Here is a 71,805-nt window from a genome sequence, read left to right on the forward strand (position 1 = left end):
GGGTACAATTCCTAATCTGCAGGAATGAGAATCGTTTCACTGTCTCGCGTCAGTAAATGTCCCTGAGAACATCAAAGTCAAGTCACAGCGCTGTCAGAGGAGGGGAAGCTGAAAGAGACCCACATGCTGCTCATGGGCACATTTCACTTTCCCCAACTCACCGCCCCAACCACTGCGGCTCTTGGGAGTGGAAAGGGAACAAACACCAAAACCCGGTCTCAGCTTTGTAAATCTTCAGGAAATAAGAAAACTGTACATCCCTTCGGGTCTTCCATCCTGGGCTGACAGCGTTGATTTTAAATGGCTGTCCAGTCAGTGTCGATTCGTTTTGGCTGAAAAAATCTTCCTTATCTCATCCCAGCATTTCTTGCCACAGAGAACTGTGCGGCAGAGTTCATGTATATATTTCCTTGTATGGTATTTTGTAAATTACATTCGTTTTCTGGTTGTTTCTATCGGGTCCTTCAGGTTCATTAGCCGCTGTTTAAGTTGTGTTGGTAGGTTTGTGGGCTACCATGATGCTGAGTGGATTGAGTTTTCCGGACATCATTTCCCAGATGTCTTTAATGTAAAGCAATGTGGCTAGGGTTTCTCCAGACGTTGTGTCTACTTGTGTCAGTTTGTTGGTGTGAAATTGGCACACTGAGCTTATTGGGTCGGCAAAAATGAGGACTGCAGATGCTGGAAACCAGAGCTTAGATCAGAGTGGTGCTAGAAAAGCACAGCAGGTCAGACAGCTTCAGAGGAGCAGGAAAATCGACGTTTCGGGCAAAAGCCCTTCATCAGGAATAGAGGCAGGACCCCTCCAGGGTGGAGAGATAAATTGGGGCTGAGGTGTGCTGGGCCGAAGGGAGCAAAAAGTACAATAGGTGAATGGGGGTGGGGATGGAGGTGACAGATCAGTGAGGAGGGTGGAGTGGATAGGTGGGGAGGGAGATTGGCAGGTAGGACAGATCATGAGAACAGCGCTGAGCTGGAAGGCTAGAATTGAGGTAAGGTGGGGGAGGGGAAATGAGGAAACTGATGAAGTCCACATTGATGGCCTGGGGTTGAATTTACCCCAAGCGGAAGATGAGACGTTCATCCTCCAGGCATCGGGTGGGGAGGGAGTGGCGATGGAGGAGGCCCAGGACCTGCATGTCCTCGGCAGAGTGGGAGGGGGTTTGAACTGTTGGGCCAGAGGGCGATGGGGTTGATTGGTGCGGGTGTCCTGAAGATGTTCCCTCAAGCGCTGTGACTTGACTCTTCGAGGAGTCTCTAGTCTCCCCAATGTGGAGGAGACTGCATCAGGAGCAATGGATACAAGAAATGACATTGTTGGATGCACAGGTGAAAGCCTTTGACCGACCATGGCCCGGATTCGATTTCCGGGCAGGAAAGTAATGTTCGGTAGAGCTGTCCGGCTGTGCTTGCATCTCCCTGGTGGTCTAGTGGTTAGGATTCGGCGCTCTCACCGCCGCGGCCCGGGTTCGATTCTCGGTCAGGGAAACTGTTTTCAGGAGGTTTAGGGGCTCCCCGTTCTTCGGAAATGCTCTGTACAGTTATTTATTGATCTTCGTCGTTCCTGGGTGCAGCAGTGTGTCGTGGCTCACTGAAATAGTGTCCTGATTCAGATGTGTTTGATTGTGTAGGGGTGATTGCTTCTGTAGTTAAGTTCTTGGTTCGCGTGCATTGTTTTCCTGTAGACGCTGTTTTGAATTTACCATTGACTGTTCGCTCCACTGTGACATCAAGAAATGGCACTTTGTTGTTGTTCTCCTCTTTTGTGAATCTTATGCCAGTAAGGAGATTGTTGATGGTGTTGTAGGTTTCCTCTAATTTGTTTCATTTTTTGATGAGAAAAGTGTCATCGCTGTAGCGGACCCAAAGTTTGGGTTGGATCGTTGGAAGGGCTGTCTGTTCGAGTCTCTGCATTATTGCTTCTGCTAGGAATCCTGATGCTGGAGGTTTCGTGCGTATTTCGTTGATTTGTTTGTACGGCTTGTTATTGAATATGAAGTGGATGGTAAGGCACAGTTCCACGAGCTTGACAGTGCTATCTTTGCTGATGAAGTTGATGCTGTGTTTGTGTCTTTGGTTCTTCGAGTAGTGTCTTCAGTTTTCTTTGGCCACGTTGATGTTAATGGATGTGAACAGGGCTGTTATGTCAAAGGACAACATTAATCCATCCTCTTCTACCTCAGTGTCTTTGGTGTTCAGGAATTCTTAGATGGAGTAAATGGAGTGGAGTGAATCTTCGACTTGGGGTTTTAGTCCTCAGTGGAGGTGTTTTAGCCTTCAGTGGAGGCCTTTGACTAGTCTGTATATTGGTGTTCCAAGTAGTGAGACTATGGTCTAAGGGGGGCTCCTGGTTTGACGGGGAGGAGAACAACAAAGTGCCATTCCTTGATGTCACAGTGGAGCGAACAGTCAATGCGGAACTTCAAACTGGCATCTACAGAAAAACAACAGACCCAAACCAAGTACTTAACTGCAGAAGCAATCATCCCAACACCCACAAACGAAGCTGCATCAGGAGATTATTTCAACGAGCCACTACACACTGCAGCACAGAGAAACTACGAAGAGCACAAGAGAAATACGTATATAGTGTATTCAAGGAGAACGGGTCCCCAATAAACCCCCTCCGCCGATTTCTCATTGATACTTTCAAGGTGACTCTCAAAAATTCGGTTTGACCCTCCATTCTTTCCTGTTTGTTTTTTTTTGGGTTTTGAAAGATTTCCCAATCCTCTGACTGAGTATTGGAGTTGGAAGGTTGTGTTGTGGTTGTACAGGACACTTTTCAGGCCACTTTTGGAATATTGTGTACAATTCTAGTCTCCCTCGTATCAGACGGATATTGTGAAATTTGAAAGGGTTCTGAAGCACCAATGGTTCCACAGAGATGAAGAGGCCCTTCTGCTGCCCTGAGTGTGGGAAGGCCTTCAGTGATTCCGCTGCCCTGCTGACGCACCAGTTTGTCCACACCGGGGAAGGCTGTTCTCCAGCCCCAAGTGCGAGATGGCCTTCAGCAGTTCTTCCCACCTGCTGAGACACCAGTGGGTCCACACTGAGGAGAGGCCGTTCTTCTGCCCCGATTGCAGGAAGGACTTTGCACTTTCCTCCGACCTGCTGGCCCATTGGTGGGTCCACATGGGGGAGAGGCCGTTCAGTTGCCTAAGTGAAGGAAAGCCTTCATCAATTCCTCTGTCTTACTGAGGCACCAGTCCGTCCACACCGGGGAGATGCCATTCTCCTGCCCGAGTGTGAGAAGGGCTTTACCCGCTCCTCCACACTGCTGAAGCACCAGCTGATCCACACGGGAGGATGGGGGGGTGGAGAGGGGAGGCCTTTTTGCTGCCCTGAGTGCGGGAGGTCCTTCAGCAATTCCTCCACCCTGCTGAAGCACCAGTGTGTCCACACCGGGAGAGGCCCTTCAGCTGGCCCGAGTGTGGGAAGAGGTTCATGTTTTCCTGCAACTTGCGGAAGCACCAGCGGGGGCACCAGTGCTCCCAGCAATCAGATCCCACCGGTAACGCTGCCTTTCGTCACCCCCAGTACTGAACCTCCTGCCAGTTCTGACAGTGGGTGCAGTGGGAGAGTAGGTGGGCTGTTTTTGTTTTCTGCTGGACTGCAATTGCCTGACCCACCCCCCACAACTACAACCCCATGGGGGCTCAGGGTTAGCACTGCTGCCTCATGTCACCAGGAACCCAGGAATACTTCCACCCTTGGGGCTCTGTGTGCAATTTATGGAGGGTAGGAAAATGGATCTGAGTGGGTTACACTTCGGAGAATCTGTGCAGATGTGTTGGGCTGAAGGACCTGTTTCCACACTGTAGGAGTTCAACCATCATATCAGCTTTGCTTTCATTGAAAATTGCTGCTCATTGAGCCAGGGACTGCACATTGACAAATGAAATGATCCAGAGAAACGTAAGACCGCAAGACCATCGGAGCAGAAGTTAGGCCATTCGGCCCATCGAGTCTACTCAGCAATACGTTAGTGACAATAGTAGTGCAGATGAGATTAGCTACAGTGTGGAAACAGGCCATTTGTCCCAACAAGTCCACAGCGACCCTCCGAAGAGTAACCCATCCAGACCCATTTCTCTCTGACTAATATACCTAACTCTGTGGGCAGTTAAGCATGGCCAATCCACATGACCTGAACATCTTTGGACAATGGAAGAAAACAGGACCACCCAGAGAAAACCCACGCAGACACCGGGAGAATATGAAAACTCCTCACAGACAGCCACCCAAGGCTGGAATCAAACCTGGGTCCCTAGCACGGTAAGCCAGCAGTGGTAAACACTGAGCCACTACATATTGCAACCCGAAGTAGGCAAGCAGGAGGTTGGGAGAATGCAGCAAGCCAGGCAGCAACAGGATGTGGAGTAGTCAGCGGTTTGGGTATTAACCCTTCTTCAGGACTGAAACGTTGACTTCTCTGTGAGAAATGATTTACGGGAATGTTGCTGGGGGTTGGAGGATTTGAGCTACAGGGAGAGGCTGAATAGGCTGGGACTGTTTTCACTGGACCATCAGAGGCAGAGGAGTGACCTAATAGAGGTTACAAAATCATGAGTGGCATGGACAGGTTAATAGACAAGGTCATTTCCCTGGGATGGGGGAGTCCAGAACTAGAGGGCATAGGTTTAGGGTGAGAGGCGAAATATATTAAAGGGACAACTTCTTCATGCAGAGGGTGGTACTTATATGAAATGAGCTGCCACAGGATTTGGGTCAGGTGCTGTCAAATGGGACTAGATTAGTTTAGGATATCAGGTCAGCATGGACAAGTTGGACGAAAGGGTCTGTTTCCATGTTGTATGTGTCTCTGACTACTGGTCCTGATGTAAGTTTAAAATAGAGTCCAAGTAACTTTGAATAGTTCAATCTTGTTGAGCTCACCTCCTGAAAAGTTTCAGATGAATCCCTCTGAGAGATACTGTTTAAACGTGCTGAGTTGGACAAAGTATCCCATCAAGTTCAACACAAACCCAGAGTTGAAGAAGTCAGAAGTCAGAACACCAACGGGACCAAAACTGATCACAATATTCCAGGTGCAGCCTCATCAACGTCCTGTATAACGACAACATAACTATATCTATACTCAATTCCCGAACTGATGAAGGTTAGTGTGCCTAAACCTTTCTTCTCTGCCTTGTGTATCGATGTAACCAGAGATTTAGGACCTACTTTAAACTGAGCCACAATCCTGCTTCTGGGAGCACAGTGACTAATAGGGACGGAAAAGGGAGATTGACCTTTAAATGGAGTATAAAAGTAGGGAAGTTATAGTGGAGGTTTTGATTGAAAGGGCAGTGAAGATTCAACCAGCTGACACTGGATCTCAATCACATGTAGATCAGACCAGGTTCGGACAGCAGGAAACCAGATCGGTTTTTACAACAAACCACAATGAGGTCATCATTAGACTCTTAATTCCGGATTTATATTGAATTCAGATTCCACCATCTGCCGTGGCAGGTTTTGAACACAAGTCCCTAGAACATTCCTTGGGTGAATAGTCTGGTGACAATAAAGTCGGCCATCGCTTCCCCTGAACACATTTGCTGATTGTGTTCAGAGGTAACAAAGGAGCAAGAGGTTTTAGCAGCTGCTAAGTTGTTGATATTACACAAGGGAACATCAGTACTCTCAGTAATGGCACATACTGAAGTCAGTGTCCTGTATTAGAGGGAAGGGCTCGGGAACCATAAGAAATAGGAACAGGAATATGCCATTCAGCCCCTTGAGCCTGCTTCTCCATTCAGTAGGATTCTGGGTGATCTGGCATTCTCCACATTCACTTTCCTGCCCTTTTCCTGTAACTGTTCATCCCCCGACTCTTCACGAATCTATCGATCCTAGTTTTAAAGTGACATGAAGGCTGTCAACAGAGTTACTGGGGTGGGGACGTGGGGGGGGGCTCAGGTCGAACTTGGGGACTAAAACAATGGCTTCACACTTCACAATATTTAACTAAGGGAATGTTTATGGTTATCCAATGCTGGAAATTGGGCAGGCATTCAGATAAAATTATTGGTAAATTATGAATGATAGAGGAGTCGGGAGAGAAGTAGTGTTCAGGCACAGTTGGATATCATTAGTATAGATGCTAACACCAGCAGCTACGGTAAAACAAATAAGAACGGAAGACACTAAAAGCAGACCCTCCCAGAGGATAGAGTGATGCTGGAGAGGGTCAGTTCTGTCATTAACCCTGATCAAGGCTGTCCGCAGGTCGACGAAGGAATGTTCATCCCTGTCACCGTTACAAAGGATGTCCAATATGACCTTGATAAGAACTGTTTCAGGGGTAGAAACCAGACTTGAAGGCTTTAAACACAGAATTCTGGAAGAGATGGGAATGGCTAATTCAACAATGTTACATCCAAACCAACACTTCTATTCGTGCGATAATAATAGAAGTGTTTTGGTTTTTATTTAGAAGTTTCTCAGCAACACTGAGTAAGAAGCAACAAAATTAACACAAGAAGTACTGCAATTGCTACAATGTGCCTGCTCCCAATAGGGGGCCATCGGTGTGAAATTAACTGTCTACAAGGGGCAATATTGGAAAGGAATTACCCAGTTCATAGCTGTAAGAGGGGAGACACAGACTGCTTGATCCAAACATATAATGGGCGGGAGTAGGCCACTGGGCACTTCGAGCATGCTGCAACATTCAATAAGATCATGGCTGAACTGAATTCAACCTCAACTCTACATTCCAACACATCCCCGACAATCTTTCATCCACTTGGTTATCAAGAACCTATCTACCTCTGCCTTAAAAATTTTGAATCCACTGCCTTTTGAAGAAGACACACAACCCTCAGAAAGAAAAGAAATCATCCTCATTTTTGTCTTCTACATTTAAAATATGACCCTGTACTTTCAGATATTAAGATAGGGACACATGCTGCATTCAAATAATACCTGTGGTACAGTTAACTATCTCAAAGTGCTTCACATGAACATTGTGAGAATTCCTTTAAAAATCACAAGACCGGAGCACAGATGAGACAGGTGACCAAATTCTTGGTCAAAGGGACAAGTCTAGGGCAATCTTTTGAACAGGTTCAATTTCCCAAACATCAGAGGACAAAGACGTGCACAGCAAACACAAAATAGCAAAGAATGGGGAACAACAGTGTCGTCATAACGTCACAGGATGAGTAATCCAGGGAACATGAGTTCAAATCCCACCACAGCAAGAGGTAAGATGTGAATAATTCAAATCATAAATGGGGAACACAAAGTAAGTCTCAGTATGGTATCGATGGCACTGACGTCAATTGTCCTAAAAACCCATGTTCACCAATGTCCTTTCATGAGGGAAACTGCCATCCTTGCATGGTCTGACTTACATGTGACTCCAGACCCACAGCAATGTGGTTGACTCTTAAACTGCCCTCTGAATTAGCACAAGCAAGACACCTTGCACTTAGGGATGGATAACAAACATCAACCTTGTGAAAGTGTCATAACAGAAATTGCTGGAGAAACTCAGCCAGTCTGGCAACACTGGTGGAGAGAGAGAGAAAGAAACAAAGACAATATCCTGGCTTGAGTCCAGAACAGTTGTGAAGAAGGGTCACAGCACTTGAAATGCTAACTCTGCTTCTCTCTCCACATGTGCTGCCAGTCCTATTGGATTTCTCCAGTATTTGACGCATTTTTGTGTTTCAGATCTCCATCATCTGCAGTTCTTCATTACACTGACTTAGGGAAGCTCAAATCCCATACAAGGGTAGAGCAGAAGCGCTGGAATTACTCAGCAAGTCTGGCACCAGTTATGGAGATTAAAAACAGTTCGTACTTCGGGTCATTGAATGATCTTACATCAGGGACAAACTTTTGGGGAAGCTGCAAGAGTAAAAGGCACCAGTGTAACTTCAACATCTGGGAGAACTCTCTCAGCCTTAGGGGTCAGGCTGACTCAGCATTCTGGTCCTGCTCATTACCTGTTAAATTCTCCATTTGTTGTTCTTGTTATATTTCTACATGGTTGACACATTCCTATGTTTTAAAATGAAATTCCAGCAGGCAGGAATTTTCCATGTATGTAATCATACATTAGAGGGTTTGGAACGTGAATGTAACTTTTAAACAGAAAGTATTTATTCATGCATGGGGTGTGGGCATCGCTGGCAATGCCAGCATTTATACCCATCCTTAACCACCCTGTGGTTGTTTGGAAAAGTGCATGAAGGTGTCTGAGATTGTCTTGATCAGCACAGCAATCTCAAAGATGGGTGTGCTCAGGTACAAGTACCCTCCACTCCCACAGCCAAGTCTGCATTCACTTCAATTATAGATGCCATCTAAACCTCCCAGGACAAGGACCGCATGGGATGACAATCAGAATAAAGCTTCCTCTACTCTTCAATTGCAAGTGAAGCTACCTCAACACTGTCCCCAACAAACACTGCCAAGACAGAGACTGCATTGGGTTAGATACAGAGTAAAACTTCCTCTACACTTCCCCATTCATACAGTCCCAGGGGAAGGACAGCAAAGGGTTAAATAAACAGTCGACCTTCTTCCATTCTGACTGACACTTAGTCCGTACTATACCAATCCTCAAGGAAAATTCAGAACTGAGACTATTATCTGGTACTGAATTCACACATCCTAATGGGAATGACAGCAACAGAAAATCATGTCGTGACACACAGATAAAACACACACAATGTACAACAAAACTAGACTGTTATTGGGATCAAAGACATTGAAATGACAGGAGACATAGTCCCTGCAGTGATCCAAATGTGAGCTGAACAAATTTCACACTTGAACAATATTCCCTGAGAATGCAATGTCCACCTCACTGCTGTCTATTCAGTTCCTCTGCTCTCGTTCAGGGCTGAGGTGCGGCTGACCACATTGTGGCGTGGGGGTTAAGAGGTTGGACAGTTAAGGTCAACTTGGATTGAGGGCATCCTTTGTCATGCCAGTGAGGTCAAGGGTCGCTCATTTACTCAACTTATAATCGGGGACAAGAGGATGTCAGGCTGGGCTTGTATCAGTTTGAGTTTACAAGAAACAGATGATCCAATGGAGCTGTACAACAACTGGAGAGGACTTATTGTACATGTAATGTCAACTAAATTCTAGCCAGAGACTAGTCTCCCATTTAAGATAGGAGAGTTTTTTTATTTCTCTCAAGTGTTCTCGAGTCTTTGAAATTCACTTCTTTAGAGACCAGCATGTGGTGGTGGGTAACGAACTGGTTCTGGGTTGGACGGTCAGTCAATGTTGACTCGATGGGCTGAATGGCTTACTTGCACGCAATTGGCCTATATCAATCAATAATATGCACTTGCTTTATGGTTACCGACATCAAATTACATGAGTGGTTTTGGTTATTTAATCTCTTATTATTGTATTCAACCAACTACAGCATCTAGAAACTTGCTTAATTACAATATCCAATATCTGCAGAGTACTTTTTCTTTTTGTCAAGACCATTATCTTGAACTCCGACGTGTGACCTCCTCATTGCTGTCAAAGTTCTTTATTTGTCTCTACATTGTCATGTTTTTACTTTGTCGAATGTCCTCCTGGCATTTACAGTTAAGACCCTATATTCTGCCCTCGTCAACATTTTCCCTTACAATTCTCTACTAAGGATTTCATGACAAACCTCAGAGTGTGGTGAGACTGCGGAACTCACTACCACAGTGAATAGTTGGAGTGGAATACACTACAACTGAGGGTAAGCAACCCAATACAACTGAATGTCACTGTCACCAGATCCACAACACAGTGAAATTTAAACATGCAATTTCCCTCAATTTCTCAACTGTCCCGAACCAGACTTGATGAAGAACAGATCTTGCACATCAACATTATAATTTAAACAACAACCAAATTATAAATATGGCAAATTTTCTCGGACAAAGTTAAAGATGATAATCTCATTAATAGCAATTATTTAAACCCTTTGATCAAGTCCCCCACCATCTCAGAGACAGAGACTTTAGCGGCAAATTAAGAAAGAATTTTTTTTTAAACTTACCATTTCAAGCAAACAGTTTCCAACAATGGATTGCCAAGCCTTTGTGCAATCTTTGGACTATGACTGTTTCACAGACACGTAACTGTAAATCTAATTTAAAAGTCACTGCTGAATGTGAATAGACACCCCAGTATTCAGCTATTTCTTACAGGCTGGGACTCATTCCCAGAAAGAGCCAACAATTCTTTAACTGGACAGTAGAATCTAGAGAGAACAGCTCCTGGTCTCAAAGAGCAGCAGTGCCCAATGGAAGCAAAGTTGCAGGGGTGGGGGAGCACGACCGCATAAAACAAAAAAAAAGACCGACTCTCCCATTATCAGTACTGTCAGAATGTGCAGGAGTTCAGTCCTCGCAGTGGCCCACAGCAGCTTCACCAGCAGAATAAGATTGTTGGGAGCACTGGTGTGCGCGCTGGTGCTTCTGCAAGGTGCAGAATGATGAGAACCTCCGCTTCCACTCGGGGCAGGTGAACAGCCTCTCCCCATCTGTGCCTCAGCAGTTGGGAGGAATTGCTGAAGGCCTTCCATCACTCTGGGCAGGGGAAGGGCCTCTCCCCCGTATGGACCCGAAGGTGGGATGCCTGGGTAAAGTCCTTCCCGCACTTGAGGCAGGAGAATGGGCTCTCCCCGGTGTGGACCCAATGTTGCCTCAGCAGGGCAGAGGTATCATTGAAGGCCTTCCCGTACTTGGAGCAGCTGAAGGGCTTCTCTAATATGTGGACCCTGCGGTGGGTCAGTAGGACAGAGGAATAGCTGAAGGTCTTCCCGCATTTGGGGCAGGAGAATGGCCTCTCGCCTGTGTGGACCCCCTAGTGGCTCTGCAGAGAGTAGGAATGCTGAAGGTCTTTCCGCACTCAGGGCAGGAGAACAGTCTCACCCCGGTGTGACTGAGCCCATGAGTCTCCAGGTCAGATGGGAAACGGAAGCCTTTCCTACAGTTGTCACATTTTCATGGTTTCTCCACGGGATGGGATTCCTTGGGTTTCTCAATGACAGAAGCTTCAGCTGCACACAAACGCGTGGACAGCACCTCCCTGCCGTGAATTCCACTTCCCAGTCTGTATAACATTTACTGGCTCCACAATCAGAGTGCTGCAACAGTCGGGTCTCTCTTTCAGTCTCACTGATGCTGAAAACGTACTGAAAGAGGAATCAAAAAGCTTGGTTCCTTTTCACAGAATCATAGTCGAAACTTGTTATAGTCCCGAAGGATTCAGTGACTGCCAGACATTGACGTGAAATTGAGGACTGCAAATGCTGGAGATTCAGAGTCAAAGCACAGCAGATCAGGCAGCATCTGAGGAGCAGCAGAGTCAATGTTTCAGGCAAAGCACTTCATCTATTGATATTGAAACGTCCATCTTCAGATCTTCAAATAATCTGTAAAAAGAGATGACAAAAGTCATTACAGTCAGTCCAGGTTATAAATTCCTAACAAGCAATTCTACTTTCTGCAGAACATTCTTTTCTTTTTCCACAAAATTGAAAGCACCATCCCACCCCCTCTCACCCCTCTATTCTCACTCCGCTCAAACTAATCCTCCCGACGGTACTGATTCAGGATCTTACAGAGACCGAAAAGTGAAAACATCAAGACAGACACCTTAGAATTTTAGATACCTCCACCTGAAAGTTAGTATCTTTCACGACATCTAGGAGTGAGAAAGTCTGATTTTGGGAAGCAAAAAAAGTGTTAATTCAGGATGGACCTTCAATGCAGCTTCTTGAGAAACAACCAGACACGAAATGGTTAACATCTGGGGAGGTGGAAGTGGGGAGATGGAGGAAATGAGATATCAAGGCATTGACACCGACACCAGACAGAAACTGAACACACAGGCAGGGCAAACATTACGGGCAAGCCAGAGTCACAGAGATACACTGCACAGAGACAGGTCCTTCAGTCCAACTCATCCGTGCTGACCAGATAGCCTAAATTAATCTCGTCTCATTTACCAGCACTTGGCCCATATTCCTCTGAACTCTTCCTATTCATATACCCATCCAGATGCCGTTTAAATGTTATAATTGGACCTACATCCATCACTTCCTCCGGCAGATCATTCCTTACACTTGCCTCCCTCACCTCAAACATATTATCCTCCTGTTCTGGAGTTCTCCCATCCCAGGGAAATGACCTTGTCTATTTACCCTATCCATGCCTCTCATGATTCTATAAATGTGTGTAAGATCACCCCTCAGCCTCTGGTATACCAGGGAAAACAGCTCAAGCAATGCACTGCGTTTCCTTTTAGCTTCACACTCACAGAACCTTACTCCCGTGTAAAACATTGTTTCCCTCCCCCACACTGTCCATGGGAAAAGCCAAGACTTCCTGAGACTCTGGAGTTGGGGGAATGCCACGTAGAATTCCTGCAATGTGGAAACACGCCATTCAGCCCAACAAGTCCTCATCGACCATCCAAAGCGTAACTCATGTGGACACATTCCCCCTATCCCATTCCACTACACTTACTGCACACTATGGGCCCATTTAGTATGGCCACTTCTCCCGAAACTGAACACCTTTAGATGTTGGGAGGAAACTAGAGCACCCGGAGGAAACCCAGCAGACCCGGCAGAGAGAATGGGCAAACTCCACACAGAGAGTCGCCCCAAGGCTGGAATGGAAAGTAGATCCCTGGCGCTGTAAGGCAGCAGTGCGAACCACTGATCCATCGTGCTGCCCATGTGTGCAGAAAGAGGTGGGGGCTGGGAACTTTGTTAATTGTACTACGCAGTGGATTGTTCTGTAAGGTTAAATCTCACGGCATCCAGGGAGAGCTAACCAACTGGGCACAAAATTTAGAAGCGCGTTGTTGTAGATGCTGGAATCCTTCCTGAAAACAACAAATGCTGGAGATCACAGTGGGTCAGGCAGCGCTGTGCTACTCTATGACTCTACAGTGTGGACGTGGAGATGATGTTTCCACTAGGAGAAGGGTTGAGGATGCCAAGTCATTGAAGGCATTTAAAACAGAGATAGGTTCTTGATTAATAAGGGGTCAAGGGTTATGAGGAGAGGGCAGCAGAATGGGATAGAGAAACATATCAGCCATGATCGACTGGTGGAGCAGACTCGATGGGCCAAATGGCCTCATCCTGCTCCTGAGTATTGTGGTCTTAAAGCTGGGCAGGTGACTTAAGGGGTTCTCACAAACTATTTCAGAATCCTGAAGAGGGGTTGTTGGAATCGAAACTTTAACTCTGCTTTCTCTCCACAGATGCTTCCAGTCCTGCTGAGTTTTTCCCGTGTTCTCAGTTTTTGATTCAGATTTCCAGCATCCACAGGTCTTTGTCTTATTTATCACAGTCATTTCTTGCCCCTCCCAAGTGTCGGAACCTCATCTCCCTGATCTACAAACTGTTCACTTACCCTAGAAATGACCACTACCTCCTTATCAAAGTAGACCCCTTTGTTGCAAAATGATTGTTCAATTCTGTGACCAAAATTATTGCATTCGTAATTACTTACACCAGGGACTCTCAATATCTCAGGCCAGAACACAGCTAGATTGTTTCAGACAGTACATTTATGTGATTTGATGCAATTCCCTATTCGCGACATTACCAGCGTGTTGCAGGGAATAGAGGGATTGAATTAAGAAGAAGCTGGGACATTTTTCCAATGGAGCCGAGGAAGTTGACAGTGAACCTTATAGAGTTTTTTAAAATCAGAAAGGGTTTAGATAAGGTCTCATTCCCAGGAGGCTCAGAATATTTTATTGCTCCAGATGGTGCAAAAGGGGGTCAAAGCTTCAACAGAAATCGAGCAGAGCTGAGAACAGACAACATTTAACTCTGTGGGAACAGGGAGATCAGAGGACACAGAAATCAGGACCTGAAATCCGAGCTGACACCAGACTACCATGTTATCAGTGCTTTGATTAGCAGTGCCCACCCTCCACCTTTACTGAGCCTCTCAGTCGACTTGAATGCCACGTATCCCCTCGATATTCCGGATCCAATCCTTGTCATTCTGAAGCCATATCTCTGTAAGGAGTCTCTGATCATAATTATTCTCTACAATGTGTGCAGTCAATTAATTCGCTTTTGTTACAATGCTTCACACATTCACAGACTGAGCTTTTAGTCTTATTTTTTGTGATGGTTAGAATCCAGTTTTGATTGCTAGTACATTTATTCTTCTTGTCCCTTTCTCTCATTCTCTGGTGTTTGGTTTCCACATCACTCCATTGCTCATTGGCCTTGATTTGGATTGGCTGTGGTAAATTGCCCAGTGTTTAGGGATGTGCAGGTTAGGTGGGTTGGCCATGGGAAACGCAGGGTTATCGTTTCAAAGTAATTGAAGGAGTAGGCTATTTGGCCCATCGACCCTGCTCCGCCATTCATTAAAATCATGGCGGATCGATCAATCGTCTCAGCACCTCCTAATTGCATTATCCCAACTTCCCTTAATTCCCTTTCCACGCAAAAAACCCATCCAACAGTGTCTTAATGAAGCTGCCTCTACTGCTTCCTTGAGCACAGAATTCCATTAATTTACCATTAACCACATAGGTCCTGCCCTGAGTTGCCTCATCAAAATGCAACAGCTCATATTTGTCTAAATTAAACTCCATCCACTACTCCTTGGCCCATCAGCTCATCTGATCAATTATAATTTATATTAAACTTTCTTTCCTACCTTATTCCCTTAAAGCTGAAAATCTCCACCCCACACTCTCACCCTCCATTCTCACTTTGTTGAATCTCATCACGGATGTCCTCATCCTGAAGGGTTTGGTTCATGCTGATTAACAGGCCCACATTCAAGGGGGATCTAACTGAAACGTGCAGAACATTGAACGCCCTGGACAGATTGGATATTGGGAAGATGTTTTCATTGGGAGGAGAGACTAATACCCATGGGCATAGCTTTAGCATAAAGGGAGAATGGAGATTAGGAGAAATTTCTTTAGCCAGAGAGTGGTGAATCTATGGAATTCATTGTCACAGAAAACTGTGGAGGCCAGGTCACTGAGTATGTTGAACATTGAGATAGAGATGTACAGCACAGAAACAGACTGTTTGGTCCAACTTGTCCATGCCGACTAACTATCCCAACCCAATCTAGTCCCACCTGACAGCACACGGCCCCATATCCCTCCAAACCATTCCTATTCATACACCTACCCAAATGCATTTTAAATGTTGCAATCGTACTAGCCTTCACCACTTCCTCTGGCAGATCATTCAATAAACGTACCATCCTCTGCGTGAAAAAGTTGCCTCTTAGGTCTCTTTTGTATCTTTCCCCTCTAACACGAAACCCATTCCCTCTCGGTCTGGACTCACCCACCCCAGGAAAAGACTTTGTCTATTTATCCTATCCATGCCCCTCATGATTTTATACATGTACAGTTACAACGTTGAAAAGATATTTGGATAAGTACATGAATACGAAAGTTTCGAAGGTTTATGGGCCAAACACTGGTAGGTGTGCCGAGTTTAGTTTGAGAACATACTCAGCACGGACTAGTTGGATGAAGGGTCTGTTCAGTGCTGTCAGACTCTGTGAATGACCTGTACTGGTCTTAAAACCATTTTCTTACCTCCCCCGATAAGCATCCACTTCTTTGTTGTTCAAAACTCAGATGAACTTAGCCTTAAATATGTTCAATGTCTCCACTTCTGAACTCAATTCCTCTTCGTAATATACCACTTGCCTGCTGCATCTGCCCGACAACTGGCATTGACTGGTTTGGAAGGAATCTGAGACCCCTTAGTACATCCATACATCATTCCTGATGAAGGGCTTGTTCCCGAAACGTTCCCTGTCCTTCTCCTCAGATGCTACCTGTTGTGCTTTTCCAGTGCCACATTTTTCGAATTTCACCTCCAGTCCTCACTTCCTCCACATTCCAATATGTCACCATTTCAACAATGCACTGCTTTTCTTTTAAACAGCAAAGGCTATAACTTCACATTGCCGCACTGCACTTGCCATGTGTTTGTCAATTGAGACACAGACCTGGACCAACTTCGGGAAGAGGCAAAACACTGAGTTCTGAACAAAAACCGTAGCACACTCAAAACGTCGGCTCTGTTTACCTTTCCACTGATGCTACTCGACCCGTTGGCTTTCTGCAGTATTCGCTGTGTTTGTTCCACACAAATGCTGCTTTCCATTAAAGAACTGCAATCCCTGTCCTCTGGTAACTGACCCGAGTCAGTGGCAATAGGTTCTTCTGATCATTAAGGTAAAAACAATGACTGCAGATGCTGAAAACCAAATACTGGATTAGTGGTGCTGGAAGAGCACAGCAGTTCAGGCAGCATCCAACGAGCAGCGAAATCGACGTTTCGGGCAAAAGCCCTTCATCAGGAATAAAGGCAGCGAGCCTGAAGCATGGAGAGATAAGCTAGAGGAGGGTGGGGGTGAGGAGAGAGTAGCATAGAGTACAATGGGTGAGTGGGGGAGGAGATGAAGGTGACAGGTCAAGGAGGAGAGGGTGGAGTGGATAGGTGGAAAAGAAGATAGGCAGGTCGGACAAGTCAAGGAGACAGTAACTGAGCTGGAAGTTTGAAACTAGGCAAATGTGGCTGTGGTACCGAGTTTGTTTCACAACATGGTTGAAGAGCTTCAGAGCAGAGGAAATGACCTGGGAGTTGCAGTGGGAGAGGGACCCCCAGAGATTCTTGTCGAGAGAGGAGGAAAAATTCTTCAAGGCAGGCATCCTTGCAAGAGGATTCGCAGTCGGGTTTAAATCAACGAGGTAAAAACAATGACTGCAGATGCTGAAAACCAAATACTGGATTAGTGGTGCTGGAAGAGCACAGCAGTTCAGGCAGCATCCAACGAGCAGCGAAAACATCACGTCTTCTCCCATCATTGACAACAGCCCCTGGAAATCTCCAGTTAACCATCTTTGCTCCAAAGAGAACATTCCCAAACTTGGGAATGTCTCCACAAAATGGAAATTGCTGATCCCTGAACATGATGCATGTGTTACAATGGGGAAGAGGTTTTGGCAAAATATTGTCAGTTAGCAGGTGGAAAAATGTTCAGGAAGTAAAACACAAATCCCAGTCTCCAGCTTTGTGAATCTTTAGAAACTCTTTGGGAAGTGGAATTCGAGGAGAATGAAGGATGAACTGTCCGACTGAGCAGTGACAGTCCAGACACCGTCCCCTTGTTTAAGAGGCCGATTGACTCTGATATTCTCCGGAGATGAACTGACCCGAGACATTGAAAGAATTCTCTGCACATCAGGAATTCAAACCCATTCTCGGCTCGGGGCCAATGAGAAAATTCGGGAAGAGGCAAAACACTGAAAGGCTTGGAGGGCGATGGCCCCGGTGTAGGAGAGCTCGTTCCTAGTGTCATGGATGTGCCTGCAGATGGTGGGATCAGGCTGTCCCCATGTCTCCATAATGAATGTCCAAGGCTTTATTATGGAAAATTAAAACTGATAGAAGATAATGGTAATTTTGGGCGGGGCGGGTTGAATTATGAATTGAATAGTAGGTTCCTCAAAGACACTTTGCCAGCCGTGCTGGGACCTGTCTCTGCGGCGCAATTGGTCAGCGCGTTCGGCTGTTAACCGAAAGGTTGGTGGTTCGAGACCAGCCAGGGACGGAGTGCTACTTGTTCTCGCTCCTACCGCTTTCTTGGCTGCGAATGTGCACGTTTTTCATGGTTTCAGGTAAATGTTTCCCAAACGGAAATCTTTTCCACTGAGGCAGCACAAACGGGTTTCTGAATTTATTGAATTTCTAACGTAAAGGACTGCGGATGCTGAGAATCCGAGACAGAAAGCGAAACTGCTGGAAAAACTCAGCAGGTTTGGCTGTACTTGGATGAGGTAAAAAACGAGTTCTGAAATGTTGTCTCTGATTCTCTTTCCACAGATGCTGCCTGAACTGCTGAGTTGCTCCTGCAATTTCTGTTTTTGACTGAACGTCCATTTCATCTTTCGGGATGAAACACCCAGACTCGCCATTTGCAGATATTTAACCCTTTCGAAACCTGTGAAGTGATTGGATTCAAACAAACTCTGCAATGATTTACTCTTTCGCAGCTCCACAGGCAGAGAGACCTGGGAAATGAAGCTGTCAGTGTGATTCTGTATTGGTGGGCCGAGTGGTGAATGCGATGGACATGAAATCCATTGCGGTTCCCCCACGCAGGTGTGAACCCTGCCGACTACAGTTGAGAAACGACATCAAAAGAAAAGGGAGATTGCTCGACGGGTTTTTTTTTAAATGCAATCAGTGGACGGGTTGAAATATTTCAATCACATTGGGACTGGTCGGGAATCTGTAGCCCACTCCCTGTCAGGATGGAACAAGCAGATACCCACAGAGCTGCTATTGAGGCGATGAGCCAAGAGTTTGGAAATGAGACGAGAACAGTGTGGGGCGTGAAGTCGTGATCGAAGTTAAGCAGGCACCTGAGGACAAAGGTGTTTTATTTGCCAGTGAAAGATACTGCTTCACAAAGTTGGGACTATGGAAGGGAAGCAGTGACGGTGATTATCTTTGGTTGTTCACTTTGTGAATGAACCCATTGCTGCGCATGTCCGTAGTAACGTCAGAACTCTGCAGCATGGTGGCGGAAGATACGCACAGGACCGGGGCGCAATGGATGATGCATCTGACTCCACCTACCTGTTTGAAATGCAGCTCAAAGTTTCTTCACACACCCCAATTAATCTTCTCATTGTCCTGAAGCCGGCATACGGTTTGAATTCCCGATCTGCGGGAATGAGAAACCTTTCACTGTCTCGCGTCAGGAAATGTCCCTGAGAACATCAGAGTCAAGTCACAGCGCTGTCAGAGGAGGGGAAGCTGAAATAGCCCCACACGCTGCTCACGGGCACATTTCACTTTCCCCAACTCACCGCCCCAACCACTGCGGCTCTTGGGAGTGGAAAGGGAACAAACACCAAAACCCAGTCTCAGCTTTGTAAGTCTTCAGGAAATAAGAAAACTGTTCATCCCTTCGGGTCTTCCATCCTGGGCAGACAGCGTTGATTTTAAATGGCTGTCCAGTCAGTGCCGATTCGTTTTGGCTGAAAAAAATCTTCCTTATCTCATCCCAGCATTTCTTGCCACAGAGACCTGTGTGGCAGAGTTCATGTATATATTTCCTTGTATGGTATTGTGTAAATAACATTCGTTTGCTGGTTGTTTGTATCGGGTATTTCAGGTTCATTAGCCGCTGTTTAAGTGTGTTGGGAGGTTTGTGGGCTACCATGATGCTGAGAGGGTTGAGTTGTCTGGACATCATTTCCCAGACGTCTTTAATGTAAAGTAATGTGCTAGGGTTTCTGTAGACGTTGTGTCTACTTGTGTCAGTTTGTTGATGTGAAATCGGCACACTGGGTTTATTGGGTAGGCAAAAGTGAGGACTGTCGATGCTGGAAACCAGAGTTTAGATCAGAGTGGTGCTGGAAAAGCACAGCAGGTCAGACAGCTTCCGAGGAGCAGGAAAATCGACGTTTCGGGAAAAAGCCCTTCATCAGGAATAGAGGCAGGACGCTTCCAGGTTGGCGAGATAAATTGGGGGGTGCTGGGCCAAAGGTAGCAAAGAGTACAATAGGTGAATGGGGTTGGGGACGTAGGTGACAGGTCAGAGAGGAGGGTGGAGCGGATAGGTGGGAAGGGAGATTGACAGGTCCTGAGGACAGCGCTCAGCTGGAAGGTTGGAACTCAGGTAAGGTGGGGGGAGGGGAAATGAGGAAACTGGTGCAGACCACATTGATGTCCTGGGGTTGAATGTATCCGAGGCAGAAGTTGGGGCGTTCTTCCCCCAGACATCGGGTGGGGAGGAAGCGGCGATGGAGGAGGCCCAGATCCTGCATGTCCCTGGCAGAGTGGGAGGGGAGGTTGAAATGTTGGGCCACAGGGAGATGGGGTTGATTATTGCGGGTGTCCTGGAGATGTTCCCTCAAGCGCTGTGACTTGACTCTGCGAGGAGGCTCCAGTCTCCCCAATGTAGAGGAGACCGCATCGGGAGTAATGGATACAAGAAACAACTTTGGTGGAAGCCTTCTAAATACCGTGACCCGTGTTCGATTTCCGGGCAGGGAAGCAATTTTCAGTAGAGCTGTCAAACTTCGCTGCCGTCTCCCTGGTGGTCTCGTGGTTAGGATTCGGCGCTTTCACCGCTAAGGCCCGGGTTCAATTCCCTGTCAGGGAAGCAATTTGCAGTGTATTTTTTGGGCTGCCCATTCTCCTTAAATGCGCTGTAGAGTTACTTATTGGTCTTCGGAGTCACTGGGTGCTGCACTGTGTTGTGGTTCGTTGAAAGAGTGCCCTCGTTCAGATTTGTTTGTATGTGTCGGGATGATTACTTCTGTAGCTAAGTACTTGGTTCGCGTGTGTTGCTTTCCTGCAGAGGCTGTTTTGAATTTACCATTGACTGTTCGGTCTCTTGTGACATCTAGAAATGGCACTTTGTTGTTGTTCTCCTCTTTTGTGAATGTTATGCCAGGAAGGAGATTGTTGATGGTGTTGTAGGTTTCCTCTAATTTGTTTCATTTTTTGATGACAGAAGTGTTTCATGGGCGTTTCGTTGATTTGTTTGTAGGGCTTGTTACTGAATATAAAGTGGGTGGTAAGGCACAGTTCCACGAGGTTGACAGTGTTATCTTTGCTGCTGACGTTGGTTCTGTGTTTTTGTCTTTAGTTCTTCGAGTAGTGTCTTCAGTTTTCTTTGGCCACGTTGATGTTAATGGATGTGAACAGGGCTGTTATGTCAAAGGACAACATTATTCCATCCTCTTCTATCTTCCTGTCTTTGGTGTTCAGGAATTCTTGGATGGAGTAAATGGATTGGCATGAATCTTCTACTCGTTGTTTTAGTCCTCAGTGGAGGCCTTTGACGAGTCTGTATATTGGTGTTCCAAGTAATGAGACTATGGCCTGACGGGGGCTCCTAGTTTGAAAAAGAGGAGAACAGCAATAAACTGCATTCTTAGATGTCACAGTAGAGCGAACAGTCAATGGGGAACTTCAAACTAGCATCTACAGAAAAACAACACACACAAACCAAATAACCACAGAAGCAATCATCCCAACACCCACAAACGAAGCTGCATCAGGACATTATTTCAACGAGCCACTACACACTGCAGCACAGAGAAACTACGAAGACCACAAGAGAAATACGTATATAGTGTATTTAAGGAGAACGGGTCCCCAATAAACCCATTCCGCCGGTTTCTCAGTGATGCTTCCAAGCTCACTCTCAAAACTTCGGTTTGTCCCTCCATTCTTTCCTGTTTGTTTTTTGTGGGTTTTGAAAGCGTTCCCAATCCTCTGACTGAGTATTGGAGTTGGGAAGGTAAAAACAATGACTGCAGATGCTGGAAACCAGATTCTGGATTCGTGGTGCTGGAAGAGCACAGCAGTTCAGGCAGCATCCAAGTAGCTTCGAAATCGACGTTTCGGGCAAAAGCCCTTCGTCAGGAATAAAGGCAGTGAGCCTGAAGCATGGAGAGATAAGCTTATCTGTCCATGCTTCAGGCTCACTGCCTTTATTCCTGACGAAGGGCTTTTGCCTGAAACGTCGATTTCGAAGCTGCTTGGATGCTGCCTGAATTGGAGTTGGGAAGTTATGTTGTGGCTGTACAGGACATTGGTGAGACCACTTTTAGAATATTGTGTGCAATTCTGGTGTCCCTCCAATCAGAAGGATATTGTGAAATTTGAAAGGGGTTTGAAGCACCAATGGGTCCACAGAGGGGAAGAGGCCCTTCTGCTGCCCTGAGTGTGGGAAGGTCTTCAGTGATTCCTCTGCCCTGCTGATACACCAGTTGGTCCACACCGGGGAAGGCTGTTCTCCGGCCCCAAGTGCGAGATGGCCTTCAGCAGTTCTTCCCACCTGTTGAGACACCAGTGGGTCCACACTGAGAGGCCGTTCTTCTGCCCCAACTGCAGGAGGGGCATTGCTCTTTCCTCCGACGTACTGGCCCATTGGTGTGTCCACATGGTAGAGAGGTCGTTCAGTTGCCCTATGTGCAGGAAGGCCTTCAGCAGTTCCTCTGCCCTGCTGAGGCACCAGTCCATCCACACCGGGGAGAAGCCGTTCTCCTGCCCCGAATGTGGGATGGTCTTTACCTGCTCCTCCACACTGCTGAATCACCAGCTGGACCACACGGGGGTTTGGGGGGTTGGGGGGACAGTGGCGGAGGAGGCGAGGCCATTCTGCTGCCCTAAGTGCGGGAAGGCCTTTAGCAATTCCTCTGCCCTACTGAAGCACCAATGTGCCCACACCTGGGAGATGCCCTCCAGCTGGACCGAGTGTGGGAAGAGGTTCATGTTTTCCAACAACTTGTGGAAGCACCAGCGGGGGCACCAGCGCTCCCAGCAATCTGATGCTACCAGTGATGATGCCTTCAGTCACCTCCCAGGACTCAACCTCCTGCCAGTTCTGACAGTGGGTGCAGTGGGAGAGTAGGTGGGCTGTTTTAGTCTTCTGCTGGACTGCAATTGCCTTCCTGACACCCCACAATCACAACTCCATGGTGGCTCAGGGTTAGCACTGCTGCCTCATGGCATCAGGAACCCAGGAATAATTCCACCCTTGGGGCTCTGTGTGCAAGTTATGGAGGGTAGGAAAATGGATCTGAGTGGGTTAGTTTGCGGAAGATCAGTGCAGATGTGTTCGGCTGAAGGACCTGTTTCCACATTGTGGGGGTTCTATGATTCTATGAGCTTTGCCTTCAGTGGACACTGTTGCTCATTGACCCCGGGACTGCACATTGCCAATGAAATGATCCAGAGAAACCTAAGACCGCAAGACCATCGGAGAAGAAGTTTGGCCTACTCTGCCATTCGTTCGTAACAAAAGTATTGGATGAGATTAGCTACAGTGTGGAAACACGCCATTTGTCCAAACAAGTCCACATCGACCCTCCGAAGAGTAACCCATCCAGACCCATTTCCCTCTGACTAATGTACCTAACTCTATGGGCAATTAAGCATGGCCCATCCACAGGACCTGCACATCTTTGGTTTATGGAAGAAAACAGGACCACCCAGAGAAAACTCACTCAGACATTGGGGGAAAGTGCAAATTCCTCACAGACAGCCACCCTAGGCTGGAATCAAACCTGGGTCCCCGGCACTGGGAGGCTGCAGTGGTAATCACTGAGCCACTACATATTGCAACCCGAAGTTGGCAAGCCGGGGGTTGGGAGAATACAGCAAGCCAGGCAGCACCAGGATGTGGAGTAGTCAGTATTTTGGGTATTAACCCTTCTTCATGACTGAAAGAGTGACTTATCTATGAGAAAAGATTTACATGAATGTTGCTGGGGGTTGGAGGGTTTGAGCTGCAGGGAGCGGCTGAATAGCGTGGGGTTGTTTTCACTGGAGCATCGGAGGCAGAGAAGTGACCTAATAGCGGTTACAAAATCATGAGGGGCATGGACAGGGTAATAGACAAGGTCTTTTCCCTGGGCTGGGGGAGTCAAGAACTAGAGGGCATAGGTTTAGGGTGAGAGGCGAAACAAATTAAAGGGACAACTTCTTCATGCAAAGGGTGGTACATATATGAAATGAGCTGCCAGAGTATATGGGTCAGGTGTTGTCAAATGGGACTAGATTAGTTTAGGATATCAGGTCAGCATGGACAAGTTGGACCGAAGGGTCTGTTTCCATGCTGTACGTGTCTCTGACTACTGGTCCTGATGTAAGTTTAAAATAGAGTCCAAGTAACTTTGAATAGTTCAATCTTGTTGAGCTCACCTCCTGAAAAGTTTCAGATGAATCCCTCTGAGAGATACTGTTTAAACATGCTGAGTTGGACAAAGTATCCCATCAAGTTCAACACAAACCCAGAGTTGGAGAAATCAGAAGTCAGAACACCAAGGGGACCAAAACTGATCACAATATTCCAGGTGCGGCCTCATCAACGTCCTGTATAACTACAACATAACTTGCCAACATCTATACTCAATTCCCTAACTGATGAAGGCCAGTGTGCTGAAACCTTTCTTCACTGCCTTGTGTACTGATGTAATCAGAGATATAGGACCTACTTTAAACTGATCCATGATCCAGCTGCTGGGAGCACAGAAGTAGAGTAGTGCTGCATGAGTGTGCTGGGTAGATAACCCAGAGGTCGATGGGTAAAAACCATGTGATTCTATGGCTCAATGTCTCTGTAAGCTGCTTTCATATGCAAAGGATCTCTGTTCTGCATCTTGCCTTTGTATCTGCTTCCCAAAGCTTCTTCAGTGGAGGCGTGGCCGCTGGAGCCCAGGAGTTCAACAACCCCCTGGCGCTGGAGGAAGGTCCAAGCTCCAAGAAGCGAGGTGGGGGGTGGGGGGTGGGTTGGTAAGGCTGGAAGCTGGATTTGCTCAATGCTTGTATTTTTAACTCATTTAAATGGTACCTACTGTATGGGGCTATGGTTTACATTAAAACCGAAGGATCATATCAGAGTGTTTATATTTAGCAGTGGTAGTTGGTAAAATGCACACTCTGGGGGAGCACTTTCTATGATGCTGCATTTCTCGCCATCTGCCCTTCCCCCATTTCTTATCTCCCATCTTGATTTTATATTTTTTTGGTCAAATTTAATTTCAGATTAATCAGACTTGCAATTCACTGTGTGATATTAATTTGTTTGTTCGAATATTTCAAGTCAAAATTAATGCTGTAATTTAATTTCTGATGTCAGAGTTTGATATTGAATGTGCAGATGTGAATACCAGTAAGTTGTGAAAATAAATCAAGAACTTGTGGTTTTAACAAAAAGAACAGTTCACTGATATTCATGGCATCGTCTCATTTGGGAGTGATGATTCAAATCTGACCAACAAACCGTTTCATGCAGTCATCCAATTGAATAAAAAATTTCTTTAATTTAATAAAAGAAAATAATTCTGGCAGGCTAAGACTTATGCAATCTATTTATAAGATTATGTCCATTGCTCGCAATATGGTCTCAACCACATTGGGGAAACTGGATGCCAACTAACCGAATATTTCAGGTAACAACTCTTGGACTCTAATTCTAACCGACACACCGCCCTGTGGCTGAACACTTTATCCCACCCTCCTCTAGCTTATCTCTCCACGCTTCAGGCTCACTGCCTTATTCCTGATGAAGGGCTTTTGCCCGAAACGTCGATTTCGCTGCTCGTTGGATGCTGCCTGAACTGCTGTGCTCTTCCAGCACGACTATTCCAGTATTTGGTTTTCAGCATATGCAGTCATTGTTTTTCCACTTTAACTCCCCCTCCCATTCCACCAAGGACATGCAAGTCCTGGGCCTCCTCCACTGCCAACCTCTTGCTCCCCGAGACTTGTAGGAAAAACACCTCAACTTCTGCTTTAGGACCCTCCAACTTCATGGTATCAATGTAGATTTCATCAGTTTCCTTATTTCCTCTCCCCCACCTTGTCTCAAATCCAACCTTCCAATTCTACACCAACCTCTTGACCTGTCATACCTGTCCACCTTGCTTCTCACCTATTTACTTCACCCTCATCTCTGATCTATCACCATCAATTCCTACCTCCATCTACCTATTGCACTCCCAGCTGGCTTTCCGACAGCTCCACTTCCTTCCCATTTATCTCTCAGCCCCCTTGGGCCATCCTTTATTCCTGATGAAGAGCTTCTGCTCTAAACCAAGACTGCGATGAAGCAACATCCTCAACAAATAGGAAATAGCTCCCAAGTCAGATTTCATCCCCTCTTCTGTTTCCCAGTTCTTTCAGAAATAAGGAATGTCTTTTTCTTCCACTAGAAAGTGGTCTTCCACTTTGTGCTGTCTGAAGTGTTATGCCACACCATTACTTCAGCCACCTTTTAAGAATCCTTTCAACCTGTTTTTCCAACAATTGTGGAGGTGACCAAAAGCAAACATTTCACTCCTCCTCAATGTCCCATTTCTCCTCCTAAGGGCCATTTTGTCATGTTGTCTATGTTACAAGCAGCCGAGTGCACTTGGTTTCTGAATTGAAATTTGGCCATTGAAGTGAACAGGATTAATATTTGTCGATGGCTAGCTGTGTTTGCACTAACTGTAATTATCCACCAATATGATGTCTTTTGTTCCACCAAAACTGGAAACAATGATCTGTGTTTATATTGCAGTCGGACGTAGAAAATCATCCCAGCAATCTTCACGTTATTATAGTTTACTGAGGCCAGAACATCATTACGTGGCAGTTTGATGTGACTAAAACCTGGATGGCAATCTCTAGATTATGTTGTAAAAATATCGGTATGTTATTCACACTGCGCTGGCACAAACTGAACGAAGCGGCTGTGTGTTTAAATCCCGTGATGAACAGTTTGTGTTCGACTTCTCACATTGCGGGGAGCTGAGCATTTACCCAAACAATGGGCACACCACCTCCCTGACACAGTGTTCACAAATCAAACTGACAGCAAAGATTCACGTGTGATCAAAAGTTTCCGCAAAGAACTTTCGATACAAGGAGCGAACGTACTCCTTTCTTCATTTGAAATGTTAGAGGTTGACTGTAGTGAGCCTGACGTGATTTGAACACGCAACCTTCTGATCTGGAGTCAGACGCGCTACCGTTGCGCCACAAGCTCACAGATGACCCATGTGCTCTATTCATGCTTAAGGGAAGTGATCGCACTACAATGATTTTACGTTCATGTCTGTTCTGTTTCTCCCCCTTCTCCTTCTGTCTCTCGAAACAATTTCCAACTCTCTCTCAATAAAAATCTGAAAGAACTGCGGATGCTGTATATCAGGAACAAAAAACAGGAGTTGCCGGTGACCCTTCCACAGAACAGATGGTGATTGGGAAAATGTCGGTTTATATGCAGGAGATATTGTGGGAGGAAGGCGGAGATCAGGACAGAGCCCAAACCGAAGGAAGAACTGTTGGACAGAAAAAGGAGTTGATAACGATCTGCGTGGAGTGGGGTGGCGGGGGGGGGGAAATAACTGTTAATGGACACTGTTCGTGTTTGAGGAGTGTGGAATGACAGACTATGCGATAACAAGGCTTGGCGTGTGCGGCAGGGACGAGGATACCATGGAGTTCAGGCCCTAGAATTATTGAATTCGATATTGGGACCGGAGGGATGCAATGTCCCCAAGTGTAATATTCGGTGCTCTTCGTTCTGCTGGTGCTGAGCTTCGCTGGAACACAACCGCAAACCTGAGACAGAGATGTTGGACAGGGAACAGGGTGGGGTGTGGAATTGGCAGGCAACTGGAAGCTCAGGGTCTTTTTTGCAGGCAGAACGTAGATGTTCTGTGCAGCAGTCACCCAGTTTACGGTTCGTTTTCCCCAATGTAGATGAGCCCATATTGTGAGCAGCAAATGCAGTAGACTGGGTTGTGGGTAGTGCAGGTAAAGTGCCCCTTCACCTGGAAAGTATGTTTGGCCCCTTGGATAGCGAGGAGGGAATAGGTAAATGGGCTGGTGTCACACATTCGGCACTTGCAGGGGAAAGTGCAATTCAACCTGCAAGTTTACTTTGAGAAAATCCTGGACTTGAACTCCCAAGTCTCTTTGCATTTCGGATTTCTGCATTTTCTCCCCATAATCTTCTGTCCCAACAATGACGATCTATGTCAGGGCAGCACCAGTGATTTCCTGACGTATGGATTGTATTTGGGGATATCAAGGAACGTCAGGATCTGTGAGTATCTCAGGAGCAATCGTTATTCCTGGGGGAGGCAGAGAGGAATGTGGTGTGGTCCTGTAAAATCCAGAACTTTGATAACTTCATGAGTTAGCAATAACTCCTTCTGGACCAAGAAACGAAAGGGCCAATGAGAAACTGCTACAAGGGAGTTCACAAATAACATACATTAACTATCGCTGGGCAGGAGGAGGCAAAACAATGAGCTGTTCCTTTGGACAGATGAGATAATGGTGTTTAATAACTGTGTGACAAAAGGACAATTAATTCTGCCTGTAGAAGGAACGCCTTGGCGTGAAGGGGTTAATTGCAGGACAGGCTGTTTCAAACAGGTGGAAAACCCTCAAGGATAAGACCTCAGCTACAGACCTGAGGTCTCCAGAAGTGTGGGGAGGTGGTGTCAAAATCTAAAGCCTTGCACACTCACACAGCATTACTCTGCTTCTGGGCTCTCAGCAGCTGGATTGTGTATCAGTTTAATGTAGGTCCTATATCTCTGACAACATCGGTACACAAGGCAGTGAAGAAAGGTTTCAGCACACTGACCTTCATTGGTTAGGGAATTGAGTATAGATGTTGGCAAGTTATGTTGTAGTTATACAGGACGTTGATGAGGCCGCACCTGGAATATTGTGATCAGTTTTGGTCCCCTTGGTGTTCTGACTTCTGACTTCTTCAACTCTGGGTTTGTGTTGAACTTGATGGGATACTTTGTCCAACTCAGCATGTTTAAACAGTATCTCTCAGAGGGATTCATCTGAAACTTTTCAGGAGGTGAGCTCAACAAGATTGAACTATTCAAAGTTACTTGGACTCTATTTTAAACTTACATCAGGACCAGTAGTCAGAGACACGTACAGCATGGAAACAGACCCTTCGGTCCAACTTGTCCATGCTGACCTGATATCCTAAATTAATCTAGTCCCATTTGACAACACCTGACCCATATACTCTGGCAGCTCATTTCATATATGTACCACCCTCTGCATAAAGAAGTTGTCCCTTTTTATATATTTCGCCTCTTACCCTAAACCTATGCCCTCGAGTTCTGGACTCCCCCACCCCAGGGAAAAGACCTTGTCTATTACCCTGTCCATGCCCCTCATGATTTTGTCACCTCAATTAGATCACTCCGCTGCCTCCGATGCTCCAGTGAAAACAGCCCCAGCCGATTCAGCCTCTCCCTGTAGCTCAAATCCTCCAACCCCCAGCAACATTCCCGTAAATCGTTTCTCACAGAGAAGTCAACGTTTCAGTCCTGAAGAAGGGTTAATACCCAAAACGCTGACTACTCCACATCCTGGTACTGCCTGGCTTGCTGGCTCCCAGCCTCCTGCTTGCCTACCTCGGTTGCAATATGTAGTGACTCAGTGGTTACACCTACAGCCTCACAGCGCCAGGGAACCAGGTTTGATTCCAGCCTTGGGTGGTTGTCTGTGAGAAGTTTGCACATTCTCCCAGTGTCTGCGTGGGTTTTCACTGGGTGGTCCTGTTTTCTTCCATAAACCAAAGATGTGCAGGTCATGTGGATGGGCCATGCTTAATTGCCCATAGAGTTAGGTACATTAGTCAGAGGGAAATGGGTCTGGATGGGTTACTCTTCGGAGGGTTCGCTGTGGACTTGTTGGGATGAATGGCCTGTTTCCACACTGTAGCTAATCTTATCTGCACTACTTTTGTCTCTAACTAATGGCAGAGTAGACTCGTCCGGCCCATTGGCCTAACATCTGCTCTGATGGTCTTGCTGTCTTAGGTTTCTCTGGATCATTTCATTGGCAATGTGCAGTCCCTGGCTCAATGAGAAGCAGTGTCCACTGAAAGCAAAGCTCATAGGATCGTAGAACTCCCACAATGTGGAAAAACAGGTCCTTCAGCCGAACATATCTGCACTGATCTTCCGAAGACTAACCCACTCAGATCCATTTTCCTACCCTTCATAAATTGCACACAGACCCCCAAGGGTGGAATTATTCCTGAGTTCCTGGTGCCATGAGGCAGCAGTGCTAACCCTGAGCTACCATGTTGTTGGGTTTGTGGGGTGTAAGGGGGGCAATTGCATTCTAGCAGAAAACAATAACAGCCCAACTACTCTCCCACTGCACCCACTGTCAGAACTGGCAGCAGATTCAGTCCTGGGGGGTGACCGAAGGCAGCGTCACTGGTGGGATCTGATTGCTGGGAGCGCTGGTGCCCCCGCTGGTGCTTCCGCAAGTTGCAGGAAAACATGAACCTCTTCCCACACTCGGGCCAGCTGAAGGGTCTGTCCACAGTGTGGACACACTGGTGCTCCAGCAGGGTGGAGGAATTGCTGAAGGCCTTCCCGCACTCAGGGCAGCAGAATGGCCTCCCCCTCCCCCACCCGTGTGGACCAGCTGGTGCTTCAGCAGTGTGGAGGAGCGGTAAAGCACTTCCCACACTCGGACAAGAGAACGTCTTCTCCCCGGTGTGAACGGACTGGTACCTCAGCATGGCTGAGGAATTGCTGAAGGCCTTCCAGCACTTCGGGCAACTGAACGACACCTCCCCCATGTGGACCCAACAATGGTAGATTTACTTAGATATAACTGCGTGACTTTACATATTAAGATATCCCTTTGAATGTGCCCACATCCCTTTGAAATGTAATCTCGTCCATTTAAACGTCTTTATTTGCAGAAATACCCATTAAAATGTCCACGTCCGTTTAAAATGCAGATTGCCCCCTTTAGATATGACGCCGTTCCGTTATATGTCGGGATATCTGTTTAAATTGAGCCGTGAGCTTTCCCAATGTAGACAGGGCTCCTCGAAACGTGGCAGTGTCCCCCCTGCAGCTGCAGAGCGAGACAGGAGAGTTTGTTTTTGTGAATGAGCAGTTGTAGCGCGAGGTGGCTGTTACTTGGTGACGGTGAGGCTCCCGGCCCCGCCCATCCCCCCTGAGCTGACGTCACGCGGGGGTGAAGGCGGTTGGGAGGAGAAGTCGCTCGAGCGGGGAAGGGGCGGCCGTTAGGAAAATGGCGCCGTGCGGCCCCGGGGCAGACACCCGTCACTGGGCACCGCCGCCTTCCTGGTGCAGCTGCTGTGTCACGGCCACACCGCCCGGCTGTACAGCAGGCAGGAGCCGGTGACCATTCTGGAGGCGGATGGGGTTAAGGGCCTGTTTGGGAACCCGTCGGCCGCCTGGGTGGTGGAGTTCTACTGGTCGTGGGGCGGCCCCTGTGTCAACTCTGGGGCCACCTGGAAGGTACTGGGCCCGGGAGGTGAAAGGTGAGGCAGGTTGGGGGGGGGACGGAGGGGAAGGAATGTGGGGCCTGTCCTGTCATAGTCACATTTTACACTCACTTTCCATCTGCTTTTACTGGGGCTTGTGCTGTTTACCCCTCACTGTTTGTTTAATCCTTGTGCTGTTTACCCCCCTCACTGTTTGTTTAATCCTTGTGCTGTTTACCCCTCACTGTTTGTTTAATCCTTGTGCTGTTTGCTCTTTGCTGTTACTTGTGCAATTCCCTAGGGTAGTGTGTAAATACTATTGAAGGAGATTTTGCACCAGCATGTCTATGTTTCTCAGTCATTGAAGGCGCAGGGCCTGTTGAGAATGGTTAATAAAGTATGTGGTGCACTAAGCCTTGTTAACATGGATATAGTTTGTTATTTGGAAAAGTAGACTTTTTATTATTTAGAGTCATAGAGATGTACAGCACAGAAACAGACTCATTCGGTCCAACCTGTCCATGTCAACCAGATATCCTAACTTAATCTAGTCCCCTTTGCCAGCACTTGACTCATATCCCTCTAAACCCTTCCTATTCATATACCCAGCCAGATACCTTTTAAATGCTGTAATTATATCAGCTTCCACTTCTTCCTCTGGCAGCTCATTCCATATACGCACCACCCTCTGCCCCTCAGGTATCTTTGTGGTCTCACCCTAAACCTATGCCTTCTAATTGTGAATCTCACCCCAACACTGAGGAAAAGACTTAAACATTGAGCAGCCACACAAATGCAAAAGCAATCAAATATCGAGCCACATGGGGGAGAAAAAAATCATGGCTGTACTGTTTTTGTTAGCCGATAGGCATTTGGAAACTTAAAATCTGTCAATAACACCAGCATTGCTACAGAGCATATTGAGGAAAAGACATAAAAACATTGAGCAGCCAGACAAATGCAAAAGCAATCAAATATTGAGCCACATGGAAAAAAAATATGGCTCTCCCCTTTTTGTTCTCCCATAGGAATTTGGACATTTAAGATCTGTCAATAACACCAGCATTGCTACAGTGCATATTGTGTACACTCCTCAGTGTCAACAAGCAGGCACATGTTTGCCGGTGTCACCAAAACATTGGGCGTGTTCCTCGCTGTCGGCAGAGAAGGGGTGAGACCTACGTTTGATGGACAAATAAGGAGCACTGGAGGACCGGAGGGAGAATTGTCCTCCTGCCATTCGGAGCTCCCCTGTTGGTGAATGTGGCAGCTGGACCATGAGGTTCTGAACCTCCTGCTTCTCCTCTCTCTGAATGAAGATTGAGCTTGACCTCAGACTGCAACTTCTTTCCTCTGTCCAACATCTGAGAGTACGGCACTCTCTTTTCTCACCCCCATTTCCATTTACACTTCATTCTGAAGTTCAGTTGTTGACTTGGAGCAACTGAAAGGAATGGGAGTGAATCCAGCGAGGGGACAGACTCTGGAAAAGTTAGTCCAGGCCTTTGTTCTCAATTGGCAAAATAGACAGGCAGGAGACTGAAAGAATGTCGCAAGCCAGGCAGTATTAGGAGGTGGAGAAGTCGAGGTATCTGGTGTAACTCTTGTTCAGGCCTGGGGGGTGGGTATAGGGAGAGCTGTGGAACAAGGGTGTGCTGGGGGCAGGGTATTGAAGTGGGGATAGGTGGAGACAGGTAGAGGGTACAATAGACAATAGGTGCAGGAGTAGGCTATTCTGCCCTTCGAGCCAGCACCACCATTCATTGTGATAATGGCTGATCATCCTCAATCAGTATCCTGTTCCTGCCTTATCCCCATAACCTGGTACGACCTGGTTGGTGAATGGGAGGAAGGAATCTAGTTGGCAGGGAAGAGTGGAAGGGGCTGGGAAGTGAGTTGGGGGATGGGATGGGATGGGAGATTATTTGAAATTGGAGAACTCAGTGTTGAGTCCTCCAGGCTGTTGACTGCTCAGACAGAAGATGAGGTTTTGTTCCTCCAATTAGTGGTTTGGTTTGTTGTGGTAATGGAGGAAGCCAAAGGTCGTCATGTCAGAAGGGGAGTGGGAAGGGGCATTAAAATGGGTGGAGACTGGGAAGTCCGCTCAGCCTCTGCGATGCTCAGCAAACCGTTCCCCGAGTTTACACTCTGTTTTCCCGATGTGGAGAAGACCACAATTGGCAAAGCACAGCAGGTCAAGCAGCAGTAGGACAGTCGAAGTTTTGGGCATGAGCCCTTCATCAGGAATGATGCGTGGATGTTCAGAGAGGCATCAGTGTCCTTCTGTGCCAGTTGTCAGACAGGTGCAGCAGGCACTGAGCAAGGCAAGTGGTGTATTCGCAAGAGGAATTCTGATCGGAAGTGGGAATGTCTTCCTACAGTTAGGGGGTCATTGAATATATTCAAGACTGAGTTCATCTGATTTTTATGTGAATGTTTATGGGGAAGGCAAGAAAATGGTTTTAAGACCAGTATAGAACAGAGTTACAGAGCCATACGGCACAGAAACAGACCCTTCAGTCCAACTAGTCTATGCTGACTATGTTCTCAAACTAAACCAGTCCCACCTGCTAGTATTTTGGCCCATATCCCTCCAAACCTTTCCTATTCATGAACTTATCCAAATGTCTTTTAAACGTTGTTACTGTACCTGCATCCACCACTTCCTCTCGACATTTAGTCTGCATGTGAACCACTCTGTATAAAAAAAATTGTGGCCTTCAAGTCTTTTTAAAATCTCTTTCTCCTGTCACCATCAAAATTTGCTCCCTAATCTTGAAACCCCAACCCTAGGGGAAGGACACCTGTCGTTCACCTCATCTCTCCCCTCATGATTTTGTAAACCCTGATAAGGTCACCTCTCCACCTCCTATGCGCCAGTGAAAAAGTCTCAGCCCATCCACCTAGATGCAGGTAGATCCATATCCAGTCATGATCTGTTCAATGCTGGTCCCAATTCTCTCTCTCGGTGTCCAGGACAGCAAGAGACCACAAGACATAGGAGCAGAAATTAGGCCACCAGGTCTGCTCATTCCATTCAATCATGGCTGATAAGTTTCTCAGTTACATTCTTCCGCTATAAGCAAAGTGAAAATGGAGGGAGTGAGTGTGGGATGGAGATTTTCAGCTTCCAGGGAATAAGAGAGGAAAGAGTTCACTATAAATTAGAATTTATGGGATCAGCTGAAGAGCCGAGGAGTGTCAGTTGGAGTTTAATTTAGAGAAATCAGAGGTTTGCATTTTGGTCAAGCAATCCAGGCAGGACTGACATAGTTATTGCCCGCCGGTGCCTCACCAGGTCGGAGGAATTGCTGAAGGCCTTCCCCCACTCTGTGCAGGGGAACGGCCTCTCTCCGGTGTGACTGCGACGATGAATCTCCAGAGCAGATGGGAAACGGAAGTCTTTCCCACAGTCACCACACTTCCACGGTTTCTCCATGGGGCAGGATTCCTTAGGTTTCTCCATGGCCGAAGCTTCAGCCGCACACAATACGTGTAGAGCTCCTCCGCTCCGTGAACTCCTCTTCACAGGCCTTATAACTGTTTCAGGCTCCACACTCAGTGCACTCCAACAGTAGGGTCTCTCATCCAGTTCCACTGATGCTGAAAATGGACTGAAACAGGAACCAAAAAGCTTTGCTCTTTCTCACAGAATCATAGTTGAAAATTGTTGTGATCCTGATGGATTGAGTGACTTTCAGACATTGACGTCAAAGTGAGGACTGCAGATGCTGGAGAGTCAGTATTGAAAAGTGCGATGCTGGAAAAGCACAGCAGGTCAGGCAGCATCTGAGGAGCAGGAGAGTCAACATTTTGGGCATAAGGCCTTCATCTGTTGATTTTGAAACTTCCGTCTTCAGATCTTCAAATACTCTGGAAAAAAAGATTACAAAACTCATTACTGTCAGTCCAGAATAAAAATTCAGAACAAGCAATTTGTTTGTGTCGTTATTCCACAAAACTGAAAGCACTATATCTCTCTCTCTAACTCATTCTCCTGAATGTGTTGATTCAGGATCTTATAGGGGCAGAAAAGCAAAAACGTCAAGACTGAATTTTGGATAACTCCACCTGAAATTTAATATCTTTCACAACACTGGGATATTGCTGAGACTGAGCAGGTCTGATTTTGGGAAGCAAACAAACATCAATTCAGGGTGAACCTGCAATGCAGGTTCTTGAAGAACAACCAGACAAAATGGTTAACATTCCCAGGAAGTTGGGGGGAAAGCAAAATGAGCCATCAAGACATTGACACCACCACCAGAGAGAAACTGAACATACAGACATGACAAACATTTGTGGAAAGCCAGAGTCATCGAGATGTACAGCACAGAAACAGACACTTCAGTCAAATTCTTCTGTGCCCAACCAGATATTCAAAATTAATCTCATCCCATTTGCCAGCGTTTTGCCCATATCCCTTTGAACCCTTCCTTTTCATACACTCATGCTGATGACTTTTAAATGTTGTCATTGTACCAGCCTTCACCCCTTCCTTTGGCAGCTCATTCCATACATCCACCATTTTCTGCGTAAAAATGTTGCCCCTTAGGTCTCTTTGCAGTCTCCCCTCCCGCCCTCAAATTAAATCTATTACCCTCAAGTTCTGGACTCACCATCCCAAGGAAAATACCTCGTCTATTTACCCAATCCATGCCCCTCATGATTTTAAATAAGTCTATCAGGTTACCCCTCACATTCTAACGCACTAGGGAAAACAGCAACACCCTATCCTTCCAACCTTCCTTACCCGGGTAATTAAGACACATTTCTGAGTTTGCAGAGTCTGCTCCCTCCCTGGGTTCACTCCAGTTGCTACAAGTGAACAAATTTCCTCCCCCGCACTCCACCCACCGCTTCCCCCCCCCCCACTTCCTGAACAGTTAACAAAAATCCCTTCTCTTCACAGAACCCTCACTGTTCTAACAAGTCCACACCAACCTCCGAATGGCAACCTCACCACACCCATTCCCCTACTCCTATTGGTCTACATTTACCCCTTGACTAATACATCTAACCTGCACATCCCTGGGCACTGTGGGTAATTTAGCACCGCCAATCCACCCTAACCTGCACATCCCTGGGCACGATGGGTAATTTGACCTGTCCAATCACACCTTACCTGGACAAAGTTAAAAATCACAACAGCAGGTTCTCGTCCAATGGGTTTATCTGGAAGCACTAGCATTTGGAGAGTTGCTCCTTCATCAGGTGGTTGTGAAGTGTAGGATCACAAGACACAGAATTTCTGGAAAAGCATTACAGTGTCCTGCCATTGAAATGATATACTGAACAAACCTGGATTGTTAAGTCTTTCATCTTTTACAATGGATTGCAGATATCATTAATATGTAAATCCCAGAACTTCCTGTAAGGCACCTTCTCAGGATAACTAAGGCTTTATAACAAAAGGAGACACCTCAGCTCAAACAATGCATTAAAGGTGTGAGGTCAGAATCTGTCTGTATCCCAGTCTAGAGTCAGACTGGTTCTATTTCCAATGTGGAATTTACAAAATATTACATGTATTAACTGCCTGCAGATTGTGCATTTTCTGAGGAAAATAGAATAAATATCATTCGGCAAACACAAATTCACCCCCATGGACTTGTGCATGTGTGTGCATGAGAGAGAGAAAAAGTCTGTTTCCATGCTGTATATCTCTATGTCAATTTGACAACAGATACTTTTTTTTTCTGTTGGTATAAATATTGTTGTAAATCATAGTGGGTATTAATAGCTCGATGTAACGGTGAGAGAATTCCTCAAATAAGGCACTGTAGAAATCCTGGGAGAATACTATTTCTGGTTTACTTCCTATTGAACAATATTAAGCACAAGCACCTAATTTTGGTTCACATTTCTTGTTTTATTCCCTGCTATGACTACACTCGGTGTCTGGACGGTTAACAGGTTGGGAGATTGTGGGTCTGGATTGACTTATTGTTCCGGAAGGTGTAATAAAATAAGGGGGTCAAAGCATCAGCAGAAATCCAGAAGGGGTGAGAAATCAGGACCCGAAATCGGAGCTGACACCAGATTCCCCTGTGATCGGTGCTTTGATTACCTGTGCTAACCCTCTACCTTTATCTTGCTTTCCATTTGATCACCTCCTCAATATTGAGGATCCAATCCTTATCATCCTGGAGCCATATCTCTGTAAGGAGTCCCATATTTTAATTATTCACTTCAATGTGTGCAGTCAATTCATTCGCTTTTGCTCCAATGCAGCACACATTCAGACAGACCATTTTTAGTTTCAATTTTTATGATCTTTAGAATCCAGTTTTGATTGCTGATACATTTACTCTCCATGTCTTTCTGTCGTTCTTGGATGTTCATTTTTCACATCACTGTATTGCTCACTGGCCTTGATTCGGATTGTCCATGCTAAATTGCCCATAGTGTCCAGAGATGTGCAGGTTAGGTGGGTTAGCCATGGGAAATGCAGGGTTAGAGTTTCATAGTAATAGAAGCAGGAGTAGGTCATTTGGCCCATCGAGTCTGCTTTGCCATTCATTTAGATCATGACTGATCTCTCCATTGTCTCAGCGTCTCCTCCCTGCATTGTCCCAACTACCCTTAATACCTTTACCATGCAAAAACCCATCTAACTGCGTCCTGAATACACTTAATTAAGCTGCCTCTACTGCTTCCCTGGGCAGAGAATTACGTAGATTCACTATTCTCTGGGAAAAGCAGTTCTTCCTTCTCTCTATCCTAAATCTACTCCAACTAATCTTGAGGAGTGGTCTCACCCACCAGCAGAAATGACTGGATAGGGTACGGTTTCATCCCCACAGTGCAATGAAATCCCACTTTCCACCAAAATCTCACTCACTCAGGTGCTGTCTCATAAATGAAAGATTTCATTGTAACATCTTCTGCTCCCAGTAAGGACAAAACATCTTTGAAGGCTGCTTTGAAAGTCCAGTCTGCACAATGACACTTCTGGTTTCACCAAAGACCCAGAGAGTCATACAGCACAGAAACAGACCCTTCAGTCCAACTCGTATGTGCCGCCCAGATATCCTAACTTAATCTAGTCCCATTTACAAGTATTTGACCCATATCCGTCTAAACCCTTCCTATTCTTGTACCCATCCAGATGCCTTTTAAATGCTGTAATTATATCAGGCTCCACCCCTTCCTATGACAGCTCATTCAATACATGCACTACCTTCTGCATGAAACAAGTTGCCCTTCATGTCCCTTTTAAATCATTCCCCTCTCACCTCAAACATATGCTCTCTACTTTTGCATTCACCCTATCCATGCCCCTTATAAGTATTTATAAGGTCATCCCGGAGCGTCCGATGCTCCAGGAAAATATCCTTGACCGATTCAGCCTCTCTCTGTAGATCAAACCCTCCAACTCTGGCAACAGCCTTTCAAGTCTTTTCTGACCCCTTTCAAAGTTTCACACCATCTTTCCTGTAGCAGGAAGACCAGAATTGAATGCAGTATTTTAAAAATGGCCTCACCAATGTCCTGTACAGCCACAACATGACCTCCCAACTCCGATACTCAATGCTCTGACTAATAAAGGAAAGCATACAAAATGCCTTCTTCACTATTCTGGCTACCTGAGACTGCACTTTCAAGGAACAATGAACCTGCACTCCAAGGTCTCTTTGTTCTGAAATACTCCCTTAACTGTCCTGCCTGGATTGCCTTACCAAAATGCAAACATCACATTTCCCTAAATTAATCTCCATCTGCCACTCCCTGGCCCATTGCCCCATCCAATCAATTCTAATTTATAGCGAACTCTCTAATTCTTATTCCCTGGAAGCTCAAAATCTCCATCCCACACGCTCCCTCCATTCTCACTTTTTTGAACCTAATCCCTGCTGTACCTCATCCTGAAGGGTCTGGGTTCATGCTGATTAACAGGGCCACACTCAGGGGAATCTAATTGAAACAAACAGAATACTCAATGGCCTGGACAGAGTTGATGTTGGGACGATGTTTCCATTGGAAGGAGAGACTAGCAGCCGAGGGCATAGCCTTAGAGTAAAGGGAAGACCTTTCAGAACGGAGATTAGGAGAAATTTCTTTAGCCAGAGAGTGGTGAACTGATGGAATTCATTGCCACAGAAGGCTGTGGAGGCCAGGTAACTGAGGATATTTAACACTGAGACAGAAACAGTTCTTGAGTATCAAGGGGATCAAGGGTTACAGGGAGAAAACAGGAGAATGGGGCTGAGACACTTCTCAGCCATGATTGAATGGTATGGACAGATCCAGTGGGCTGAATGGCTTAATTTCTGCTCTTATGGATAGGAAAGGCTCAGAGATATATAGGCCAAACAAGGTAGGACTAGTTTAGTTTATGAATATAGTCAGCATGAAATCAAGTATCTGTTTCTGTGCTGTACGATTCTGTAACTGTTCTTAAAACCATTTTTTCTGTTCCCTCAACCATCCACTTCATTGTTGTTCAAAAATCAGATGAATTCAGACTTGAATATATTCAATGACCCCCCCTAACCACAGGAAGGCCCCACCCCACTTCTGAACTCAATTCCTCTTGCTAATACACCACTTGCCCTGCTGACTGCTTAGTGCACCTGTCTGACAACGGATATTGACTGGTGTAGAAAGACACTGAAACCTCTTTGTACATCCACACAACATTCCCGATGAACGGCTCATGTCCAAAACGTCGACTCTCCTGGTCCTTGGATGCTTTCTGACCTGCTGTTCTTTTCCAGGGCCACACTTGTCAACTCTGATCTCCAGCATCTGCACTCCTCACTTTCTCCATATCCCAACATGTCACCATTAAAACAATGCACCTCCTTTCTGCTTTTGTTTTCCCACAGCAAAGGCTATGTTATCACATTGTGGTCATGCATCTGTCATGTGTTTGCCAATTGAGACACAGATCTGGACCAACATTTCTAGACAAGTGAGTACTGCAGATGCCGGAGATTAGAGTCGAGAGTGTGGTGCTGGAAAAGCACGCAGGTCAGGCAGCATCCGAGGAGCAGGAAAATTCCTGATGAAGGATTTTTGCCCGAAACGTCGATTTTCCTGCTCCTCGGATGGTGCCTGACCTGCTATGCTTTTCCAGCACCACACTGTCGACCAATATTTCTACACTCTGTCCCCACCCTGAATTCACTCCCTTTCCTTTCAGTTGTTGGAAGTCAACAATTGATCGCCAGAATGGAAAAAAAAGTGGAACAGATGGCGAGAAAAGAGAGTGCTGTACGCACAGTTGTTGGACAGAGGAAGAAAGTTGCAGTTTGGTATAAAGCTCAATCTTCATTTAGAGAGACAGGAGCAGCAGCAGGGGCTGCTTCAGAAGCTCATTGTTCAACTTCCGCATTCAGACAATAGCGGTGCTCTGATTGGCAGGAGGACAAGATTCCTTCCGGTTCTCCCGAGTTCCCTATTGGTCCATCAAAAGTAGGTCATAAGTCGTTTGTGCATACAACCAGGAGCATGCACAGTCTTTTGCTGACACTAGCAGACATGCGCAGTTCTTGCTGACACCGAGGGGCATGCGCATTATGCACTTCAGAAATGCTGACGTTCCTGACAGATTTGAAGTGTCCAAATGCCAATCGGAGGAAGAAAAAGTTGAACCACAATTTCCTTCCCACCCCCGTGGCTCGACATTGTATTCCTTTTGCATTTTGACTGGCTGCTCAATTTGTGTGTTTCTTTTCCCTCGGTTAGGGGAGCCAGAAACTAGAGGGCATAGGTTTAGGTTGAGTGGGGAAAGATGAGGCACCAAAGGATGAGAAAAAACGTGTGACTTTTAATTTGCCTCAAGAAATGCCAGAACGAGAGGACATTAGTTTAGGATGAGTGGGGAAAGGTTTAAAACGGACCTAAGGGGTAACTTGTTTCACGCGGAGGATGGTAAATGTATTGAATGAGCTGCCGGAGCGGAGGCTGGTACAATTACAACTTTTAAAAGGCATCTGGATGGGTGTACGAACAGGAAGGTTTAAAGGGGTTTGGGCCAAATGTTGGCAAATAGGAACAGAATAATTTAGGATATCTGGTCGGCACAGACCAAACTGTTTCATTCCATGCTCCATGACTCTATTTCTACATGGAACCAATTTCACAATATTAGAATAGGCAACTCACCCCTTACAGCCTGTCCTCAACTGTGGCCAAATTGCACATATTTCAACACAAGTTTCAGAAAGATGCCTGCAGCTTTTTAAAAAATAGAATTGAACATGCTTTAATGTTGTTTCTGAGTAGCTATTCTCAATGTTAAAGATCAGCCATTTCTCGTGCACCCCCATCTCCCAGGTAGAGTCATCACCATCTGTCTCTCTCTTCTTACAAGGGCTTGTTACAGCGATCAAAGAGGAATGGAGGCACGAGAAATAACAGGTGGTGGGGAAAGGGAATGGTTGAGGTTGGAGGAGTGAGGGTCGGTGTCAAGAGAGAAAATGGACCGGGACAGAAAGAGAATGGACAGAGGGCAGTGACACTTCAAATCCCACCTTCCCCAGCACCACAGTAATAATTTATCAATATACAAATGGCTAAAGCAGTAGAATCACATAATCCCTGCAGGCCATTCAGCCCATTTACCTCACACTGACCTTCCAAATAGCATCCCACCAGACCAACCCACTTACCATACAGCCCTGCAGTTCCCTATGGCTTACCCACCTGAAAATGCATATCCCTGGACACTTCAGCACAGCTGATCCACCCGAAACTGCAGATCTTTGGAATGTGGGAGGAACCCACGCAGACACAAGGGGGACAATGTGCCAAAGTCGCCTGAGGCTAGAATCAAACCCAGCACTATGAGGCTGCAGTACTAACCACTGAGCCACCATGCCACCCAGAGCTTTGATGTTCTGCTTTATCTTTTTAGCTTCTGATTTCTCATGCGCCCTCAGCAGAGGCTCTGCCCTCCTGAGATTTGTGGACCACACCCACTGCAGCCTCCCTTTCCCACTTCTCCTGTCCTGAGCATGTCGGTTCCTGAACCTGGTGCCAGACAGACACCGATGCCATCTGGCCTCCTGCTGCTAACTTCAGAGAAAGACGACAATCACCTGTCAATATTCTGCCCTTAGCCCCAGCGTCCCCCCACCACTCAGCCAGTTAGCTGCTCCCCCTGCCTCCCAATCTCAGATCCCCTTTACCTGTGTGATTCACACTCACACCCTTCTGACCCTGTCCACTGACCTTAATCAGAAGGATCTGTCCAGAGGGGAATGACCACCTCCTGGAATAAAGTGTCCGGTTAACTTTCCCAGTGATGTGTCTGCAGCCTGGCTTCCAACTCCATCTCTCTGAGCCAAAGATCTTCCAGCATGTTGTTTACGCTGAATCACAGCATCCAGAATCTCCCACCTTCTGCAAAGTGAAAGACAAGTCTCACCCTGCCCTTTCCAATGTGTATGTGTAGATTAAATTCGATTCTCTACAGTATGGAAACAGGCGCTTTGGCCCAAAATGTTCACATTGACCCTCCAAAGAGTAACCCACCCAGACCTGTTCCCCTACCTTATATTTACCTCTGACTAATGCACCCAACACTATGTGGAATTTAGCATGGCCAATTCACCTGAACTGCTCATCTTTTGGATGGTGGGAGGAAACCGAAGCACCTGGAGGAAACCCATGTGGAGAATGGGCCAACTCCACATAGACAGTTGCCCGAGGTGGGAATCGAACCCAGATCCCTGGTGTTGTAAGGCAGCACTACTAACCACTGAGCCACCACGTCACCCAGTAACTGCTGAATTGTTTCTACTGGCCAAGCAGAGGCCGATAGCCAAGTTTGGAACCCATGAGGACAGTCTCAACCGGGACCTTCGGTGACCACACTACACTTAACACTGTCTCTCACTCCCACACATACACAACCAGTCACACAGACCCTCTCTCACACACACCTCCCACACTCAAATCCATGCACACATCCTCTCACAGGCGTCTAACTCCACTGCATCGACACACTTTATCAAACATGCACATGCAAACACTCTCTCTCTCATGCGCACGCGTGCACACACACACACACACACACACACACACACACCTATGCAGTGAATTTGCATTTGCAGATACATTGTGCTTTTTGAGCAAAATACAATCTGCAGGCAGTCAATCTATGTAATATTTTATAAATTCCTACTTTGGAAATAGAACATGTGTGACTCAGGACTGGGATACAGACAGACTTGAACCTCACACCTTTCTTGCTTTGTCTGAGATGAGATGTCACCTATTTTTACAAAATCTTAAGTCATCGGGAGAATGTGACTTAAAGGAAGTTCTGGGATATACATGTTAATGAACCGAAACCTGCAACCCATTCGAAAAGATGAAAGACTGAATCGCAACTGGACTTGTTCAGGAAATCTGATCAACGGCATGACACTGTAATGTTTTGCGATAAATTCTATGTCTTATGATCCTGCTCAACACCTACCCGATGAAGGAGCAGCGCTCCCAAAGCTAGCGCTTCCAAATAAATCTGTTGGGACTCTAACCTGGAGTTGTGTCGATTTTAACTTTCTCCACCTCAGTCCAACACCAGCAACTGCCCATCATTTCGAATGAACACAGCCCCCACCTCCTGGTGCTGCCAGGAAACTTTACAATGCCCATAAAACAACACAGTACCTGCACTCCTGAAATATCTGCAATTTCCAACGACACTTGCTCCACATTCACTGTTCCATCTGATACACGACATTGGAAACTTAGTGCAGGAGGCTGAAAGAAATCAACAGGTTTAAAACAAAAACCATTTGAAGCTCAAAGCCTTCAATGAGAGTCTGAGCCTGGCGGTAAGTTCAGGTAACCCTTTATTGTGACCCAACTTTGTTACAGCTTCAGATTCCCCCCCAGCAAAAAAGGGAATGGGAGGGGCCCAGTGGGGGAGAGAAAGGGGGCGGGGGCGGGGGGCGCGGAGGTGGGGGCATGGGTGCAGTGTGGAGTCAACCATAGGCCAGACAGGGTAAAGGATGCAGCTGGGACGACTGAGTGAATCCTTTCCCACAACGGCAGTTTCCTTCCCGAAAAATGGCGTGAGTGAATCAGATGGGGTTTTCTCACCCCAACACCACCCCCCACCCCCACAACTCCGCCCCCAAAATTGGCTTCATCGTTAGACTTGGAACTCCAGATTACTGACTGGATTCCAACTTCACCATCTGCCACGGCAGGATTCGAACCCGGGAGGCCCCAGGACTGGGTTAATACTCCAGTCAATAACGGCACTCAGCCGTCACTCCTTCAATGCCTCTGCTATGGTATGTGAACGTGCTGGTGCCTCCGCAGGTGGGAGGAGCAGGTGAACACCTTACTGCACCCGGGGCAACTGAAGGGCCTCTCCCCTATGTGGACCTGCTGGTGTTTCTGAAGTGTGATGGCCTGGGTAAAGCACTTCCCACACTCAGGACAACTAAAGGGCCTCTCCCCCGTGTGGATCCGCTGGTGGGTCTGGAGGTTGGAGGCCCGGGCAAAGCCCTTCCCACACTCGGGGCACCTGAAGGGCCTCTCCCCGGTGTGGGACCGCTGGTGTCTCAGCCGGGCAGAGGCCTGGGTAAAGCACTTCCCGCATTCACAGCAGCTGAAGGGCCTCTCCCCCGTGTGGACCCGCTGGTGGGTCTGCAGGGTGGAGGAATCGCTGAAGCCTTTACCGCACTCTGGACAGCTGAAGGGCCGCTCCCCTGTGTGGAGCCGCTGATGGATCAGCAGGGCAGAGGCCTGGGTAAAGGCCTTCCTGCATTCGGAGCAGCTGAAGGGCCTCTCCCCTGTGTGGACCCGCCGATGGGTCAGCAGGTGAGAGGAATCACTGAAGGCCTTCCCGCACTCGGGGCAGGAGAGTGGCCTCTCCCCCTTGTGGATTCGCTGGTGCCTCAGCAGGGCAAAGGAATTGCTGAAGACCTTCCCACACTCGGGGCAGCTGAAAGGCCTCTCCCCCGTGTGGACCCGCCGGTGGGTCTGCAGGGCGGATGCCTGGGTAAAGCCCTTCCGGCACTCGGGGCAGCTGAAGGGCCTCTCCCCGGTGTGACTGCGCCGATGAGTCTCCAGAGCAGACGGGGCACCGAAGCCTTTCCCACAGTCGCCACACTTCCACGGTTTCTTCACAGGGCGGGATTCCTCAGGTTTCTCCATGGCCGAAGATTCAGCCGCACACAAACGTGGGTACAGCCCCACCCTGCCATGAATTCCTCTTTCCAGGCCGTATAACTGCTTCAGGCTCCATACTCACTGCGCTGCAACGTAGGGTCTCTCATCCAGTCCGACTGATTCTAAAAATGCACTCGAGCAGGAAGCAAACGCTTTGCTCCTTCTCACAGAATCACAGTCAAAAATCGTTGCAGTCCCGATGTCCCAGTGTCACTGTCAGACATTGATGTGAAAGTGAGGACTGCAGATGCTGGAGAGTCAAGACTTCAAAAGTGAGACGCTGGAAAAACACTGTAGGTCAGGCAGCATCCGAGGAGCAGAAGAGTCAATGCTTCGGGCATAAGGCCTTCATCTGTCGATTTTGAAATTTCTGTCTTCAGATCTTCAAATACTCTGTAAAAAGAGATTACAAAAGTCATTACACTCAGTGCAGGGTAACAACTCTGAACAAGCAATTCTACTTTCTGCAGAATATACTTTTCTTTTGTTATTCCACAAAATTGAAGGCACCATCCCACACTCTCTCCCTCCTCTGTTCTCACTCCACTCTAATTCTCCTCAAGGTGCTGATTCAGGATCTTACAGATGCAACCAACAGAGTCATAGAGATGTACAGCATGGAAACAGACCCGAACCCAGGGAAAAGACTTTGTCTATTTATGCTATACATGCCCCTCATAAATTTGCAACCTCTATAAGGTTACCCCTCAGGCTCCAACGCTCCAGGGAAAACAGCTCCAGTCTGTTCAGCCTCTCCCTATAGCTCAAATCCTCCAACCCTGGTGACATCCTTGTAAATCGTTTCTGAACCATTTCAAGTTTCACAACATCTTTTTGTTGGAAGGAGACCAGAATTGCACTCAATATTCCAACAGTGGCCTTACCAATGTTCTGTACAGCCGCAACATGACCTCCCAAGAGTTCAAAATTAACATGAAAGAAGTCTTCGATAAGCATTTGGTACTTAAAGTTTGACAAGGCACTGATGAAATGCATCCAACAATCTTGAAGGAAGGGTCGACAGAAATTGTGGAAGCCGTAATTTATCAGTCTTCCATGGACTTGGAGGAGGTGCCAGAAGACTAGAGAACTGCAAACATTGCAGCCTGGTTTAAGAAAGGTTGTAAAGCTAATCTCAGCAATTATAGAGTCAGCGAGATGTTTTGCTGTCCTATCTTTCCCATGAAGGCTGACAGAACAGGCTGTGAGCAGGAGTCTGCTGGGCACCACCTTCATTAATCAAAAGAGAAAGAGCTATTGATTCAGCACCTCAGTAAATCTTGAGGCAGTCTTGGCTCCTATGCACATGTTGGGATCCATGTAAGGAGATGTTTATAGTTTGCTTCTGTACTTAGAATTCATAAATTGAAGCCAGTGTACATTTTTAAAATATTCAAGATTAAAAGTACAGAGGAGATCAATATTATACAACAATCCAACAACCCCATCCCAGGACAACACGCGCCTGACCCTCACAAAGATGGCGGCCGGTTGCCCGGGCAACCCGAGAGCTCCTTCGCCGGTGAAGTAAACACTGGGGCCTGTGGGGCTTCTATTGGAGGCCTCAGTCCTCTCCCTAGGAGTTTATAAACTCCCCAGTCTCCCTCCTCCCGCGGTTCCCAATCCTACCCTGTCTCACTGTCTCCTCTCCCCGGGGGCAGGAGCCAGGTCTTGGCGCTCGGGCCTGGCGACCTCCCCGGGATGTTTCTGAAACCTGGTCCTGTTCTGAAGGAGAATCACCGGGACCCGAAACCCGTCCTCACATTTCTCCCGACACGAGCTGCCGGACCTGCTCAGCTTTTCCAGCGGCTCCTGTTCTTGTTCCTTCAGCCGCCGGCGCCATTCCTTTCCCACACTCAGTAACACTGTCATTGTCCGGCCGCGGGACCTACACTGCACATGCGCCAACACACAGGGGGCGTGGTCCAAACAATGTCGTCACCAACTGAGGGGGCGTGGTTGGGGAAGTCCTCCAACCAATAGGGGACAATGGGGGCTGGTTTTCCCCGCCCCCAGCCCCTGAAAGGTGGGTTTCATTTAAATGTGAATGTGGTTTTCTTTTTAATGTTCAGCCTGTTCAGGAATGTTACTCCAGACCTTTGGAAGGCTGAAACATCGGGAAACTTCCAGACACAAACAAAGGGGTTTTCAAAAATGAATAGAAATAGGGAAGGTAAATTACAAAAGAAGCCGAGTATAAAATATCAAAAGCTTCTATTGTTGTGCCAAAGGGAACAGAGTCGCTAAAGGAAATGTTGGTTCCTTGGAAGATGAAACAGGTGAGTTAATAAGGGGAACACTGAAATGACAGAGCTGCTAAATCAATACTTTAGGGTACTAAAGGAAGTGGCAGCGGAGATTGTGGATACATTAGTTACAATATTTCAAAATTCCCTGGACATGAGAAAGATTCATTGAGTTTATTTAATAGAGAGATAGGTAGGTTCTTGATTGTCACATTTTGGCTCACTCTCCTAACCTATCTTGATCCATTTGAATGGTTCATGTTTCCTCATTGCAATTTACCATCACGCCTATTTATGTGTCATCCACAAATTTAGCAAATGAGCCTTTTATACGTGTATCCAAGTCACTAATGTAGATTGTAAATAGTTGAGGTCCAAGGACCCAACCCTGTGGCACCTGACTAGTTACATCTTGCCATTCAGAAAAAAAAGCCATCAATTCGGACTGTCTGTCTTCTGCCCATCAGCCAGTTACCTATTCTCGTTGTCATGGAAAGGCTACCAACCTCAAAGACCCCTCCCACCCTGGGAATGATCTCCCGCACCATCTTCTGTCAGGCAGAAGATACAGAAGCTTGAACACATGTACCAACAGGTTCAAGAATAGCTTCTTCCCTGCTATTATTAGACTGCTGAATGCAGCTCTCCAATGTGAAATCGAATGTTGCTTCTGCGCACCTCCTGTGCAGCTGTAACTCTGTATGCCTCACTCTGTCTAAGCGCAGTATGACCTGCATGTCCTTGTTTGCTGGGATCTGACTGTACTGCTGATAAAACATTTTTGACTCTACTTAGGTACATAGCACAGTACAGGCCCTTTATCCTACTCTAAGATCAGACTGACCTACATACCATTTATTGTACTAACTTTCATGTACCTATCCAAGAGTCAATTAAAAGTCCCTAATGTTTCTGACTCTACTAACACTGTTGACAGTGCATTTCACACAGCCACCACTATCTGAGTAGAGAACCTACGCTGACATCTCCCAGAAACCTTCCTCCAATTACCTTAAAATTATGCCGAGAGTGTGATGCTGTAAAACCATAGCAGGTCAGGCAGCAGCCAAGGAGCAGGAGAATTGACATTTTGGGCTTGTGGGCTGGGGGTGCTGAGAGATAAATGGGAAGAGGGTGAGATTGGGGGAGAAGGTAGCTGTCAATGCCATAGGTAGATGAAGGTAGGTAGGTGTGTGTGAGAGGTGGGGTGGCAAGATGATAGGTCAGAGGGGGTTATGGTGCAGATAGATAGGAAAATATGATGGACAGGTCAGAAGGGGCAGCACCAAGTTGGAGGCTTGGGACTGGAATAAAGTGGGGGAGGTGAGGAAACTGTTGAAATCCACATTTGTCCTGTGTGGTTGCAGGGTCGCAAGGCAGAATGAGGTGTTCCTCCTCCAGGCATCGGGAAATAATGGTTTGGCGATGGATAGGTTGGAGAAGTGGGTGGAGCTGATGGATTGAAAAGTTGATGGAAAAGGTCAAGAGGGCGTACTGAGTTGAAGTCACGGGACTGGGATAAAGTGGGGTGGGGGTGTGTGGAAAATGATGTCTCGCATCTGCAGTCCTCATTTTCCCCTCCTTAAAATTATAGACACTTGTAAGGGGCATGGATAGAGTGAATACCCAAGGTCTTTCCCAAAGGTCCAGTACGAAAGGGGCATAGGTTGAAGGTGAGTGGGGAAAGATTAGATTACTTAGTGTGGAAACAGGCCCTTCGGCCCAACAAGTCCACACCGACCCGCCGAAGCGTAACCCACCCAGACCCATTCTCCTACATTTACCCCTTCACCTAACACTATAGGCAATTTCGCATGGCCAAATCACCTAACCTGCACATTTTTGGACTGTGGGAAGAAACCGGAGCAAACCCACGCAGACACGGGGAGAATGTGCAAACTCCACACAGCGAGTCGCCTGAGGCGGGAATTGAACCCGGGTCTCAGGCACTGTGAGGCAGTAGTGCTAACCACTGTGCCACCATGCCACCCACTTTTTTTTAAAGACCACCACAAACTCACTCCATTTTTTTTAAGATTAGAAAACCTGAGGGGCAACATTTTCACACAGAGGGTGGTGCGTGTATGGAATGAACTGCCAGCAGAAGTGGTGGAGGCTGGTACAATTGCAACATTTAAAAGGCAGCTGGATGGGGATATGAATAGGAAGGGTACAAATGAACATAGGCCAAATGCTGGCAAATGGGTCACTAGATTCATTTAAGATATGGACTGAAGGGTTTGTTTCCAGCTCTACAACTCTATGACATAGTTGAAACCAATTTCTCATAATGAGGAATAGGTCATTCACCCTTCCAGCCTGACCTGAGCTGAGGCCTAACTGCACATATTCCAGTGCAATTTTCAGAAAGATTTCAGCAGCTCTTTTAAAAAATTGAAATGCGTTTAGACTTCAAGGATGTTTCTGAATATATCATTTTAGCTATTCTCAATTTTAAAGATAAGAGTTTCGAGCGAACACAGCCCACACCTCCCAGTGCTGCCAGTAACCTTTACAATGTTGATGAAACGATGCAGTACCTGTACTCCTTAAAAATTTACAATTTCTAACGATACCAGCTACTCATTCACTGCTCCATCTGATACACGACATTAGAAACTTAGTGCAGGAGGCTGGAAGAAATGAGCAGCTTTAAAACAAAAAAAAACATCTGTAGCTCAAAGCTTTCAATGAGTCTGAGCCCAGCAGTAAGTTCAGGTAATCTTTATTGTGACCCAACTTTGTTACAGCTTCAGATTCCCCCCCCAGCAAAAAGATGGAGAGAAAGTAGCTGCTTTTTAAACAGCTCAAGGTCAAAGCGCACACACTCCCCCTCCCCCCACCCCACCTCACCTCACCTCACTTTCTTTCCTATCGGTCAGCAAAGAGTTGTCCCTTTGTAATTGGATCCTTGGTACAGCCTTACCGTGTGGGGCTGGGAACGGGGGGAGTGGGAAGTGAAACAGACTGCTGAGAGTCTGGAGTCACGTGTAGGCCAGACCGGGTAAAGGATGCAGCTGGGACGACGGAGTGAATCCTTTCCCACAATGGCAGTTTCCTTCCCTAAAAAGGGCATGAGTGAATCAGATTGGGGTTTTCTCTCCCCTCCCCTCACCTCCCCCCCAACAGAAAATGGTTTAATCTTTAGCTTCTGACCGTATTCTAATTCCACCATCTGCCGCGGTGGTATTCAAACCCAATAGATCCCAGAACTGGGTTGATAGTCCAGTCGATAACGGCACTCGGCAGTCGCTTTGTCAGTCCCCCTGCGATGGCACGTGAAATCGCTGGTGGCACCGGAGGTGGGAGGAGCGGGTGAAAGCCTTCCCACACTCAGGGCAGCTGAAGGGCCTCTCGCCCGTATGGACTCGCCGGTGAGTCAGCAGGGAGCAGGAATAGCTGAAGGCCTTCCCACACTCAGGGCAGCTGAAGGGCTTCTCCCCTGTATGGACTCGCCGGTGGGTCAGCAGGGAGGAGGAATAGCTGAAGGACTTCCCACACTCAGGGCAGCTGAAGGGCTTCTCCCCCGTGTGGACCCGCTGGTGCCTCAGCAGAGAGTAGGAATAGCTGAAGGCCTTCCTACAATCAGGACAGCTGAAGGGCCTCTCCCCTGTGTGGACCTGCTGGTGGGTCAGCAAATTGGAGGAACGGCTGAAGGCCTTCCCGCACTCGGGGCAGCTGAAGGGAGTCTCCCCCGTGTGGACCCGCTGGTGCCTCAGCAGGGTGGAGGAATCGCTGAAGGCCTTCCCGCACTCGGGACAGCTGAAGGGCCTCTCTCCCGTATGGACACGCCGGTGGGTCAGTAGGGAGGATGAATCGCTGAAGGCCTTCCCACACTCAGGGCAGGTGAAAGGCCTCTCCCCCGTGTGGATCCGCTGGTGCCTAAGCAGGGCAGAGACCTGGGTAAAGCCCTTCCCGCACTTGGGACAGGAGAACGGCCTCTCCCCGGTGTGGATGCGCCTATGAATCTCCAGGTCAGACGGAGTACGGAAGCCTTTCCCACAGTTACCACACTTCCACGGTTTCTCCATGTCCAAAGCTTCAGCCACAAGCAAATGCGTGCCCTGCCCCTCACTGCTGTGAATTCCTCTTTCCAGGCCGTATAACAGTTTCAGGCTCCACACTCAGTGCGCAGCAACAGTAGGGTCTCTCATCCAGTCCCACTGATCATGAAAATGTACTGAAATAGGAACCAAAAAGCTTTGCTCCTTCTCACAGAATTGTAATCAAAAATTGTGGCTGTCCCAATCGATTGAGTGACTATCAGATATTGATGTGAAAGTGAGGACCGCAGACGCGGGAGAGTCAGTGTTGAAAAGTGCGGCGCTGGAAAAGCACAACAGGTCAGGCAGCATCCAAGGAGCAGGAGAGTCAACATTTCGGGCAAAAGGCTTTCATCTGTTCATTTTGAAACTTCTGCCTTCGGATCTTCAAATACTCTAGAAAAAGACATTTCAAAAGTGAACACTGTCAGTGCAGGGTAGAAATTCAGAACAAGCTATTCTACTTTCTGAGAGCATTCTTTTCTTTCGTTATTCCACAAAATTGAAAGCAACATCCTTCTCTCTTTCTTTCTTTCTCTCTCTCTCTCCCCTCCCCCTCCTCTGTTCTCACTCCGCTTTAAGTAATTCTCCTGAAGGTGCTGATTCAAGATCAGAACAGCAAAAACGTCAAGAAATATATATTGGATAACTCCACCTGAAAGTTAATATCTTTCACAACAGTGGGATGCTGCTGAGAGTGAGCAGGTCTGATTTTGGGAAGCAAAACAAAATGTGTCAATTCAGGATGAATCGGGAATGCATCTTGAGGAATAACCAGATACATCAAGGTATTAACACAGACACTAGAGAGAAACTGAACAGAAGAGACGTGGCAAACGTTAGTAGAAAGCCAGAGTCATTAAGATATACCGCACAGTAACAGACCTTTTGGTCCAAATCGTCTATGCTGACCAGATATTGTAAATCAATTTAGTCCCATTTGCCAGCACTTGGCCCATATCCCTTGGCCAATCCACCCTACCTTGCACATCCCTGGACACTATGTGTAAGTTAGCACGGCTAACCCACACAAACTTGCACCTCCTTGGGCATGATGGGTACTTTAACACGGCCAATCCACCCTCACCTGCACATCCCTGGGCACTATGCATAATTTAGCGTGATCAATCCACCCTAACCTGGGCAGTTAAAAATCACACAAACGCAGGTTATGGTCCAACAGGTTTATTTGGAAGAACAATCGTTCGGAGCACTGCTCCTTCATCAGGTGGTTGTGGAGAATAAGACCATAAGGCACAGAATTTATGGAAAGACATTTGTGTCCTGCCACTGAAATGATATATTGAACAAATCGGGATTGTTCAGTCTTTCATCTTTTAGAATGGATTGCAGGTATCATTAATATGTAAATCCCAGAACTTCCTGTAAGGCACCCTCTCAAGATAACATAAGGCTTTACAACAAAAGGTGGCATCTCAGCTCAGACAATGCATTAAAGGTATGAGGTCAGAGTTTGCCTGTATCTCAGTCTTGACTCAGACTGTTTCTATTTCCAAAGCAGGAATTTATAAAATATTATCTGGATTGACTGCCTGCATGAACTGCCAAGTCTCATCCACCAGCTGAAATGACTGGATAGGGAGGGCTTGATCCCCACTGTGCAATGAATTCCCACTTTCCACCAAAATCCCAAATGTCCACACTCACTCAGTTGCTCTCTCATAAATCAAATATTTCATTGTAACTTCTTCTGCTCCCAGCCTCCAGTCTTCACAACCACACTTCTGCTTTCACCGAAGACAATTAGTCATACAGCACGGAAACAGACCCTTTGGTCAAACTCGTCTGTGCCAAACAGATATCCGAAATTAATCTAGTCCCATTTGCCAGCATGTGGATCTTATGGTTCTAAACCATTCCTATTCATGTACCCAACCAGATGCATTTTAAATATAATTGTACCAGCCCCACCACTTCCTCTGGCAGCTCATTCCATACATCCACAACCCTCTGCGTGAAAAGGTTGCACCTCAGGGCCCTTTTAAATCATTCCCCTCTCACCTCAAACATATGCCCTATAGTTTTGGACTCTCCTACCTTGGGGAAAAGACCTTGGATATTCACCCTATCCATGCCAGTTACAAACCTCTATAAGGCTGCCCCTCAGCCTCCGATGCTCCAGGGAAAATATCCTGGATCTACTCAGCCTTTCCCTGTAGGTCAAACCCTCCAAGTCTAGCAACATCCTCGCAAATCTTTTCCGACCCCTCTCAAAGTCTCACAAGTTCTTTCCGAAAGCAGGGAGACCAGAACTGGACGCACTACTCCAAAAGTTGCCTTACCAAGTTACAGCCACAACATGATCTCCCAATGCCTGTACACAATGCTCTGACCAATGAAGGAAAGCATAGCAAACACATTCTTCACTATCCTATCTACCTGCGTCTCCACTTCCGCCTGGGCAGCCTATAGCCCAGCGGACTCAACATTAAGTTCTCCAGTCTCAAATAACCTCACTTCCCATCTCTTCCCCCCCACCCCAACCACGACTCCCTTCTCAGCCCCTCCCCCTCATTTCCACTCCTCCTTGTCACTAACCAGATTTATTTCTCCCATTCACCAACCAGGTCAGACCTTTTACCTGTCCCCACTTCCACACCCTGCCCCCAGGACACCCTTTATCTGCACCCATCCCCAATCCTGAAGAAGGGTTACACCTGAAACGTCGACTTCTCCACCTCCTGATGCTACCTGGCTTCTTCTGTTCTTCCAGCCTCCTGCCTGTCTATTTTGCCAATTGCGACACAGACGTGGAGCAACGTTTCCAGAGTCTGTCCCCACCCCGATTCACTCCCTTTCCTTTCAGTTGCTGCAAGTCAACAACTGAACCCCAGAATGAAAAAAACATGGAAAAGGTGGTGAGAAAAGAGAGTGCGGTACTCACAGATGTTGGACAGAGGAAGGAGATTACAGTCTGGGTGAAGCTCAATCTTCATTCAGAGAAACTGGAGCAGCAGCATCTTCAGAAACTCATGGTCCAACTTCCGCATTCAGACAATGGGGTGTCTCTGATTAGCAGGAGGACTAGTCTCCTTCCGGTCCTCCAGTACTCCCTATTGGTCAATCAAAAGAAGATTGCGCGCCTTTTTGTGCGGACTGCGATGAGCATGCCCAGTGTTTTGCTGACACCCGGCGAGCATGCGCACGACATTACTGACACCGTCAATCATGCGCTGTATACTCTATCGGGATGCTGGTGTTACTGACAGATTTTAAGTGTCCAAATGCCAATAGGAAAAAAATGTGTAGAGCCACAATATTTTTTCTCCGTGGTTCGACATTTGATTGGTTTTGCATTTTGTCTCGCTGTTTAACTTTTGTCTTCTCTGCTTGTTGAGAGAGTCTCCCCGTGAGCTAACTTTGGGCAGCGCTTTAACCAGTTACACAGACTGAAGAAACATTACACTATTCGCAGGAGGGAGTGACTGTACACGTTTCCTGAGTGTGATCCCAGTTTCAATTGTTCATCGGAAACACAGAACCAAAAGGACACCAGAACTGCGGAGAATTTGGGGAAATGTGGGGACTGAGGGAAGGGATTCCATTCCCTGGGGGCACTGGAGGTTCATCAGCTCATTCGCAGTGCGGACAGGCCGTTCTTCAAAAAATTATTACAACATTATTTCCCATTGACAAAAACACATTCACGCTCCTGATTATCTTGAACTTATACAAGTGCTCTGTCATAATATCTTTGATAATAGCTTTGAACATTTTCCCCATTACATATGTTAAGTTAAATGGTCTCCCTTTTTGAAGAAAGGATTTGTCCAATCTAAAAAAAACCACCCCTGAAACTAATGAGGTTTGGAAAATTAAAACCAATACATTAACTATTACGGGGAGAAATGCGGGGAAGTGGAGTTGAAATGCCTATTAGCCATGATTGAATGGCGGAGTGGACTCGATGGGCCGAATGGCCTTACTTCCACTCCGATGTCTTATGGTCTTATTTCACGCCCTAATTTCTCTTTAAGAGTCTAGGATGAATTCCTTCAAATACCCGGGACTTATCAGCTTGTAGTTCCAACAGTTTACTCAGTTGGTGATTGTAATTTTCTTCAGTTCCTCCCTCCCTTTCAATTCCTGATTTACAGCTAGTTCTAGGGTGTTACTTGTATCCTCTCAAGTGAAGTCAGATTCAAACTCTTTTCAATTCATCTGCCATCTCTTTATCCTCCGTTACTAAATCCCCAGACTCATTTTCTGCAGAACCAACACTTATTTTGTTAACTATTTTTAAGAAAAGCTGACAAAACTTTCCACCATTTTTAAGCTAACTTTCTAACCCTAAATTGCCGTGCGACTGCCTGCATTATTTCTGATTTTTTGCCATAGCTCTCAACTCTAGCACCAACTTGTCTGCGTATTCTATTGAACTGACCTTGATTAAGTGTTGCAAAACACACAAGGGCAAATCTTTCCTCTCCAGAAAGTCTTAGTACTTGACACGATAAAATTCACTTTGAAATATTGTTCATCCAAATTTTACCAAGCACATACTACAGATTCAACATCCCACAATCACACCCAGTTTTGTTATGATCTTTAATTCTGAAGAGAAATTTGAATACCCAGTGATTAACTGGAAGAACTCTCCATTAAGATTTCACATTTTTAAACAAATAAAAATTACCCATTAACTGGTGTAACTGAGCAGAATGGGATGTATGGCCTTAAATTGTAAATCTAGTTTTCTTTACATCCCTGCAAGAGTTCCCACGAATCTTTACAAGAGTCTTGATAGTTCATTCACTTGCTGGGAATAGTCCAATGGATACAACATCTCTCGAGGATTCATTTAAATCCTTCTCAGGATTCCAAATATTCCTGGTAATTGTATGTGGGAAAAGATCTGCCATCCTGGCAACCCACAATAGGCCCACAAAAGCAAAATTGGGCAAACTGTACCAAAACACCCAGAATGCCTTAGCAGGGACCAAGCAGGCTGACAAGTGAAACTAGACAGCACTTGCAGACAAGGGAATACCTGTACACCTCAAGTACCCACTAACAATGACAGAATACCTCAGCTATCCCAAAGTCCTGAGGACAGTTTCACAACCCAGCAGTATCAAAGCCACACAAAGGACAGGTCAGACAGAGAGGCACCAGCAAGAGCATTGCTCCCAGAACAGGACAATGGAAGCACCTCACCGTTTCAGAGGAGACATTAGCACCTACGCAAACAGACACACGTACTCTCATGCACACACACTCTCTCATGCATGCACACACAGGTCTATGGGGTGAATGTGCATTTGCAGATACATTCAATTTTGATCAAAAAGCACACAACCTGCAGGCAGTTGATACATGTAATATTTGTAAATTCCTACTTTGGAAATAGAACCAGTCTGATTCAAGATTGGGATACAGACAGACTCAAACCTCACACATTTCATTGTTGTCTGAACTGAGATGAAACCTATTTATATAAAACCTTAAGTCATCTCGAGAATCTGACTTCAAAGACTTTCTGGGATTTACACATTAATGAACTAAAACTTGCAACCTATTCTAAAAGACAAAAGACTTCACAACAATCTAGGTTTGTTCAATCTATCCGATCAGTTGCACTATACTGTGATCTTTTGCTATAAATTCTGTCTTATGATCCTGCTCCACAGCTTCCTGATGAAGGAGCAGCGCTCCGAAAGCTAGTGGTTCCAAATAAACCACGTTAACCTGATGTGTGATTTTTGAACTTGATCCAACCCAGTCCATCTCTGGCTCCTCCATATCATTTCGAGTGAAGGCAGCCCCCACCTCCCGGTGCTGCCAGGAAACTTTACAATGCTGAGGGAATGATGCAGGACCTGCACTCATGGAAAATTTACAATTTCTAACGATACTAGCTCCTCATTCACTGCTCCATCTGATACATGACATTGGAAACTTAGTGCAGGAAGCTGAAAGAAATGAGCAGCTTTAAAACAAAAACCTCTTGGAGCTCAAAGCTTTCAATGAAAGTCTGAGCCCAGTGGTAAGTTCAGGTAATCTTTATCAAGACCCAACTTTATTACAGCTTCAGATCCCCCCAGCAAAAAGGCGTAGAAAAAGTAGCTTTTTTTTAAAAAAACAGCTCAAGGTCAAAGAGTACACAGTCCCCCCCACCCCCAACTTTCTTTACTATTCGTCAGCACCAAGTTATCCCTTTGGAATTGGATCCTTGGTACAGCCTTAACCCGGAGGAAGTATTGCCTCACTCAGCAGTTTCAACCCAGACCCTGTATCCAAGTAAGTTTCTCCCTGTTCATTTCTGCAGGTGGGGGTGTCAACCACACTGCTGTGGGTTTGGAGTCACATGTAGGCCAGCTCGGGTAAAGGATGGGACGACTGAATGAACCCTTTCCCACACGGCAGTTTCCTTTCCTAAAAAGGACATGAGTGAATCAGATGGGGGTTCTCATGCCCCCGCCCCCAAAAATGGTTTCAGCGTTAGATTCCAAACTCCAGACTTCTGACCGAATTCCAATTCCGCCATCTGCCACGTCAGGATTCAAACCCAGGGGTCCAGTCAATAATGGGACTCTGCCATTGCTCCTTCAATCCCCCTGTCATGGCATGTGAACTCGCTGGTGCCTCTGCAGGTGGGAAGAGCGGGTGAATCCCTTCCCACACTGAGAGCAGGTGAATGGCCACTCCCCAGTGTGGACCCGCTGGTGGGCCAGCAGGGTGGAGGCCTGTGTAAAGCCCTTCCCACACTCAGGGCAGCTGAAGGGTCTCTCCCCTGTGTGGACCCGCTGGTGCTTCAGTCTGTCGGACGAATTGCTGAAGGCTTTCCCGCACTCGGGGCAGGTGAAGGGCCTCTCCCTGGTGTGGACTCGCCGGTGGGTCAGCAAGGTGGAGGCGTGGGTAAAGCCCTTCCCACACTCGGGGCAGCTGAAGGGCTTCTCCCCCGTATGGACCCGCTGGTGCTTTAGCCTGTCGGAGGAATTGCTGAAGGCTTTCCCGCACTCGGGGCAGCTGAAGGGCCTCTCCCCCGTGTGGACCCGCTGATGCCTCAGCCGGGCGGAGGAATTGCTAAATACCTTCCCACACTCAGGGCAGCTGAAGGGCCTCTCCCCAGTGTGTACCCGCTGATGCCTCAGCAGGGCTGAGGAATTGCTGAAGGCCTTCCTGCACTTGGTGCAAAGGAACGGCCTTTCCCCGGTGTGGACCAGCTGGTGGGTCAGCAGACTGGAGGCCTGGGTAAAGCCCTTCCCGCATTTGGGACAGCTGAAGGGTCTCTCCCCTGTGTGGACCCGTTGGTGCTTCAGCAGGTCAGAGGAATTGCTGAAGGCCTTACCGCACTCTGTGCAGGGGAACGGCCTCTCCCCGGTGTGAGTGCGCCGATGAGTCTCCAGGGCAGACGGGAAATGGAAACTTTTCCCACAGTCACCACACTGACATGGTTTCTCTACGGGACAGGATCCCTCAGGTTTCTCCATGGCCAAAACTTCAGCTGCGCACAAACATGTGTAGAGCCCCTCCCTGCCTTGGATTCCTCTTTCCAGGTCATATAACTATTTCTGGCTCCACACTCAGTGCACTGCAACCATACGGTCTCTCATCCAGTCCCACTGATTCTGAAAACATATAGAAGCAGGAACCAAAAAGCTTTGCTCCTTCTCACAGAATCACAGTCGAAAATTGTTGTGTTCCCAATGGATTGAGTGACTGTCAGACATTGACATCAAAGTGAGGACTGCAGACACTGGACATTCAGTGTTGAAAGGTGCGGTGCTGGAAAAGCACAGCAGGTCAGGCAGCATCCGAAGAGCAGGAGAGTCGATGTTTCAAGCATAAGGCCTTCATCTGTTGATTTTGAAACTTCTGTCTTCAGATCTTCAAATACTCTGTTAAAAAAAATTACAAAAGTCAGCACTGTCAGTCCAGGGTAGAAATTCAGAACAAGCAACTCTACTTTCTGCAGAACATTCTTTTCTTTTGTTATTCCACAAAATTGAAAGCATCATCCCACTCTCACTCTCACTCCCCCTTCTGTTCTCATTCCACTCTAATTCTCCTGAAGATGCTGATTCAGGATCTTACAGGGGCAGAAAAGCAAAAATGTCAAGACTGACATCTCTCTGAATTTTGGATAGCTCCACCTGAAAGTTAGTTTCTTTCCCAACACTGGAATACTGCTGAGAGTGAGCAGATCTGATTTTGGGAAGCAAAAACTGTCAATTCAGGGTGAACCTGCAATGCAGCTTCTTGACGAACAATGAGACATGAAATGGTTAACGTCCCCAGGAAGGGGGAGAAAACGAGACATCAAGGTATTGACACCGACACCAGAGAGAAAGTGAACATGCCGACCAGATATCCAGAATCAATCTAGGCCTATTTGCCAGCACTTGGCCTATACTCCTATAACCCCTTCCTATTCATATACCCATCCAGATGCCTTTTAAATGTTGTGATTGTACCAGCCCCCACCACTTCCTCTAGCAGCTTGTTCCTTACACACACCACCCTCTGAATGAAAAAGTTGCCCCTTATGTCCCTTTTAAACCTTCCCTTCCCCACCCCACCCTTAACCTATTACCCTTACATTCTGGAGTATCCCATCTCAAGGAAAAGACCTTGACTATTTACCCTATCCATGCCTCTCATGATTTTATCAACTTCAGCCTCCAGCGTGCAAGGGGAAACAGCCCCAGTCTGCTTGGCCTCTCCCTATCACTCAAACCCTCCAACCCTGGCAACATCCTTGTAAATTCTTTCTGAACCCTTTCAAGTTTCACAACATCCTTCTGATAGGACTGAGACCAGAACAGCACACAACATTCCAAAAGTGGCTATGGTTCTGCTGAACAATGGCAATTTAATTCCAAAATATTAATTTCTTCGTGAGAAGGGAATAATTGGAATTGTAGCTGTAAGAGGTCTCTTGCAGAAGAGTGAAGAACCAAGTGAGAGAACTTTCCATTAAAATGGAGAGGAACAGAGGTGATTCTGAGATTGGGGAATTATATCTAAAGCAAGGAAATTACAATGGCAGAGGCACAAACAGGCCACAATAAATGAGGTAACACGATTGAAAGAAATGACAAACATTTAAAGAGCACCTGGAGGAACTGCAACAGTTGTCCATTCCTGTCTGAAAAAATAAAACACAGAAGGTGGCACAGCCACGGCTAACAAGGGACATGATGGATAGGACGAGATCCAAAGAAGTGGCGTACAAATTGGCTAAAAATAAAGTACCAGATCTGAAGACTGCGAGCAGTTCAGGTTTCAACAAAAGGATTGATCAAAAGGGGACAATGGGTATGTGAAGATAAAAAAAAGATTAGAGAAAACAATAAGAACTAGAACAGGCAAAGTTCTCATGTGGAACAAAGTGATGGCAGACCAATTAACCACATATGTTGCTTCTATCATCACAAAGGAGGACACAGGTAACATCCCCAAAATATTGGGGAACACATGGTCCACTGAGAGCAGAACTGAAGGAAATGAGTACTTGTGGGGAAATGGTGTTGGGGCAATTGATGGGATTAAAAGTTTACAAATCCCGGTGCTGGTAACCCACACCCCAAACTATGGTCCGAGGTCATGCAATTGGCAAATCTTGGGCTGATCTTAGCAGAACTATTTAATGGTAAGGTCCTACGGAGTGTTGCTGAACAAAGTGACCTTGGAGTGCAGGTTCATAGCTCCTTGAAAGTAGAGTTGCAGATAGATAGGATAGTAAAGAAGGTGTTTGGTATGCTTTCCTTTATCGGTCAGAGTACTGAGTACAGGAGTTGGGAGGTATTGTTTGCGGCTGTACATGACATTTGTTGGGTCAATTTTGGAATATTGCATGCAATTCTGGTCTCCTTCCTATCAGAAGGATGTATGAACCTTGAAAGGGTTCAGAAAAGATTTACAAGGATGATGCCAGGGTTGAGGGATTTGAGCTATAGGGAGAAGTTAAACAAACAGTCAGGCGGTTTTCCGTGGAGAGTCGAACACTGACGGGTGACTTTATAAACGTTTATAAAATGATGAGGTGCACGGATAGAATAAATAGACAAAGTCTTCTCTCTGGGGTGGGGGAGTTGATAACTACAGAACATTGGATTAGGATGAGAGGGAAAAGATTTAAAGGAGACCTAAGGGGCAACATTTTCATGCAGAGAGTGGTAAGTGTATGCAATGAGCTGCTGGAGGATGTGGAGGAGGCTAGTGTAATTCCAACATTTAAAAGGCATCTGGATGGGTATATGAATAGGAAGAGTTCGGAGGGATATGGGCCAGTGCTGGCTCAAGTTAACCCTCCTCCTGTATTGAATTTCCAATCTATCTTCATCATGTCTTTCCTCCACTCCTGGCGTTCTCTTTTCCCAGTCTACAAACTGAAAATAACATCAACACATCAATGCTCTCCTGGTCACTGCGATCTTGGAAGAACCCAGTTTCTGTTCCAGCACCACAAATGATCAGATTCATTCACCTCAAATTCACAGTCCGCCTTCGTGTCATTCTAGATCTCTCCTTCTCTCTCCCACTCCCTTTTCCTGTCTGAAGGACACACAGACCAAGCTCAGGGACAGGTCTCTGAGTGAAATGAGGAAATTCTAGTTGAATGACACCAACTGTCATTTCTCTCCCGGAAATGACGGCTGATGGTGCCCTCACCAAGATGGCCGCCCGCGCTCCCCGCCCCAAGTCAACATGTGCCTTATCCTTACAATGATGGCGCCCTGTTGCCCGGGCAACACGAGAGCTCCTTCGCCGGTGAAGTGGGCCTGGGGAGGTTTTATTCGCGGCCTCAGGCCTCCCCCGAGGAGTTTATAAACTCCCCAGTCTCCCTCCTCCCGCGGTTTCCAATCCTACCCTGTCTCACCCTGTTCTGAAGAAGGATCACTGGACCCGAAACACCTCCTCGATTTCTCTCGACAGGCGCTGCCGGACCTGCTCAGCTTTTCCAGCGATTTCTGTTCTTATTCCTTCAGCCGCCGGCGCCATTTCGCTCACACTCACCGCACGCATGCGCACTGCCAGGACCTCATAGAGAGGTTTCTCGAACGCATGGGATTGTGGGAATTGAAGGCGCCATGAATGTCATGAAATCCAGTATCCCATATGCCTTCTTAATTGTCCTATTCATGTGTTAATGAAGTACACGTCAGGGGCAAATCTTTCAGCGATTTTAGATTTATGCATTGAGTGGAACACTACAGGTGTTTAACTCTAAACTCTAGTTCCAATTCAGTGTCAGTATAATCGCTCTTTATCTGTTCTCAAATAAGCACCGAATCAATGCTCTCCATCTGACCCTTCTTAACGTTGATTTTCTTTATTTTGCAGATTCCAACCCGCTGTTTCAATAATTTATTAAAATCTACTTCTGGTACATGGGCATTGCTGGCTGGCCAGCATTTGCTTCCCCTTGAGAATGTGATGGTGAGCTGCCTTCTTAAACCTTTGCAGTCCACATCCTGTACGGTGACCCACAATGTCTTGAGGGAAGGAATTCCAGGATTTGGACCAGTGACACTGAAGGAACAGTAATACATTTCCAAGTCAAGATGGTGAGTGGCTTGGAGGGGTACTTGCAAGAGGTTGTGTTCCCATGTATCCTGGTCCTTCTAGATGGAAGTGGTTGTTAGTTTGAAAGGCAATTTGTAAGGTGCTTTGGTAAACTTTTGCAGTGTGTCTTGTAGATACTGCACACTACTGCTTCTGAACAGTGGAATATGGTACCACTCAAGCAGGCAACATTGACCTGGATGGTATGAAGCGTTTCAAATACAGTTGAAGCTGCAACCCCATCCAAGCTAGTGGGGAGTATTCCATTACACTGCTGACTTGTGGCTTGTAGAAGTTGGAACACGTTTTGGAGTGTCAGGAGGTGAGTTACTCACTGCAGTATTTCTGGTCTCTGACCTGTTCTTGTAGCCACTGTGTATATATGGTTCATCTAGTTGAGTTTCTGATCAATGGTAAACCCCAAGGATGTTGATCGTGGGGCATTTAGTGACAGTAACATTGTTTATATCACAGGTCAGTGGTCAGATTATCTCTTTTGAGGATGAGTCATTGTGTGACATTTGCGTGGCATTCATGTTACTTGCCACTCATCAGCCCATTGTATATGGTTAAGATCTTGTAGCATTTCAAACTGAACTGCTTCAGTTTATGAGGAGTTGTTTATGGTGCTGAACATCTGCAATTATTGCAACATCTACACTTCTGAACTTATGATGGAGGAAGGTCATTGATGAAGATGGTTTGGCCTATGAACTCCTGCAGAGATGTCCTGAAGCCGAGATGACTGACCTCCACAAACCATAGCCATCTTTCCATGTGCTAGATATGACTTAACAATTAAGACATACAAAACTAATTGAAGGAATAGGTATGAGACAACCCTCTTCAGGGTGTCTCCAGTGCAGGTTTTTCTGTTCTCGAAACAATCTGATAAATGTTGACATTCATCAGCCTTTTGATCTTGGCAGTTTCCTTTCTCTCCAACATTTGTTTCACATTAGCAAGTTGAATTCTTCTGCAATTTTCAGGAAAATGTTTTACAGAAGGTAATATTCTTAATATCTGTGAAATGTTCCCTGGGAAAACTGTCTATAGTCCACCAGTTGGAGGAAATTTCTCTGAAAAGATTTGTCAAATGCCCTGCTTCCACAAGACCCAGTGTTCCCAAAGTTGAAGTACTTTTAACAGCCCTATTGTACTTTCCAGAATTCCCATGATAGGAGACATGTGCCACTTATACCCACCACAAATCTCCTACAACTGGGTGCACTACAAAAGTCCAGCAGGAAGATTATCAGTAAAAAGGTCTGGTTTCAATCATAGAGTTATAGATATCTAGAGACACACTGCACGGAAACAGACCCTTTGGTTGAACTCATCCATGCTGACCAGATGTCCCAAGCTGACCCAGTCCCAAGTTCCAGCCATTGGCCCATATCCCCCCCACCACTTCCCTGGCAGCTTGTTACACATGCACACACACACACCACCCTCTGCATAACAAGATTGTCCTTGAGGTCACTTATTCCCTTCTTGCTACCCACAGCACCTCCTTTCTGCTCCCCCCCCCTCAGCACCCCCTGTCCATCCACAGCTCCTCCTGTCCATTTCCACCCTGCCACCCACAGTGCCCCATGTGCATTTCCCTCTCCCCGCCCTCTGACCCCATCTATCCTCCCTCTCTCCCCTCACCCTCCTCTCTCCATCTCTCTGTTCCCTGTCTATTCTCTCTCTCCAACTCTCTGCTGCCCATTCTTCCACTGCCCCCACCCTCTCCTTGCCACTCAGTCTCTCTCTCCGCCCATCCTCTGCCCCCGTCCATTCTCTGTCTCTCCTCACATTCTGCACCCAGCCATTCTCTCTCCTGCCCCCCCCAACACTCTACCCCCACATTCTCCCTCTCAGACCTTTCCCCCCATTCTCTGGGTCCCCCACGCTCTGCCCTGCAGGCCTTTCTCTCCCCCCCAAGTCCTTCTCCTCTCCCTCACCCTCTGCTCCCCCGTCCATTCTCTCTCTCTCTTCTCCACAGCTCCACCGAGCTCCCATCCATTCTCTCTATTCTCCCAGCCCCCGTACATTCTCTTTCTGTTCTCCCCAGCCCCACCCTCTAGCCCCCATCAATGAGAGGAAGGAATCTGGTTGATGGCAGGGAGGAGGAGGAGCTAGAAAGATAGGGAGCTTATTTGAAATTGAGTTCCCCAATGTTGAGTCCTCCCAACTCTACGCAGCCTGGGCGGAAGATGAGATGTTGTTCCTCCAATTTGCAGTTTGATTCATTGTGGTAAGGGAGGAGGCCAAAGCTGGTTATGTCAGAAAGGGAGTGGGAAGGGGAATTAAAATGGCTGGTGACTGGGAGGTCCGGTCGGCCTCTGCGGGCCCAGGCACGATGCTGTTCTCCAAGTCTCCCAGATGTAGAGAAATCCACAATTGGCAAACACATGGCAAATGCAGTACCACAATGTAAAATTATAGCCTCTGCTGTGAAAAAAAAAAGCAGAAAGGAGGTGTATTGTTTCTATGGTGATGTATTGGGATGTGGAGAAAGTGAGGACTGCAGATGCTGGAGATCAGAGTCGAAAAGTGTGGCACTGGAAAAGCACAGCAGGACAGGCAGCATTCAAGGAGTAGGAGAGTTGACGTTTTGGGCATGAGCCCTTCACCAGGAATGATGTGTGAATGTAATTGAAACCAGTCAATACCAGTTGTCAGACAGGGGCAGCAAGCAATCAGCAAGACAAGTGGTATTTTTACAAGAGGAATTGAGTTCAGAAGTGGGATGTCTTCCTGCAGTTAGGGGGTCATTGAATGTATTCAAGGCTGAGTTTGTCTGATTTTTGAACAACAAATGGGGGATGTTTATGGGGGAAGGCAAGGAAATGGTTTGAGAACAGTTTCAGTCCAACTAGTCCATGCTGACTATGTTTTCAAACTAAATTAGTCCCAGCTGCCTGTGTTTGGCCCATATCCCTCCAAACATTTCCTATTCATGGACTTGTCCAAATTTCTTTAAAACGTTGTTACGGTACCTGCATCCTTCCTCTGGACATTTATTCCACACACAAACCACGCTCTGTGTTTTTTTTAAAACAAACTGGTGCCACTCATGTCTTTTTAAAATCTTTCTCCACTCACTGTCAAACTTTGCTCCCTAATCTTGAAACCACCCTAGAGAAAGAAGACCCGCCGTTCACCTCATCTATATCCTTCATGATTTTATAAACCTCTATAAGGTCACCTCGCAGCCTGCTGTGCTCCAGTGAAAAAGTCCCAGCCTATCCACTTAGATGTAGTTAGATTCATATCCAGTTATGATCTGTTCAATGCTTATCCAGGCTCAAAAAACCAAATGGCCGACTTCTGTTCCCAGTTCTCACTCTGTGTCCAGGACAGCAAGAGACTATAAGACATAGGAGCAGAGAGTAGGCCATTCAGCCCATCAAGCCTGCTCATACCATTCAATTGTGGCTCATAGGTTTCTCAATCCCATTCTCTTGCTTTCTCTCCATAACCCTCGATCCCCTTGGTACTCAAGAACATATGTCTCAGTCTTAAATATACTCAGTGACCTAGCCTCTGCAACCTTCTGTGGCAATGAATTCCATAGATTCACCACTATCTGGCTGAAGAGTTTTATGTTTATCTATGTTCTAAAAGGCCTTCTCTTTACTCTGAAGCTGTGCCCTCGGGTCCGAGTCTCTCCTACCAACGGAAACATCTTCCCAACGTCCACTGTATCCAGGCCATTCAGTATTCTCTGTGTTTCAATTAGATCTCTCCTGAGTGTGGGCCTGTTAGTCAGCATGAAGCAGACCCTTCAGGATGAGGTACAGCAGGGATTAGGTTCAGCAAACGGAAAGAGAGTATGTGGGATGGAGATTCTCAGCTTCTAGGGAATAAGAGAGTTCATTATAAATTAGATTTATTCAGGTGGGCCAATGGGCCGAGGAGTGGCAGATGGAGTTTAATTTAGAGAAATGAGAGGTGCTGCATTTTGCAGCTGTATAAGACATTGTTTAGGCCACTTTTGGAATACTGTGTTCAGTTCTGGTCTCCCCCTGCTATAGCAAAGTGGTTGTGAAACTTTGGAATTGGTTGGAGAAGATATACAAGGCTGTTGCCATGCTTGTGATCTATAGTGAGAGGCTGAAGAGGCCAGGGATATTTTCCCTGGAGAATTGGAGACTATGGGGTGATCTTATAGATGTTTATGAGGGGCATGGATAGGGTTAATACCCAAGCACTTTTCCCCAGGGTAGGGGAGTCCATATCTAGAGGGCATATGTTTGAGATGAGAGGGGAATGTTTTAAAAGGGACGTGACCGGCAAGGTTTTCGTGCAGAGGATGGTGCACGTATGTAACAAACTACCAGATAATGACAACATTTAAAAGGCGTCTGGATAGGTACATGAATAGGAAGGATTTAGAGGGATATGGGCCAAATGCGACTAGGTTAATTTAGAATATTTGGTTGGCATGACAAGCTGGGCCGAAGGGTCTGTTTCCATGCTTTATAAATCTAATCAGCTTTGCTGAAAGCAGTAGAGTCAAAGCACTTTCAGAGCAGCTTTCAAAGATGTTTTGCCCTTACTGGGAGCAATAGACAATAGGTGCAGGAGTAGGCCATTCTGTCCTTTGAGCCTGCACCATCTTTCAATATGATCATGGCTGATCATCCTTAATCAGTATCCTGTTCCTGTCTTAGCTCCATAAACCTTGATTCCACTATCCTTGAGAGCTCTATCCAACTCTTTCTTAAATGAATCCAGAGACTGGGCCTCCGCTGCCCTCTGGGGCAGAGCATTCCACACAGTCACCACTCTCTGGATGAAGAAGTTTCTCCTCATCTCTGTACTAAATGGTCTACCCCGTATTTTTAAGCTGGGTCCTCTGGTTCGGCACTCCCCCATCAGCGGAAACATGTTTCCTGCCTCCAAAGTGTCCAATCCTTTAATAGTCTTATATGTCTCAATCAGATCCCTTCTAAACTCAAGGGTATACAAGCCCAGTTGCTCCAATCTTTCAGCATAAGGTAGTCCCGCCATTCAAGGAATTGACCTCGTGAACCTATGCTGCACTCCCTCAATAGTCAGAATGTCTTTCCTCAAATTTGGAGACCAGAACTGCACACAGTACTGCACGTGTGGTCTCACCAGGGCCTTGTACAGCTGCAGAAGCACTTCTTTGCTTCGAGACTCAATTCCTCTTGTTATGAAGGCCAGCATGCTATTAGCCTTCTTCACTACCTGCTGTACCTGCATGCTTGCCTTCATTGACTGGTGTACAAGAACACCCAGATCTCTTTGTACTGCCCCTTTACATAAATTGATTCCATTTAGATAGTAATCTGCCTTACTGTTCTTGCCACCAAAGTGGTTAACCATACATTTATCCACATTAAACTGCATCTGCCATGCATCTGACCACTCACCTAACCTGTCCAGGTCCCCCTGCAATCTCCTAACATCCTCCTCACAATTCACCCTGCCACCCAGCTTGGATCATCAGCAAATTTGCTAATGTTATTACTCATACCATCTTCTATATCATTAATATATATTGTAAAAAACTGCAGTCCCAGCACTGATCGCTGCGGTACCCCACTGGTCACTGCCTGCCATTCCGAAATGGAGCCATTTATCACTACTCTTTGTGTTCCTGTCAGCCAACCAACTAACTTCCAATCCAAGTTAGTACTTTTCCCTCAATAGCATGTGCCCTAATGTTGCTCACTAACCTCCTATGTGGGACTTTATCAAAAGCTTTCTGAAAGTCCAGGTACACTACATCTACTGGATCTCCCTCATCCATCTTCAGAGTTACATCCTCAAAAAATTCCAGAAGATTAGTCAAGCATGACTTCCCCTTCATAAATCCATGCTGTCTCTGACCTATCCTGTTACTCCTATCCAGATGTGTCGTAATTTCATCCCCTATAATAGACTCCAGCATCTTTCCCACCACTGAGGTCAGACTAACTGGTCTATAATTTCCTGTTTTCTCTCTCCCACCTTTCTTAAAAAGTGGCACAACATTAGCCACCCTCCAATCCACAGGAACTGATCCTGAATCTATCGAACTCTGGAATATAATCACCAATGCATCCACGATTTCTGGAGCCACCTCCTTCAGTACCCTGGGATGTAGACCATCAGGCCCCGCTGACTTATCAACCTTCAGACCTAACAGTCTCTCCAACTCCAATTCCTGGCAAATATAAATTCCCTTAAGTTCAGGTCCTTCAGCCACTGTTACTTCAGGGAGATTACTTGTGTCTTCCCCAGTGAACACAGATCTGAAGTACCAATTCAATTCTTCTGCCAGTTCTTTGTTCCCCGTAATATATTCCCCTTTCTTCAAGGGCCCAATATTAGTCTTAACCATTTTTTTGCCTTTCAAATACCTAAAAAAAGCTTTTACTATCCTCCTTTATATTTTTGGCCAGTTTACCTTCATACCTCATTTTTTCTCTGTGTATTTCCTTCTTAGTAATCCTCTGTTGTTCTTTAAAAGCTTCCCAGTTCTCCGTTTTCCCACTTATCTTTGCTATGTTATACTTTTTCTCCTTTAACTTTATATGTTTCTTAACTTCCTTCATCAGCCACGGCCACCCATGCCTCCTCCTAGGATCTTTCTTCCGTTTTGGAATGAACTGCTCCTGCATCTTCTGCATTATACACAGAAATATCTGCCATTGTTCCTCCACTGTCATCCCTGCCAAGGTATTGCACTATTGAACTTTGGCCAGCTCCTCCCTCATAGCTCCATGGTTCCCTTTATTCAACAGAAATACTGTCACTTCCGATTGTACTCTCTCCCTCTCAAATTGCAGATTGAAGCGTTTTGTATTATGGTCACTACTTCTCAAGGGCTCCTTCATTTCGAGGTCCCTGATCAATTCTGGTTCGTTGCACAGAACAAGTTACAGTGAAATCTTTAATTTGTGGGACAGCAACTGAGTGAATGAGTACATCCAGAATTTTAGTGGAAAGTGGGAATTCATTGCACTGTGGGGATGAAGTGCTTGAAGGTTTATCGGTAGTAAGAACAGTGTGCTGAATGGGGTGCTAAGTGAAGGGTTAGGTGGGTCCTTGTTTTAAACTGCTCATTTCTTTCAGCCTCCGACATTGTAGTTCCACTGCAGTACATCAGAAGGAGTGAATCAGTCACTGTTATCATTAGAAACCTGACGGTTTTCAGTACCTCAGGTATTACATTGTTTCCTGAGCATTTTAAAGTTTACTGACAGCAGCGGGGTTTGGGCTCTATTCACTGGAAACGATTAAGCAGACCGATAACACACATACGAGAGGGCAGAGTGGGACTTGTCTTTTGATTTGGTGGAAGGTGGGAGGTTCTGCGCGCTGTGATCCGGGGCAAACACGACTGCAAGAAATCATTCAATCTCTACAGTGTGGAAGTAGGCCATTCAACCCCTCTGAAGAGCATACCATCCAGACGCACGCCCACGAGCTTTCTGCCCTGTCTCGTAGTTTCTGCTGGTGGATGAGACTCTGCCATAAAATTAGGGGGAGTAGATTTAAGGTAGAGAAGAGGAGGAGCTGATTTTCCCGGAGAGGAGTTAATCTGTGAAGGGTGAGGGTGGATTGGCCATGTTAAATTGCCCCACATGGTCCAGAGATGTACAGATTAGGGTGGATTCACCATGTTAAATTACCCATAGTGCCCAGGTACGTGCAGGTGAGGTCTATTCGGGGGGTAAATATCGGGCAGGAGAGGAAAGGGAATGGAAGTGGGTGGGTTACCCTTCGGAGGGTCGGTGTGGTCTCATTGGGCCGGGTGACCTGCTTCTACATCGTGCGGATTCTCTGAAGGGAAAAGATTTTTGCAAACTGTGCAGAGCAGTGTGGGCCGTCAATCCGGAGCAGGCGCAGTGCGGAGCCGCCGTTCGCCCCGCCCCTTCCTCTCGTCACGCCCCGTCTCGTCGCCGTCGCTCGACACTTGCTCCTCCCACTGTCCCGGCCGCACTCCGCCTCCGTACCCGCCTCTCGCTCCACCCAGTCGACACGCCCCTGACCCCAATCGTCTCTCCCCCTATCGCTCCGCCCCCTCCCCGCTGTTCGCTCCGCCCCCTCCCGTCTCTCCCTCTACCGCATCGACCCATTGTTGACGTCACAACACGGAAGTGGCTCTGCTCGTTTCAGAGTAAAATCCTTTCGCTGGGCAACTCTTCAATCTAAGAGGGAGAAAATCTGTTCTCTGGTAGCAACTGGAGTGAATCCAGGGAGGGAGCAGACTCTGCAAACTCAGGTATGTGTCTTAATTGCCCGGGTGAGGAGGGACAGAAGGATAGGGTGGGGCTGTTTTCCCCAGCCCGCGCCAGAATCTTAGGGGTAACCTTATAGCCTTTTATAAAATCATAAGGAGCATGGATAGGGTAAATAGACATGGTGTTTTCCTTTGGGTGGGGGAGTCCAGAACGAGAGGGTGATTGGTTTAGGGTGGGGGCGTGGAGATTTAGAAGAGACCTAAGGAGGCAACTTTTTCACAAGGTTTGAGCGGGTGTGAATGTGTGTACGGAATGACCTGCCAGAGAAAGTAGTGGAGGCTGGTACAATTACAGCATTTAAAAGGCATCTGGACGGGTGTATCAAAACGAACGGTTCAGAGGGCCAGAGAACACGTGCTGGCAAATGTGACTAGATTAATTTAGGATATCTGGTCTGCACAGAATAGTTTTACTGAAATGCCTGTGTCTGTTTCTGTGTGTTTATCTCTATGATTCTGGCTATCCACTAACGTTTGCCACGTCTGTATGTTCAGTTTCTCTCTCTGGTGTCGGTGTTAATACCTTGAAGTCTCATTATGCTCCCCTTCCCGGGTTGTTCCTCAAGAAGCTGCATTGCAGGCTCATCCTGAATTGGCACACTTTATTTTGCTTTCGAAATCCGACCTGCTCACTCTCAGCATTTTGCCAATGACGTGAAAGATATTAACTTTCAGGTGGAGTTTCAGAGAGATAAACCTTGACGTTTTTGATTTTCTGCACCTGTAAAATCCTGAATCAGCACCTTCAGGAGAATTAGTTAAAGTGGAGTGAGAACAGAGAGAGAATG

General features: G+C 46.6%; 2 protein-coding genes and 2 non-coding genes across 10 annotated transcripts; 1 reads left to right on the plus strand and 3 right to left on the minus strand.

Moving 5' to 3' along the window:
- The first annotated feature begins 1,416 nt into the window (after positions 1-1,416).
- On the plus strand, positions 1,417-1,488 carry trnae-cuc (transfer RNA glutamic acid (anticodon CUC)). Its single transcript has one exon. It is a non-coding gene; the product is annotated as a tRNA-Glu (tRNA).
- A 9,884-nt stretch (positions 1,489-11,372) lies between these two features.
- Positions 11,373-46,885, minus strand: LOC140460361 (uncharacterized). 7 transcript variants are annotated; one of them, XR_011954024.1, is made up of 2 exons: positions 46,712-46,885; positions 11,373-11,398 (listed from the first exon to the last, which is right to left on the minus strand). XR_011954024.1 is itself a non-coding variant. In XM_072554855.1 (2 exons), the coding sequence occupies exon 2, from the start codon at positions 44,931-44,933 to the stop codon at positions 44,061-44,063; it is 873 nt and encodes a 290-aa protein (XP_072410956.1). In that variant the 5' UTR covers positions 44,934-45,341; positions 46,712-46,859; the 3' UTR covers positions 43,601-44,060. The 7 variants fall into 7 exon arrangements, 3 of the variants coding, with proteins under 3 accessions (XP_072410956.1, XP_072410957.1, XP_072410955.1); XR_011954022.1 differs by having other exon boundaries at positions 46,578-46,885; XR_011954023.1 differs by lacking the exon at positions 11,373-11,398 and adding an exon at positions 31,191-34,679.
- Positions 26,478-26,549, minus strand: trnaw-cca (transfer RNA tryptophan (anticodon CCA)). Its single transcript has one exon. It is a non-coding gene; the product is annotated as a tRNA-Trp (tRNA).
- Positions 46,886-49,957: 3,072 nt separating the features above from the next.
- LOC140461131 (uncharacterized) lies at positions 49,958-54,210 on the minus strand. The gene is made up of 2 exons (XM_072555888.1): positions 54,143-54,210; positions 49,958-51,633 (listed from the first exon to the last, which is right to left on the minus strand). Exon 2 carries the CDS (start codon positions 51,223-51,225, stop codon positions 50,452-50,454), a length of 774 nt encoding a protein of 257 aa, XP_072411989.1. The 5' UTR covers positions 51,226-51,633; positions 54,143-54,210; the 3' UTR covers positions 49,958-50,451.
- Positions 54,211-71,805: the final 17,595 nt, after the last annotated feature.

Source organism: Chiloscyllium punctatum, chromosome 36, assembly GCF_047496795.1.
Source record: "Chiloscyllium punctatum isolate Juve2018m chromosome 36, sChiPun1.3, whole genome shotgun sequence".
Taxonomy (NCBI): domain Eukaryota; kingdom Metazoa; phylum Chordata; class Chondrichthyes; order Orectolobiformes; family Hemiscylliidae; genus Chiloscyllium; species Chiloscyllium punctatum.

What these genes read in the sequence shown, in the direction of transcription:
- LOC140461131 (XM_072555888.1), bottom strand. Translation starts at nt 51,225, where the DNA reads ATGGAGAAACCGTGGAAGTGTGGTAACTGTGGGAAAGGCTTCCGTACT.
- LOC140460361 (XM_072554855.1), bottom strand. Translation starts at nt 44,933, where the DNA reads ATGGAGAAACCTGAGGAATCCCGCCCTGTGAAGAAACCGTGGAAGTGT.